General features: G+C 41.6%; 1 protein-coding gene and 2 long non-coding RNA genes across 3 annotated transcripts in view; 1 reads left to right on the top strand and 2 right to left on the bottom strand.

Annotated features, from left to right (window-relative positions):
* Positions 1–4844, top strand: part of LOC133559256 (uncharacterized) — a 16974-nt gene extending 12130 nt beyond the window's left edge. Inside the window, exon 3 of the long non-coding RNA XR_009808127.1 lies at positions 3734–4844. This is a non-coding gene — a long non-coding RNA (uncharacterized LOC133559256). The remainder of the gene's footprint in view (positions 1–3733) is intronic.
* The window catches only part of LOC133559255 (regulator of microtubule dynamics protein 2), a 116734-nt gene extending 108588 nt beyond the window's left edge, over positions 1–8146 (bottom strand). Inside the window, exons 1-2 of the mRNA XM_061910843.1 lie at positions 7921–8146; positions 3709–4161 (exon numbers count right to left, since the gene is read on the bottom strand). Of these exons, the coding sequence (XP_061766827.1) occupies positions 3709–4160 (452 nt within the window). The 5' untranslated portion in view covers position 4161; positions 7921–8146. The remainder of the gene's footprint in view (positions 1–3708; positions 4162–7920) is intronic.
* Positions 8147–30877: 22731 nt separating this feature from the next.
* Positions 30878–57468, bottom strand: LOC133558799 (uncharacterized). Its single transcript, XR_009808004.1, has 3 exons — positions 57302–57468; positions 31102–31184; positions 30878–31015 (listed from the first exon to the last, which is right to left on the bottom strand). It is a non-coding gene; the product is annotated as an uncharacterized LOC133558799 (long non-coding RNA).
* Positions 57469–72089: the final 14621 nt, after the last annotated feature.

The raw sequence follows: 72089 nt of genomic DNA on the forward strand, positions 1-72089 counted from the left end.
TCACTGTCATGTTCACTTTCACTGTCTGTGTTTTTTTCATTATCTGAGCTACATGATGGTATGTGTAAAGCATCTGTGTCACTATCAGCGGTTATGTTCTCTTCATGTTTTTCACATCCTGTTTCAGTGTGAACTTTACTTTGTGTAATTTCCTTGTCTTTAATCTGTGTGTGCACCTTATTAAGTCGTGAATGATGAACTCTAACTAGAATACCTCCATGTCTTACAAACACAACAGCTCCATCTTGACCAATCACCACTCCTGGTCCCTTCCACTCTGCACTATCTCCTCGTTTATAGTAAACCTTTTCTCCTGTGTCATATTTTTCATCTGTGTGTCTAAGCTGTTTTCTTAATGCCCTTCTTATCCTCTCTGAACATTCAACTTCAGTAAAAGCCTTCCTTGAGGCATGCAGAGCTGATATGTGTTCTCCTACTCTTGTGCTCACTGTAGTGCCCTCTAGAATAATACATTGGGAAGATTAGGATTTTGACCAAATACCAGTTGATGTGGACTATAACCATGTACACTGTGCATGCAGTTCTTAGCCATTAAGGCCCAGTCCAAGGCAGTACTCCAGTCACAATCTTTTTCGTGTTTAACTTTCTGGATGATGTTCGTGAGTGTCTGATTATGACGTTCCAACAGTCCGTTGCTCCATGGGCTGTATCCTGCGGTTGTCTTGATCTCGATATTGAAGTTTTCTGCCATGTCCCTGAACTCTACATTGTTAAATTCTCCTCCGTTGTCACTGAAGAGCTTCTTGGGAGGACCATGGACACTTATCCATGTGTGGATGAAAGAGTTGACAATTACAGAAGATTTCTTGGTTTTCACAATATTTCCAGCGCTGAAACGTGTGAAATGGTCCATTATATGTAAATACCAAATGCCTGACTCAAGCTCGTGCAGGTCCACCGCCACAGTTTCATTGTATTCCGAAGCAAGAGGCAAACCAACAGCTGGCTTTGGCTTTGTCTTGCTATATCTTTGGCATGTGTGACATGCATCCACTATTTGTTGCAAAATATTGAGACAGTCCTGGTCTTTGTTCCCTGAACTTTGAATTAGCCTATGCAGGCGATCTGCTGATGCATGGCCAAATTGTCTGTGAAGTTTGAGGAGGACCTTGTTCTTCTCGATTGTGGACATGTTTTCTGTTACAATCAGGACTTCATCTTCAGCACATAAATCTTGAATCTGATATTCCATGTCATCTTTGTCTCTTATGTCTACACAGTAATGTCCTGAGCTGGTAAACTGAAGAGGTATCTGCTGCTTAAACATCACTACCCTGTCGTTTTCTATGTCTAACATAGTTCCTGCCTTCTTTAATGATGTTTTACTCAGCAGGAGTGGAATATTGACTTTGACAACCTCTGTCTCAATGTTACATTTTGTCCATCCTATTTTAGCAGGTAGATGCACTTTTCTGGTGGAATGAATCACATTTCCATCTCCAAAACGAAACATTCTGTTGCTAGACCTTTCTGTACTTCTTAGCTTATTTACCTGCTTTTCATTGAGATTATGTACAAAACTTTCAAGCCACTTTTCTCCACACACTGTGCGAGTGCAGGCGGTGTCTATGATCGCTGAGCTTGCTGCTTCAGTCATAAAAATCTCAGCTTTAGACTGGGGATCATTCGTTAACAGCGTGATATTAACTTCGTCCAAATTGTCATTTTCAGTCAATCTTACTTGTTCGTGCTTTTTGTGCGGGCAGTCCTTTGCCCAGTGGCATGTGCTTTGACAGACGGCACATCGTGATCGTTTACCGTACTTATCCAGTGGGTTTGTACCCGGTAACGGCGTCACCGATCTTCGTTGACCACGTGGAAACGGTGTGTTTGGTCTTCCTCTCCATTGTGGCTGTTCTGTGAGGAAAGCTGCGTCCTGGTTCAGTTGTATCTCGCTTGACTTGCCCGTTGTTTTACCTCCGAATATCCGTTTGAGAGCGGACTTCATTGACGAGAAGCTTAGCTCCGTGTTAGCCGTCAGTGCTAGCTGCCTGTCTTTCCCATCGAGGCAGGCTGTGTCAAGAAGTTTGAAGGCTAACACCGCATCAGGGAGTGTCATATTGTACATTTTCATCCGGTTGTCGCGCTGTTCAAAGTCAATAATATAGTCCACCATTGAAACGGAAATATTTTTGGTGATGCGGTCGAAGTACGTGTACGCTTCATATGCACGATCCTTTTCCTCTTTCAGGAAAACGTCATCCAGTTTTGCAAATAATGTCGTCATACCGTTGTCATTGTCCAACTCCTCCGCAGATATCTCCATTGCGATTTCTCTGGCTCTCCCTTCAAGTCCCAAAGCCACAGCCAGTGCTTGCTTTTTCTTATTGAGTTCTGTAACGCGCATCCAAATGTTAACTTCATTTTTCCAGCACTCGTATGGATTGGACTCGTCAAACCTCGGCGGTATTTTATAGTTTGCAGCCATCCTCAACCATCCTCTGCTACCAATGTTAAATATGGTGAATAAACACGACGTCTATTCTGGTTCACAACTTTTAATCAACTGCCGCACAGAGGAAAAACCGGAAACACTTTTTCCTTCCCGCCAAACAACACTGCGCATGCGTTAACCCAGTATATGGAGAAACATGTTAACACTTCCGATCAAGTCTCCAAGATTGAGGGAGGTTGGCGGCTTCAAAGATGCCATACTGTCACACTCTGCTCTCGACATTACGCCTCACAGACTCTCAGAAGAGTTAACTGATTTGAAATGCAGCAGAGGCTACTTTTTAAACGTTAAACGTTTAATCCTCTTAATTTAATTGTGGCAGCCAAAATTGTGATTACATTTTGAATAATTGTGCAGCCCTACCAGGAAGTATGACAAAGTTCTGTATAGCACTAATATTTAGGGATGTCCAGATCAACATTTTTGGTCTCTGATCCTTGAACACATGTTTTGGCCTCAGATCTTTACCAATAGATTATAGAACTGAACATTTTTATGTAAAGTAACACATTTTTATAAAGCTTATCTTAATAAATTCTAAATGTTCTAGTATTGTTAGAAATCAGATGATGTATTAAATTGTGGTATTGAATTCTACATTCATTTGTTTTAACAAAATAAAGCGCACAATCACTTTTAATGATTTGGATTTTGGCCTTAACGTCATCCTGTATCCAAACACGTGCTCCCTGAGTTTTTAAACGCTCACAGAATAATCAATTTAATCACTTTAATATCTGTATGGTCGCATATTTGTGATACTGCGCGTGCGGCCTGTTGGTGCAGCAGTCACTGGTGTGGGCATTTTTGTTTGTGTGGGCTTTCTTTAAATTTTGTGGAAATATGTATACATAATTATGTACAAATATATATACATAACTATCAGTTATCCTTATCGGTTGTAAAGGTCTGGTATCGGCTTAAATTCTTATTATCGTGCATGCCAAGTTTTAACGAGATATACATTTTGATTTAGTTATCTGATTTATAACAAATTAACATTGTTAATATTTGAATTGGCTCTGGAGCACTTTGAACAGGAAAGGTTGGGCCCTAAGGTCTAAAATATTATGAACCTGTTCAAGATGGATAGACCAAAAAATCCCAGATTTGTTGACAGTCTTCGTATATTCCTTGCATTTTAAATGCTGTGTAATGGTCATGCAAATATAATTGTACATATAGTAAAATATGACAAGCTGTCCTCTATTAAGATGTAGTAGACCACTTACCCTCCTTCACTCTCTGCTTCTTCAGAGCTCCGCCCCCCTCCTATGGCACCAGCGATGCTCCCTGCAGCCCTTTTCCTCCGTGTTGGCGTGTTCCTGTGAGGAGCAGCAGCTCGACGTGCTTCTGTCCTATCACCTCCCCCCAGCTCTTCGCTGACTTGACCATGCACCACTGGAATGGCATTCTTCAAAGCCTTCATCTCTTCTTTCAGCTCTGACACACACTGAATTAGGGCCTCCAGGCGATGCAACACCTCAACCTGAGGTCCGGGCTGACATGGACTATCAATAAACATCATGCCAGTCGCAAGTTCATTATTATGGTACAGGTATTGTGCTGGCATTGAAGCTCTCCGTCTCATCTTGAAGCCCTGATAACATGCCACTGCCAAGCCGATGCCAGCCACTCCAGCCAAGGCACCCAGAACCAGAACTTTGCTGTCTGAATGGGCCATCCTGCAGGTCATTAGAGAAAGAAAAACTTCCATGTCACCATGTCTAGAAATGTTCAGTTCAGTGCAGTTCAGTTTCAGTTTATTTCGAACATGCATACGATACTATGTAATGCATCTCACCATTCCAGTTGTTTCATTACAGCGCGTCCAAAAAGGAGTAGGAAAAAGCAGAGCTTATTTAATCCTACTCCTTTTCATACCATATCAATTTTAACCAATTTCCTTGTTCTTTGTAACAGAAAAGTGAATAAATAAACAATATACCATAGTAAGCATACAAATATTAAATACACAAATAATATTTGTCTCAACAAAAAAAAAGGGTTCAAGGTGTTCAAAATAATTTTTGTTCTGTGTAATTTGTGAACACTTGTAGTTTGAACAATCTCTTAAACTGGATCATACTGGTGCTTTGTTTAATTTCTTTGGTTAATCAATCCATAATTTAATTCCACATACTGAAATACGAAAGGTTTCAAGTGTTGTGCGAGCATACAAATGTTTTAAATTAGATTTTCTTCTAAGGTATTAGTTCTCCTATTTTGTTGAGAAGAATTGTTATACATTCTTGGGTAGCAGGTTATAGTTCACTTTGTACATAATTTTAGCTGTTTGCAAATGCATTAAATTGTTGAGTTCCAATAATTGTAATTTAATAAATAAAGGGTTTGTATGTTCTCTATATCCAACATTATGTATTATTCTAATAGATATTTCTTGTAACACAGTTAGTGAATGAAGCGCACATTTGTAGTTGTTTCCCCATATGTCTGCCCAATAACTCAGATATGGTAACATTAGCGAGCAGTAGAGAATATGAAGTGATTTTTGGTCTCGAACACGTTTTGCTTTGTTCATTATTGATGTGTTTCTTGCTACTTTATGTTGTATGTTTTTTACATGAGATTTACAATTCATTTTATTATCTGTTGTAACACCAAAAATGTGTATTATTTTACAGTACCCTTTCAGTATTTACTGCATCTATCTGTATTAGTGTTTGACTTTCTTTTCTACTGTTACCAAAAAACATTATTTTAGTCTTACTGAGATTCAAAGATAGTCTGTTTTTGTCAAACCATCTTTTTAATGTGTTCATTTTTGCTGTTATTATTTGTATTATGTTCTATGTGTTCTCTCCGGAACAAAATGCTGTTGTATCATCTGCAAATGATGCTAACTAAGTCCTTTGTAACTTTACAAATGTCATTCATATAGAGATTGAACAATTTTGGTCCGAGTATTGATCCCTGAGGTACGCCACAAGATATGTTAAGCTCTGTGGAAGTGTGTTCGCCTATCTTCACGTATTGCTTCCTGTTGGTTAAGTAGCTTCTTACCCAGTTCAATACCAACACTCTGATGCCATACCGTTCTATTTTTTTTTAAGATGTACAAACCCTGTTTCCATATGAGTTGGGAAATTGTGTTAGATGTAAATATAAACGGAATACCATGATTTACAAATCATTTTCAACCCATATTCAGTTGAATATGCAACAAAGACAACATATTTGATGTTCAAACTGATAAACGTTTTTTTTTTTTTTTTTTGCAAATAATCATTAACTTTAGAATTTGATGCCAGCAACACGTGACAAAGAAGTTGGGAAAGGTGGCAAAAAATACTGATAAAGTTGAGGAATGCTCATCAAACACATATTTGTAACATCCCACAGGTGTGCAGGCTAATTGGGAACAGGTGGGTGCCATGATTGGGTACAAAAACAGCTTCCAAAAAATGCTCAGTCTTTCACAAGAAAGGATGGGGCGAGCTACACCCCTTTGTCCACAACTGCGTGAGCAAATAGTCAAACAGTTTAAGAACAACGTTTGTCAAGGTGCAATTTCAAGAAATTTAGGGATTTCAACATCTACGGTCCATAATATCATCAAAAGGTTCAGAGAATCTGGAGAAATCACTCCACGTAAGCGGCATGGCCGGAAACCAACATTGAATGACCGTGACCTTCCATCCCTTATCTGTATGAAAAACCGACATCAATCTCTAAAGGATATTACCACATGGGCTCAGGAACACTTCAGAAAACCACTGTCACTAAATACAGTTGGTCGCTACATCTGTAAGTGCAAGTTAAAGCTCTACTATGCAAAGCGAAAGCCATTTATCAACAACATTCAGAAACGCCGCCGGCTTCTCTGGGCCCGAGATTATCTAAGATGGACTGATGCCAAGTGGAAAAATGTTCTGTGGTCTGACGAGTCCACATTTCAAATAGTTTTTGGAAATATTCAACATCGTGTCATCTGGACCAAAGGGGAAGAGAACCATCCAGACTGTTATCGACGCAAAGTTCAAAAGTCAGCATCTGTGATGGTATGGGGGTGCTTTAGTGGCCAAGGCATGGGTAACTTACACATCTGTGAAGGCACCATTAATGCTGAAAGGTACATACAGGTTTTGGAACAACGTATGCTGCCATCTAAGCGCCGTCCTTTTAATGGACGCCCCTTTTTATTACAGCAAGACAATGCCAAGCCACATTCAGCACTTGTTACAACAGCGTGGCTTTTAAAAAAAAGAGTGTGGGTACTTTCCTGGCCCGCCTGCAGTCCAGACCTGTCTCCCATTGAAAATGTGTGGGGCATTATGAAGGGTAAAATACAACAGCGGAGACCCCGGACTGTTGAATGACTGAAGCTCTACATAAAACAAGAATGGGAAAGAATTCCACTTTTAAAGCTTCAACTATTAGTTTCCTCAGTTCCCAAACGCTTATTGAGTGTTGTTAAAAGAAAAGGTGATGTAACACAGTGGTGAACATGCTATTTCCCAACTACTTTGGCACGTGTTGCAGCCATGAAATTCTAAGTTAATTATTATTTGCAAAAAAAATATAAAGTTTATGAGTTTGGACATCATATATCTTGTCTTTGTAGTGCATTCAATTGAATATGGGTTGAAAAGGATTTGCAAATCAATGTATTCTGTTTATATTTACATCTAACACAATTTCCCAACTCATATGGAAACAGGGTCTGTAGATCAATAAGCAGTGTGATATATTATTTTGAAGCTGAGCTGACCCAGTTGCTGCAAGGTTGAGAATGTGAACGCTCTGCTGAATGGAGATGTATTTTTGCACAGTCATGTAATATTGTGGAAAAAATAGAACCTCGCCAATCCAACAAGACACATTAGAACATCACTATTGGAATCATCCATCCATTTATTTCTACCGCTTGGACTCTCTTAGCTGCATTTGGGCGGAAGGTGGTTGTACACCCTGGACAAGTCGCCACCTTATCGCAGGGGCAACACAGATAGACATACAACATTCACACTCATATTCACACACTAGGGCCAATTTAGTGTTGCCAATCAACCTATCCCCAGGTGCATGTCTTTGGAGGTGGGAGGAAGCCGGATTACCCGGAGGGAACCCACGCAGTCACGGGGAGAACATGCAAACTCCACACTGAAAGATCCAGAGCGCAGGATCGAACCCAGGGCTACTCAGAACCTTCGTATTGTGAGGCACATGCACCAACCCCTGGTCCACCGTGCTGCACACTATTGAAATCAAATATATCATTATTTGAGCTCTGTGAGTTGAGCAAGATGAGCTATTATTGTAGTAAACGAGGGCGTGTAGCCGCCTGCCATACATTTGTAACATGATTACAGTGACGTAGCGGTTGGACTGTCAGATTGTTTTTTTAAACCGTAAAAAGCAGCCATACACCTCAATGAATTACCTGTAGTTGCAAATGATGGCTGTGCGTCTAGCTAACTTACCTTGGTAGCCTCTAAAACAAAGATCTTCGTGGAGGTTATAATTAAAACAAAACTGATACACCAGCGTAATACATCACTACTACTACATATTTATCTAAGTAGTGCCTTATTTCAAATTAGTAACACATTGCAATAGTATTATGAATCATACTGCCGAGGAAACTAATGCCTATCCTGACCATGGTCCTGACAGGTCTGTGGTGCATCGATGAAAACAGTCCGTGTGCGTTCACGCACAGGAAAAAAACTTCAGGTTCCGCTTCGCGCCTACCAAAACACCAGGTAGCTTTTCGAATTGTTCCGAAATTAAAACAATTGGAATCATAAATGACAGAGTCAATATTAAAAAATGTGTCGGATGTTTGTATTTTGTTCACCTCTTTACGTTTGTGACCAAAACAGTTCCGACTTTATGAAGTTAATAACTGGCCATAATGCCAAATGCACAAACCGACAGAACGTTCACTGTTCAAACATCCATCCATTCTACCGCTTATTCCTTTTATCTCAGCTACAATCGGGCGGAAGGTTAATAAAGATACAATGTTATGCAGAGGTTTACTTGTATTTAGACAAATTATAGTATTTATAGTTGCAGAACAGAAAATCATTTCAAAGCACCATTGGTGAGTCTATTTTGAGAATCCATCCATTTTCTACCGCTTATTCCCTTCGGAGGCACTGAAGCCTATCTCAGCTACAATCGGGCGGAAGGCGGTGTACACCCTGGACAAGTCACTACCTCATCGCAGGGCCAACAGAGATAGACAGCCAACATTCACACTCACATTCACACACTACGGCCAATTTAGTGTTGCCAATCAACTTATGTGGGAGGAAGCCGGAGTACCCAGAGGGAACCCACGCAGTCACGGGGAGAACATACAAACTCCACACGGAAATGTGAGCCTGGGATTGAACCCAGGACTGCAGGACCTTCCTATTGTGAGGCAGACGCGCTTACCCCTCTTCCACCGCGAAGTTCAAACAAAGATATTGTTTTTTAATGAACATTTTAGTTTCTAATATCAATAAATCAAAAATAGTAAGTTCAATCACTCACCCCGGTACATTCAGTACTCTTCGGAGCACAGCTGGAGAGCAGCAGGCACTATAGTGACTCAGCCAGCCAGAACTTGCAAAGTTACTAAACTATAAATATTATCACATCAACCTTGGACCTGTGCATGGTCAGTGCAGGATGTCCTCGTACAAGTTTATTTAAGTGTAATAAATGACTCTCACTGAGAATATGGCCAAAGATTAACTTTGATTTATTCATGTATCCTGCTTTTTTCTGTCTTACTTTCATATTGTTTACATATGGTAGTTTATAAGCGGTAGGAAAATGGATGGATGGATACTGGATATAGAACAGTATTGTCACGTTTATTTTTTTTCCACTTGCATTACACAGAAAACTACATTCTAGAATAAATTTTATTAATACAAATAATTATTCAAATTAAAAATGTATGTTATTTATAGCATAAACACTTTGACCACTGTAATATTCCTTTGCCCCATTCTGACAGCACAAGAAAGTCCAACTGAAATTCTCAGACAGTCCTTAGTACTTGGATCTGCTTAGCAGGTGAGATGTATCAAAACCTCGTATAACACAGAAGTCATGAACCGACTTTGATTGATTGATACTTTTATTAGTAGATTGCACAGCTCAGTACATATTCCGCACAATTGACCATTAAATGGTAACACCCGAATAAGTTTTTCAACTTGTTTTAGTCGGGGTCCACGTTAATCAATTCATGGTACAAATATATACTATCAGCATAATGCGGTCATCACACAGGTTAATTATCATAGTATATACATTGAATTATTTACATTATTTACAATGCGGGGGGTGGGATGAGGAGCTTTGGTTGATATCAGTACTTCAGTCATCCACAATTGCATCAACAGAGAAATGGACATTGAAACAGTGTAGGTCTTACTTAGTAGGATATGTACAGCCAGCAGAGAACATAGTGAGTTCAGATAGCATAAGAGCAAGTAAATACATTAGAAATACATTTGATTATTTACATTAGGTTATTTATAATCCAGGGAGATGGGATGTGAATGGAGGAGGGTATCAGTAAAGGGTTGAAGTTGCCTGGAAGTGTTGTTTTAGAGCGGTTTTCTAGGAATATAGAGATGCACTTACTTTTACACATGTTGGGAGTGTTGTGGTTATGGCAGTCATTTACGTTAAGGAAGTAGTTTGACATGTACTTCGGTATCAGCGAGGTGTAGCGGATTTTATAGACTAGGCTCAGTGCAAGTTGTTTTACTCTGTCCTCCACCCTGAGCCAGCCCACTTTGGAGAAGTGGGTTAGAGTGAGGTGTGATCTGGGGTGGAGGTCTAAAAGTAACCGGACTAGCTTATTCTGGGATGTTTGGAGTCTAGATTAGAGTGTTTTGGAGGTGCTGGGGTACCAGGAGGTGAAAGCGTAATCGAAAAAGGGTTGAATGAGAGTTCTCGCTAGAATCTTCAAGGTGCTTTTGTTGACCAGAGAGGAGATTCTGTAGAGGAATCTCGTTCTTTGGTTTACCTTTTTGATTACCTTGGTTGCCATTTTATCACAGGAAAGATTAGCCTCTAGAATGGAACCTAGGTAGGTGATCTCATCTTTCCTGGAGATAACAATGTAGTTAGTACGACCAGGTCACTTCCTTTAGTGAACATGAAGCTCACTCGAGAGAATGTTTTCTTCACAGCAGAATCACGGTGTGCAGTGCATCAGATATTTCATGTTGCTGTAAGAGTGGCTACATGTGCAGCTCACAGAGACAACAGTAACTACCTACCTTGGCCAGCAGGGAGCACACAAAGATTTGGTTTTGAACCCATTCCGTTTCTTATTTAAGATTGCAGGTAAGGTCTTGAGAACCATTTCAAAGAGTGTGTTTATAGACTAAAATGAGATGTATCAGGACTTTGACAGCTCACTGTGGTTATGGGGGAGTATACCAAACATGAAAGTAACAGATTACTGACCCATACGTGGTTTGTATTCACAACTCTAAGCACATTTTACAGGCCCGCATCTTTGCCTGCAAAGATGTGGAAAGACTGAATCATATAAGTTCATTATTTATTGAGCTTTTAGTGTAGACCAGAACATGATAATATGCCAGATGATGTACTGTAGATATTAATATACATATGATATAAAGTGTCCAAAATGCAGCCTGTGGGCGATGTGTGGCCTGCAGCTACTTTTCGAAAAAACATTTTTATTAGCCCTCCACTTAATAAAGCAGAAAAACAATTAAGGACATTACACATCAGAACATTACGAATACATTTTAAGGTGACACTGAAAAGAAAAAGAGATTATGAGAAGTGCAAGGGGGGTGGTACTATTTTTATTATTATTCCGTCCATCCATTTTCTACCGTTTGTCCCTTTTGTTATTATTATTATTATTATTATTATTGTTAGTAGTAGTAGTAGTAGTAATCATAATAATATAATCCAAATTTTTTTTACTAATTTGCATGTCAAAAGGACAAACTTTCTTTTTGTCTAATTTAAGTTACTGAAGTATGTTTTTTTTTTTTTTTAATGACACATGGCCTAATATATTTGTTAATTGCTGTAAATTCGTTTAGTTTAATTAATGCAAAAGTGAAGTAAAGTCAAGTGTATTTATCTGGCCCTCAGTGGACTAAAACGTTTAGACATTATGACTTACGAAAAATCTATTTATTAGTCATTAATTTCTTAATATTTGTTGTGTAAGAGGATTTTGTGAACAGGCACACATATTGGGTGAATGATATCAGCTTATTAACAATTCTACTGCAATTTCTAATAACTTATTTTTGTGTGAAACATTTTACAAACACAACAGACGTTTTGTTATTCACTAAAAGGCAACACTTTCATTTACTGGTTGGTTGTCCTAAATCTATTGAAACTGGTTTTTGAAACACTTTGTTTTGTGCGCGTGTGCAATTATTTTGAATTCTAAGCAACACCATACTCTTAACAAACCGCCATGCCACTCATTCAAACCCTTTCAAGATCATTTTGCCTCATTATCCACAGTGGGGAGTGGCAGGTCTGATCCCACAAATACTTTCTGAAAAAATTACCGAAGAGTTCATTCATTTACAGTGGGGCAAAAAAGTATTTAGTCAGCCACCGATTGTGCAAGTTCTCCCACTTAAAATGATGACAGAGGTCTGTAATTTTCATCATAGGTACACTTCAACTGTGAGAGACAGAATGGAATTTTAAATAATTTATTTGTAAATTATGGTGGAAAATAAGTATTTGGTCAACCATTCAAAGCTCTCACTGATGGAAGGAGGTTTTGGCTCAAAATCTGGCCCCATTCACTCTTTCCTTAACACGGATCAATCGTCCTGTCCCCTTAGCAGAAAAACAGCCCCAAAGCATGATGTTTCCACCCCCATGCTTCACAGTAGGTGTGGTGTTCTTGGGATGCAACTCAGTATTCTTCTTCCTCCAAACACGACGAGTTGAGTTTATACCAAAAAGTTCTATTTTGGTTTCATCTGACGACATGACATTCTCCCAATCCTGTATTCATCACTAATTTCTTAATACATGTTGTGTAAGAGGATTTTGTGAACAGGCACACATATTGGGTGAATGATATCAGCTTATTAATAATCCTACTGCAATCTCTAATAACTTATTTTTGTGTGAAACATTTCACAAACACAACAGCTGTTTTGTTATTCACTAAAAGGCAACACTTTCTTTTACTGGTTGGTTGTCCTATATCTATTGAAACTGGTTTTTGAAACACTTTGTTTTGTGCGCGTGTGCAATTATTTTGAATTCTAAGCAACACCATACTCTTAACAAACCGCCATGCCACTCATTCAAACCCTTTCAAGATCATTTTGCCTCATTATCTACAGTGGGGAGTGGCAGTTCTGATCCCACGAGATACTTTCTGAAAAAATTACCAAAGAGTGCATTCATTTATATTGTAGAGCCGGGGTTCTCAAAAAGGTCTCTCAATCCAAGAACCATGTTTTTTTAATGGAAATTAGTTCTGACACAGTTTTATTTCAGTCGAACCCATCATGTATTAATTTTTCAAATTGCTTTTTGAACATAAATAGTCATAATTATATGTCCAATGCAGTTTGGAATAATGTATTGAGGCATTTTATGAAGGAAATGGAAGGGACATGCTAACTATGTTTCCATTTAATTAAGGCAAAAACTAAAATTAAATATCAAAATTGCACTAAGTAACAACATAACATCCGATATTTCACTTACAGGGCTTCACGGTGGCAGAGGGGTTAGTGCGTCTGCCTCACAATACGAGGTTCCTGCAGTCCTGGGTTCAAATCCAGGCTCGGGATCTTTCTGTGTGGAGTTTGCATGTTCTCCCCGTGAATGCGTGGGTTCCCTCCAGGTACTCCGGCTTCCTCCCACTTCCAAAGACATGCACCTGGGGATAGGTTGATTGGCAACACTAAATTGGCCCTAGTGTTTGAATGTGAGTGTGAATGTTGTCTGTCTATCTGTGTTGGCCTTGCGATGAGGTGGCGACTTGTCCAGGGTGTACCCTGCCTTCCGCCCGATTGTAGCTGAGATAGGCGCCAGCGCCCCCCGCGACCCCGAAAGGGAATAAGCGGTAGAAAATGGATGGATGGATGGATTTCACTTACAACATTCCAAATTGCTCACTTTTACATTTGTTTACAGTATTATACGAAACAAGTTTATCATCAGTTTAATATTTTAATGTAATTCATGCGACCCGCATTTGGGTCCCGAATCACTGTTGCAGAGGACATCAATATTAACATGCTCACTAATTTGAACCAAGGTTATATTCATCTGAGTTTTGAAAATAGTCCAATTAATCATTTAACAAACCAAATTAGACTGAAACTGGGTGGTCTTAGTGGATGATTGAAGCAAGTTTGTTTATAGACATATGGTTTTATTTAACAAGTGAATAGCAGACACATGTAAGCACATAAACACTAAATCAAATGAACAAAATATGAAGTCATTTTGTATTAAACCTAGTTAACATTATAAGACTGTAACAGTTTAAAACTTGGGTTTTCTTTATGTTTTTTATTTCCATCCATCCATTTTCTGCCGCTTATTCCCGTTCGGGGTCGCGGGGGGCGCTGGCGCCTATCTCAGCTACAATCGGGCGGAAGGCGGTGTACACCCTGGACAAGTCGCCACCTCATCGCAGGGCCAACACAGATAGACAGACAACATTCACACTCACATTCACACACTAGGGCCAATTTAGTGTTGCCAATCAACCTATCCCCAGGTGCATGTCTTTGGAAGTGGGAGGAAGCCGGAGTACCCGGAGGGAACCCACGCATTCACGGGGAGAACATGCAAACTCCACACAGAAAGATCCCGAGCCTGGATTTGAACCCAGGACTGCAGGACCTTCGTATTGTGAGGCAGACGCACTAACCCCTCTGCCACCGTGAAGCCCTGTTTTTTATTTGTTTTGCATAATTTCCTTAGGTCAGCTTGATATTGTCAGAAACTTGCATGGCGGTAGTCGGCATGACCTCCGGATGCAGAGACAGGAGGCGGCTTGCAGGTACCGTGATAATTTAATAAGTGCAAATGTGTGCATTGAGGAGGTACACAGACAGATCAACATCAGTCCAGGTAGCAACAGCTTATTCCTGTGGAACAGAAGCAACCAGATTGGCATTTAAGTATAGGTGTACTTATCCAATCAAGGACAGCTGCAGGAGGCGGGGCTCAGGTCAGAGATGAAGTGGCAGGTAATTAAAGCCCACGGGAAGTGGAAACAAGAAAACAAGAGCGCTTGAACGGAAAAAACAACACCAATCACAGAAAAATAGTCAACATAAATCCAAACTGTCTTGAAAGATCTTTACAGATATCATGGATAAATGTTGGAAGTAGATCTGCAGACCACGTTTCTCTGGTCTGCAATCATTCTGAACTGCTGCATTTCTGAATTTTTTTTTAATATAATAAAATGTTCATCTATTTTTTATAGGTGACATCTGTCATTAATTACCTGCAGGAGATCACATTTATGAAATGACAGATCTTTATTATCCACATGAATTTACTCCAGGATCAGTGAGCATATCATGAGTTTTGACTTTTGAACTTTTTAGTCTATCAATGTGTTTCTATTAAGAAAAGTGAAATACTTTGCAAAGAGGAATAACCCAAATATGCCAAAGAAGTAGAAGTATTTTGATACGTTTCGATACATTGATACCTTTCAATACTTTTCAAAATAAAGGGGAGAACAAAAATATTTTATTATTGTTTTTTTAACAAAAAACTTATGATATTAATATTTGTTTTTTATTGCAATCAAAGAACAATTTTGTCATTAAATAAGATTTTACACATACTAGACAACTTGTCCTTCACTAGTAAGTAAGCAAACAAAGGCTCTTAATTTGTCTGCTGACATATGCAGTAACATCTCCTGTCATTTCCAATTGTATTATTTTGTCAAAATTATGAGGGACAAGCGGTAGAAAACTAATTAATAATCTACTTTTTCATTTACTGTTGGTATCTTCTTACCTTCTGTTTTAACATGCTCTAGCTATACTTCTGTTAAAATGTAATAAGCACTTGTTTTTCTGTTTTTTGGATACTTTACATTACTTTTGAATGATACTACAAATGTTGGTATCAGTGCAATACAGAGTAGTTACAGGGTCATATGTTGGTCATAATTAAAGTTATCCTGTGTCCAGGGACATACAGTATATTATGGGTTTATTTACAAACCCCGTTTCCATATGAGTTGCGAAATTGTGTTAGATGTAAATATAAATGGAATACAATGATTTGCAAATCTTTTTCAACCCATATTCAATTAAATGCACTACAAAGAAGCGATGTTTGATGTTCAAAATCGTAAACTTTATATATTTTTTTGCAAATAATAATAAACTTTAAATTTCATGGCTGCAACATGTGCCAAAGTAGTTGGGAAAGGGCATGTTCACCACTGTGTTACATTACATTTTTTTTTAACAACACTCAATAAACGTTTGGGAACTGAGGAAACTAATTTTTGAAGCTTTGAAAGTGGAAATTTTTTCCCATTCTTGTTTTATGTAGAGTTTCAGTCGTTCAACAATCCGGGGTCTCCACTGTTATATTTTACGCTTCATAATGCACCACATACTTTCGATGGGAGACAGGTCTGGACTGCAGGCGGGCCAGGAAAGTACCCGCACTCTTTTTTTACGAAGCCACGCTGTTGTAACGCGTGGCTTGGCATTGTCTTGCTGAAATAAGCAGGGGCGTCTACGATAAACGTTGCTTGGATGGCAACATATGTTGCTCCAAAACCTGTATGCACTTTTCAGCATTAATGGTGCCTTCACAGATGTGTAAACTACCCATGCATTGGGCACTAATACACCCCCATACCATCACAGATGTTGGCTTTTCAACATTGCACCAAGAACAATCCCGATGGTTTACTTTCTCTTTGTTCCAGAAGACACGCCGTCCGCAGTTTCCCAAAACAATTTGAAATGTGGACTTGTCAGACCACAGAATACTTTTCCACTCTGCATCATTCCATCTTAGATGATTTCGGGCCTAGGGAAGTCAGCGGCGTTTCTGGATGTTGTTGATAAATGGCTTTCGCTTTGCATAGTAGAGCTTTAATTTGCACTTCCAGATGTAGCGACAAACTGTATTTAGTGACAGTGGTTTTCTGAAGTGTTCCTAAGCCCATGTGGTGATATCCTTTAGAGATTGATGTCGGTTTTTGATACAGTGCCGTCTGAGGGACCGAAAATCACAGTCATTTAATGTTGCTTTCCGGCCATGCCGCTTACGTGGAGCGATTTCTCCAGATTCTCTGAACCTTTTGATGATATTATGTTGATGATAGATGTTGAAATCCCTAAACTTCTTGCAATTACACTTTGAGAATAGTTGTTCTTAAACTGTTTGACTATTTGCTCACGCAGTTGTGGACAAAGGGGTGTACCTCTCCCCGTCCTTTCTGGTGAAAGACTGAGCATTTTTTGGGAAGCTGTTTTTATACCCAATCATGGCACCCACCTGTTCCCAATTAGCCTGCACACCTATGGGATGTTCCAAATAAGTGTTTGATGAGCATTCCTCAACTTTATCAGCCGACTTTCCCAACTTCTTTATCATGTGTTCCTGGCATCACATTCTAAAGTTAATGATTATTTGCAAAAAAAAATGTATATCAGTTTTAACATCCAATATGTTGTCTTTGTAGCATATTCAACTGAATATGGGATGAAAATGATTTGCAAATCATTAGATTCCGTTTGTATTTACATCTAACACAATTTCCCAACTCATATGGAAACGGGGTTTGTAAAATAAATAATATAATTCTATTATCGAATATGTACGGCCAGGGGCGTCACTAGACCTAATACTGTACTGGGGCACACCTGGGGCACAAATAATTCATGTGAGCGTGCAAAGCGCGCAAGCAAAAACATTTTTAGCACTTATTTATCATAAAAAATACATAAATAGTGCTTTAAACTATGAACTCATATCAGATTATGTTGTATGGATCTTTGATTAACCACCTGAAATTAACTAATGCATTTGACCTACTTGTGCACTTTTTTACTCCAGACTTCTAAACTGCTACTGGTAAAAGCAAAAAGGAAGAGCAATGAATCTTTTTTAAATATATATTGCAGTAATAATCTGCAAATTTAACATCTACAAAAGTAAAACAAAAAATAAAGCACCCCTACATCTCTGGGTTATTTTATATTATTTAATTTCCATTTATGGCAATGTGGCTAATCCTATTTCAGATACACAAAACTATAAAATATACACAAAACAATAAAGCCACAGTAGTAGAATAAATTAACAACTGTTGTGTGTCTGTTCAGGGAATCATTTTCTGAGAAGTAAACTGTAACGTCTCGTTTTCATTTTTGCAAAGTGGTCAATCACTCTGGACAGACATGGAAATATTACAGTAACTGTTATACGGTTGACCAGTGGTTCCCAACTGCTGGGTCGTGACATAAAAGTGGATTGTGTGTCATTTTCATTGAGTCGCAGTCAGATGTGTGCATAAAAAAAAAAAAGTTTAGGGAGAAAAAAATCAAATTGTGGCAACAAAACCAGATTATTTTAGCCATTTTTCTAGTGACTATTAGTGAGTATTTTAGCAAAAGGCAAACCGACTAACAAGTTGGAGGAGTACTCAGGACAGACATGGAAATATATTTTAAAAAAATCTAAATGGGGCAACAAACCCCGATATTTTCAGCCATCTTTCTGAAAACAAATACAGAAATGTTACTATTTTTTCTGGAAACAAAACCAGATGCTTTAGCTGTAGCCATTTTTCTGGTGACAAAACAAGATTATTTTAGTCAAAGTCACACCGATTAACAAGACAAGTCTACTGTGCTATTTTTCTGTGAAATAAACTTGAATGATTTAAAAATTTGGCTCACGACTTGATGATATGGAAAAAAAATGTTCTTCCTGAAGACAAACCATTTGAGAAGCACTCAACTCACACGTTTACTCCAAATCATCATTGATGCAGAACCAGCAGACAATAACCAACATTATGTTTCATGTTCATTGGAAATTCCCCCGACAGCTCGTACAGCAAATGAATATGTTTGTCTTGATACAAGGAATAACGTTAGCTAACTTAGCATCAACTTAAGACAATGATGTTGCCTAGCTAGCTAGGACTTCACTTACATCTCTCATTCCTCGCTTCTTCTCTGCTGCGGGCGAATAACTTTCTTAAATCCATCTAGGAGTTACAGTTTGAGTCAAATCAAAATCAAAATATTGTAATTAGCAAATTGTTGTTGGCTAACGTTACCTACCTCACGCAGTGATTCGAATCCCTCCTCTCTCTTTCTCTCTCTCTCTCTCTCTCTCTCTCTCTCTCAACCGAAGTATCGATCTACACGTGAATAAATTACCATATTAAGTAGCCATGTGCTCACTGTTTCGTGGAGTGAATACAGTAACAATCAATTACCATACTAAGTGTAGTGATATGTGCTTGGAACGGAAGTGACGTCGGGGCGTGACGACGGACTGTTTTGAGTGTAGCACCATGGTTCGGATGTTGGCTGTCATAACAAGCGGAGCTGGAAATAAAGCGTGCTTCCCAGTCATCACTATCCTGCGTATTATTTATCTAATAATACTTCATGGTGGCAGCGGTGAAAAAGGAGACCACCCACGGAGCAGAACAACAGAGGGAATTGTCCGAGGATAATCTACCATTGCCTGCATTACACGGGAAGAGCCGAACTAACCAACAGCGGCGGTCTGCACGGCGGGAGAAACTCTAGCGGGAGTGCGCCATGGCTACACACCTACCGACCATGAACTGGACCGACCCGGACCTGAGTGAGGCCACATCACTGTTTAAACAGAAAATAATTCTTTACTTAGAGGATGAAGAAATAACAGACGCTGCTAAACAAGCAAGGAAAATATGTCGTGGCATTGGAGATGAAGGACTAAAACGGCTGAACGCCAGTGGTCTCAGTGAGGATGACAAGAAGAAGCCTGCTAAACTGTGGGACTTCTATGAAGGTCAGTTGAAACTGAATGTGAATTTTAGAATCCATAGACTCCACCTGATGCAGTACAGGCAAAAGCCAAATGAGAACATTGATGATTTTGTAACCAGAGCCAGAACGTTACCGCAAAAATGCCAGTTTACTGATGAAGAGCTAAACGAACGTCTAATTGAACTCATCATTGCTAGTACACCTCATGATGCTATGAGAAATGACCTGTATAGCAAACTCAAAGGCCACTCTCTGGCAGATGTACTAGCAGAAGGGCGGAAATATGAAGCCCTATCAGCAGGTAACGAACAGTTACAGCAACTAGGCATGTCACACAGTGAGAAAATCCACACCGTGGACAGAGGGCGGATGTGTCCAAATTGTGGTAGGAGCCATAAACCCCGTCAGTGCCCCGCGTATAATGACGAATGCTCTGCCTGTGGTGCAAGAGGCCATTGGGCGAAGTGCTGTAGGAATAGCAAGCAGCAGAGACAGCAACGCTCCAGACGGGGTGGGGGCCAAAGGAGTAAGTCCCCCCCACCACCACAGAGACGTGACAGACAACAAACCTACAGGGGCCACTACAGGCAACGTGGTGAGTCTCATATCAACACCATAGACGGCTCAGAGGCCGACGAAGGATGTGAGTACCAATCACAATTCCATTCAATCACCATCAGCGAGAAATGTATGCACAGCATAGAGAGCAAGCAACCCAGAGAGGAGGCATACACAACATTGAAAGTGAGACCACCTGACTTACGGGGTTACGGATACACACTCCGCCTAAAAATAGACACAGGAGCATCTGGCAACACACTCCCACTACGCACCTTCAAGCAGATGTATGGTAAGGACGCATGTGCACAGAAAAAGCTGAAGAAAAACTACAGGAGGCTATCAGCATACAGTGGTCATCAGATCCCCTGCCTGGGTACCATTGAAATTCAGTGTCAATACAAAGAGTCCAAATGGGTCAACACCAAGTTCTATGTAGTGGATGTACCAGGTCCGGCTGTAGTTGGACTGCCGACGAGCGAAATATTGAACCTGGTAACTGTCAATGTCGACACAGTGAGGGAGAGGGACAGTGCCAGAGACAGAGGGACAAGACCACTGAAGAGGATAACGACCATCACAGACTTAAAGTCAGCTTATCCAGACCAGTTTGACAAAATAGGCAATTTCAAGGGAACAGTCAGACTCTATTTAAAAAGGATGCTGAACCATTCATCGACCCCCCAAGGAAATGCAGTATCCATATAAAGGACAAGTTGCTAGCAGAGCTGAATAAAATGGTAGAGCAAGATGTGATACGGAAGGTGGAAGAGCATACAGACTGGTGCTCCAGTCTGACATACAGCACCAAAAAAGACGGGTCACTTAGGATATGCCTGGACCCTAAAAAACTGAATGCCGGCCTTCGGGGGTGCCCACACAAAATCCCAACTGTGGAGGAACTGAACCCAGAGTTTGCAAGGGCGAAGATATTCAGCAAACTTGATGCAAAAGCAGGGTATTGGTCGATACGCTTTGATGAAGAATCACAACCCCTGACAACATTCCGAACCCCATTCGGCAGGTACTGCTGACAGCGCTTGCCATTCGGTCTGAGTGTCTCTCAAGACCTCTTCCAGGCCAAGATGGACCAGATCCAGGAGGGGCTGCGGGGTGTTGTCAGCATAGCCGACGACATAGCGGTCTGTGGTGAAAACGAGGAAGAGCATGACAGGAACCTAATCAACCTGATGGAACGAGCCGTTGAGGCAGGTGTTGTGTTCAACAGTGAAAAATGCACAATAAAACAAGACAGCATTAAATTATTTGGCAACATGTACACAGCAAAAGGCATCAGGCCAGACCCAGCCAAGATTAAGGACATACAGAAAATCCCAACACCCCAAAACAAGGAGGATCTGCACAGATTTGTAGGGATGCTGACTTACCTGTCCCCATATATACCAAAGTTTGCGGACAAAGCTCACACCTTGAGGGGGCTGCTGAAAAACGAAGCACCATGGACATGGGACACTGACCACCAGGAGTGCTTCGAAGACCTAAAGTCAACAGTCACAGAGCATGCCTGTCTGAAATACTATGACCCAAACACTCCTTTAATCCTCGAGGTTGACGCGTCACAGAAGGGATTGGGCATAGCCCTGGTGCAGAACGACAGACTCATCGCTTTTGGCTCCAAGACACTGACTGACTGACAGTCGAGGTACAGCAACATAGAACGAGAGATGCTAGCTATAGTGTATGGGATGCAGCGATACCACACATACCTTTATGGAAAATCGTTTATTGCGGTAACGGACCACAAACCACTAGTCACCATATGTGCGAAGCCACTGCATGCTGCACCACCACGACCCCAGCGCATGCTGATAAAGACACAGGGGTACAACTATGATGTCATATACCGACCAGGACCCCAAATGATCCTGGCGGACACCCTGAGCCGTCTGCCAAACCCTGAGAACCACGGTGACATAGAGCTGGATGAACGCATTGATGGTGTCGATGCAGAGATAGAGGACCCACAGCAATACACCATTGCAATAATAAACTTTTCCCCCGAGAAGCAGGATGCTCTTCGCACTGAGACTGCCAAGGATCACCGACTCAACGCACTCAAAGACGTGATCCACCAAGGCTGGCCGGAGAACATCAAGGACATGCCAAAAGATCTGCGTGCCTATTGGTCCTTCAGAGATGAGCTTGCAATAGAATCAGGAGTCATATTCAAAGGCAGACAGATACTCATTCCAAACTCTATGACTGATGACATACTGACACAACTACATGTTGGACACCAGGGCATCGAGAAAACACGTCGCCTTGCAAGAGAGAGTGTATACTGGATTAAAATGAATGATGACATTGAGAGTGTGTGCAGGTCATGCAGGGTGTGTGTGGAACACCAGGATGCAAACCCAAAACAACCCCTTCACCCACACCACTTACCGTCAAAACCATGGCAGTCTCTGGCCTCTGACCTATTTGAGGTCAAAGGTCGCCAGTTCCTTTTAACTGTAGACAGGTACTCCAAATACCCATTAGTGGATGAGATACCTGCGCCGGTGTCTAGCCATGCGGTCGCACAAAAGCTGCGATTGTACATGCCGTTGTTCGGACGGGTGGACGAAATCCTAACAGACAACGGGACTCAATACACGGGACAGGCCTACAAGACATGTATAACAGACTGGGGGATCAAGCACGTTACAAGCTCGCCACACTACCCAAAGAGCAATGGGTTCATTGAAAGGCATGTGAGACACATCAAATCGATTGTAACAAAAACCCTGGAACATCGAGGTGACCTTCGGATGGCATTACTGCAAGTCAGGGCAACACCCATCGTTAGCAAACTAACATCACCTGCGGAGCTGATGTTTGGAAGACCTATTGTCACCCATCGTTAGCAAACTAACATCACCTGCGGAGCTGATGTTTGGAAGACCTATTGTTACCCTACTGCCAAGCAGAGCAGATCCAGGGAAGGAGGAACATAGACTACACCTGGAACAAAGAGCAGAGGACATGAAGGAGCACCACGATCGTGGATGCCGCAGAGAACTGCCCCCACTCTGCCCTGGACAGAATGTGACGGTGGTAAACAAGGACAGAGGAACATGGCATCCACTATTGTTGTGCAAAAGTGCAATGAGCCGAGAAGCTATGTTGTACAAACAACAAATGGCAACCGGATCAGACGGTGCCGGAGCCACCTGCGTGAGCTATACAACCCACAAATGCAGAGAAGCGTACACCAGACCCACAGTACTGAGCAACAGCACCAAGAGGAGGACATTCACGAGGGTCACCATGAGCCACCGGACATGGCCACAGCGCCACCCTGTGACACACTGTCTCCCAACAGCCCAGAACCCAGACACACCAGACCACAGGCCACCAATAGCCCAGGACAGAGGCACACAAGAGGTGGTAGGGCTATACGCAGGCCCTCCCACTTCAAGGACTATGTATAGTCCAAGTTATGTTGGTTCTTATTGAAACATTGACGTTATTGTTTTTGCAAACTAGACCAGTCAAAAAAAAACAAAAAAAAAAGTGTAATTATAATTTTGACGGACATTGTACAATTTACTGATGTTTGCACAAATACTTAAAAGTGATATCGCTCATTTTGGGTTCTTTTTGGAATGTTACGTTTTTTGTGTTTATTGGAGAGAATTTATTATAACTAAGTTTACAGGGGAGGTGTTAAAACTAAACAGGGGGGATGTAGTGATATGTGCTTGGAACGGAAGTGACGTCGGGGGGGTGACGACGGACTGTTTTGAGTGTAACACCATGGTTCGGATGTTGGCTGTCATAACAAGCGGAGCTGGAAATAAAGCGTGCTTCCCAGTCATCACTATCCTGCGTATTATTTATCTAATAATACTTCACTAAGTAGTATGTGCGCTGTTGTCTATGTTATGTAGACTTAAAACTCTGAAGCGTTTTTTTTTTTATTGGTGAAATTTTTACTGGGGCACTGCAGATCAACAGTGGGGCACGTGCCACTGAAGTATGTCTGGCGACGCCCCTGTGTACGGCTCTTTTACTTGGCGTTACAGTCAATGTCTGTGTAGACCCAACCATGGCATTTGTTTACATTCAGGAAAGCTAGCATGCTGTTAGTGGTTAGCATTGTATCCTCCATGGTGTGTAGTGAAAACATGTTTAGCTATTCCTCATCCTGCAGGTCCATGGCGGCGAGGATTAGTGATCTAGAAGTAGATAACACTACCAACTGTGGAGGGACGTTAGCCCCTAGCGAGCTAACGGCTAACAAGAGCAAGCGCTAAGCACCTTTTGCCGAGCTGCGCTTCTGTGTTTATAGCTTCAACTTTATTGTTGGTTTTTAAGCCAAAATATGTCCATTCTGCCTTACCTATTCCCACACTGCTTCTACTTGTAATTGCTACGTGTTAAGCCAAAATACGTCCATTCTCCGTTATCCATCCCCACACTGCTTCTACTTGTAAGTGCTACGTGCGTGTGCGTCGCCTAACATGCGCCTCTGCTCATTTTAGCAACAATGTTACGACAGAATGATGGCGTGCCGTCATCTCCAGAAACAAAATACTACCGGTACTTTTCAGAAGCAGTATAGTACCGTTTTGGACATTGATGAGAATATATGAAATTCCATTAAATACAAACTTCAAAGCTTTACTTCACTGCATGTCACTGATTAACTGTAAACACAAACTACAGAGTTAATTTTTTTTGCTAGTTTACATGTCATTGACGTGTAAATTGTTGTATATGGACATAGAGAATGAACAGTCATGTTTGTGCGGATGTTTTGAATGAATGAGATCGAGGCAGAGAGGAGTGAGAGCAAGTTATTTGATTAAAGTTCAGTACATTGCAGTCGTGCCTTTATTCATACTTGAACGTTACACAAATTTCAAAAGTTTCAAAATAGTATTGTTATTCAATGGGGGGCATGATAAAAATAGTGTCCACTACAGAAAATAATGAGGAACGACTTGTTTGGTGCAAGTCCACCATCAAGGGAGGCGGGTATTAAGTAAAGGTTAATTGGCCCCAACACAAGTGGATTATAACAGAACTTGGTCAATTTGGTTATGTTAGCCTCCATACTAAGTTAAATGGCAATTGCCAATGCAGTCATTTTACAGAATCCTGCCAACTAACCAAGTAAAGCACCAGCATAAAAGATCAAAACATGACCTTTAACCTCACAAGATCTGCACTTGCTGGAGGTAATGAAAATAACTATGAGTTGACAAATGCAATATGAATGATGAAAGTCACGCAGCCAAAAACAACTCAACAAAGCAGCGCCCCCCTCATCTGCAAAAGCTGCTCCATCGCTGCCTTTTTGCGTGTGGTTGGCGAGTGAACGCCACCACAGCGCCGAGAATAGCCAAGGGCGGGGAGGGCCAACAGACTTGCATGTGGGCTGCTGAGTGCTGTGGAGCGTCTTTCAACCGTCCGTTGGCCTGTGGAAGCTACTTCCGCATGCGTGCCGGTGGTCAGTGCCAAGCCTACACACCCTCAACTATTTTTGTCTCCTTTCATTCGCCTGCTGTTTTACACAAAACCACTTTTTAGCATTGTCCAATATTTGGACATTCACAAGAAGCACATGGGTGGACTGCAGCAAAAGCATGAGGAAAAATGAAATGCCGACCTCTATTTGCACTATTTACACTGTTATTTTGGGACAATGGAAGTGTTCCTGCAATTCGAGCCTATGGTTTAGAGTAACAACATCAAAGTATACGATAAGTAATATTACAACTGTTGTTGGACAAAATACAGACGGGGAGTGGACTTTTAAGGATAACACTGACATTCCTGGGGCGTTACTGTTGCTTATCACAAGATTATGTGGAGCTGATTAAGACTAATTCCATAATGACTGCTTGGCTGCACGGTGTAATGGCAAATAAATATAAAGCATTCTTTCAGTCAAGTATCTGAACGTGTCAGCAGACTTGCTCCACTGGGAGACATAAATTCAAAACAATTTAATTATAGGAGATCTGGGAATTCCTCAGCTGCACAGACTGGAAATATTTAGGAAAGGGTTCATTTAATGCATCCTCCTCTTTGTTGGACTTTGTTGCCTTAAACTGCTGTGCTCAGCAACCACGGTCATATGATTGAAATATGGTTTGTCTAACCAGATACTCTACAATCACAAAAAGCAATATGAATTGTAAACTTAAAATGTTGCTATATCTCTGACCTTCACTCCTTTTTTCCTTCCACTTCATATAATCAATTGACCAAACGTGTTTCTTCTCATACATTCAATTGTTTTGATATTTATCTTGGTCTTCTGCAGTCTTGTCCTTCTATGACATTTTAGTCTGCATCAACAGCTGAAGGCTTTGATTGACAGACAGCTGTGGCTCCGAAAAAAGAGACATAAGCCGCAGTATGTGTCTGCCTTCATGATTTAGCCTTTGGTGTGTGGAAGCAGGAGAGGTGCACATGAGAGGTGTAGATCTCCTGTTGGATTTGGATTCTAAAGGATCCAGAATATCCAGACAGAACAGAGGGCTTCATTTTTGTCGTCCCTGAGAGTATATTGGGGACTTTTTTTTGACCATTCAGGTAAATGTTTGCTTTAATTTGGGCCATACATTTAGCTGAGTCACTCACAGTGAAATGAGTATTTCTGAAAGGGTTTATTTTTATTTTTTAAATGTTACTTTTATTTCTTTCACATAACAAAATACTGGGAAATAATTTTAGCCAAATTAAGTAGCACCAGGACAAAAATGCCCATATGTAGTAAAGATTGTATAAAATGTTTTTTTCTACTTTTTTGCTCAAATCCCTTAATAAACTTCAGTCATACTACAAATTAGTATTTTTTTCCCCCATTTTAACCCTTTAAATGCCCATTTAACTTAAAGGCCTACTGAAATGAGATTTTCTTATTTAAACGGGGATAGCAGGTCCATTATATGTGTCATACTTGATCATTTCGCGATATTGCCATATTTTTGCTGAAAGGATTTAGTAGAGAACATCCACGATAAAGTTCGCAACTGTCGGTGCTAAGAGAAAAGCCCTGCCTCTACCGGAAGTGGCGGACGATGATGTCGCAAGTGTGGGGGCTCTTCACATATTCACGTTGATTTTAATAGGAGCCTCCAACAAAAAGTGCTATTCGGACCGAGAAAACGACAATTTCCCCATTAATTTGAGCGAGGATGAAAGATTCGTGTTTGAGGATATTGATAGCGACGGACTATAAAAAAAAAACAAAAAAAAACGCAATTGCATTGGGACGGATTCCGATGTTTTTAGACACATTTACTTGGATAATTCTGGGAAATCCCTTATCTTTATATTGTGTTGCTAGTGGTTTAGTGAGTTAAATATTACCCGATAGTCGGAAGGGTGTGTCCACGGGTGTGTTGACGCCAATGTCTCAGGGGAGTCGACGGCAGCTTCATGGACGGCCCAAACTCAGCTTTTCTTCGGTAAGAAGCGACTTTTTAACCACAATTTTCTCACCGAAACTTGCTGGTTAACATTTGGTGTGGATTCATGTTCGCTTGACCGCGCTCTGATCCATAGTGAACTTTCACCTCCGGGATTTTAAACAAGGAATCACAGTGTGTTTGTGTGGCTAAAGGCTAAAGCTTCCCAACGCCATCTTTCTTCTGTGACTTCTCCATTATAAAATGAACAAATTGCAAAAGATTCAGCAACACAGATCTCCAAAATACTGTGTAATTATGCCGTTTAAGCAGACGACATTTTGCTGTGTGTGTGCGTAGCGCTCATACTTCCTAAAAACGCGTGACGTCTTGCGTACACGTCATCATTACATGACATTTTCAAGACGAAACTCCCTGGGAATTTAAAATTGTAATTTAGTAAACTAAAAAAGCCGTACTGGCATGTGTTGCAATGTTAATATTTTATCATTTATATATAAACTATCCGACTGTGTGGTGCATAGTAGTGGGTTTCAGTAGGCCTTTAAAAGGGCTATTTGCATCTTTCTTAAAGTTACATTTTTCAAACCAAAAAATATAACAACAACAACACCAAAGACTAACCTAACATAACCAAAAATCCTGATCATGATTAAAGATAAAACATTTTTTTAATCTACTTTCCCTTAATATCTACAATTATTGATATTCTCTTCATGTCATATTATGCACGTTCCAGTGCTGTTGTTTTTAGTTTTAGTTTTTCTCCAATCAGAATTCAGCTAGCTTATGTTGCCATGCTGTGCCAAATCTGCAGGACACCTTCAGAATCAACAATGCTGACGTCTGTGCACTGTAAGTGAACGGGGACATACAGTGATAGACAGTTGCGATAGCCAATCAGATCACGAGTTGTTGTCAGTAAGGCCTTCTAGATGACCTCACATAGAACGTGACTGTGGAGGTCTTGCACCTCCAGGTTCTTCGGACCACCAAGGACGGACATGACAGGCTCGACGGTTTTTTGATTTGGTTTAATTTTCAATAAACTTAACATTCTGCTTTTCAGCAATCACCTCTCAAGACGGTCTCGTTCCTTGGGTTGTCTCCATCTTTGTCTCGCTCTCGCTCTTGCTCGTGCTCGTGCTCGTGCTCGGCTTCTCTCTCGACCATTGACTCCAACTTCTCCAACCTCTTCCTTCCCAGCTGCTGCTCTTTTATAGACTGACAGGTGATCAGACAAACGCGCCCAGGTGGGCCATATACGCACCTGACGCCAATCTCGGAGCCGGCCCCGGCACACCCCGCCTTGCTGCAGGTCCGCAGGCCACGCCCCCTCACAGTGACATTGGCTACTCAATGGGACCGTTAGCGGATAAATTTGAGAATACTTAGAGTTGATAGACAGTTGCAATAGCCAATCAGATCACAAGTTGTTGACAGTAGCTGTTCTGTTACAACTAAGAGTTGTAAACTCTTGTTGTTAAAGTGTGTCATGCTTGTCATTTTAATTAACATTGTTACATGTGTTTTTGTCGCCATCATGTGGTCAGGGTAGTTAATATAGTGTAACGACCTGCTGATGTTGATTTTGTGTTCTTGAGTGAGTGATATTCAGAATTCCTATTGTTGTGAACGTAGCACGCCTGTAAGGTAATTGGCGAAGAAGGAGGAAGGTTGTTGTTGCGGAAATAAAAAAGGAGGATAGACGTGCATGTGAAAGGAACAAGATAAGTTGAGCTGTGTTAGACAGGTTGCTCAATAAAAGTTAAAAAAAAAGAGCGTCAGACTTTGCGTACACTTCTTTTGGACGCTACAATATCTTTGATAAGTGTAAATTTTGAATCAAACTCTATTGACCGGAAGTTGCAAAAGCCAAGCAGATAAATTTACCGGATATGTTTTAATTGCTGATACGTTTTAATTGATCAGAAAATAACCCGTTTCGTACACTGTTGATGTGTTTCAATGGCAAGTAGGGTGTAAATGTGTTCCTGTATGGTATTTCTCCAGCAATGATCATGTGGTGACATCAATTATGGTATTTTGAGAGGTAATTATTGAAGTCGGAGATCACTGAAGGCCTTGGTGGGAAACGCACGGCCCACCACTGGCTTACAGTATGTTACCATTAGTAGTTTAACATAACAAAACTGTCTATTTTTCACTACTACTTAAGTTTATGTAATAAAAGATGTTTCCAGCCCGAACATAATTGGTGTTTACGTCTGTCACTCGTCAACACGTACATGCAGGGAGCGCGTGCACACATACAAAAGCAGTCCAAGAGAACTGACAAACAATTTTCAGTCATGTTGTTGTTGTGATAAACTACACATTCAATGACAGCTAACGCTAGCTATCCAAATCGCTATCATTAGCTAACAATACCAAAAGCAAACGGGCGTGCATGTGTTATGTACGTACGTTGTTACGTCATTAAGATGGTGGTATATAACGCTTAAAAAACATTGGAAAGTTAGCACTTTAGCTGTTTAGCTCGGTTGGTAGAGTGGCCGTGCCAGCAACTTGAGGGTTGCAGGTTCGATTCCCGCTTCTGCCAAACTAGTCACTGCCGTTGTGTCCTTGGGCAAGACACTTTACCCACCTGCTCCCAGTGCCACCCACACTGGTTTGAATGTAACTTAGATATTGGGTTTCACTGTGTAAAGCGCTTTGAGTCACTAGAGAAAAAGCGCTATATAAATCTAATTCACTTCACTTCACTTGGGAATCTGTGGACATTTTTCAAACAGGCCCTTAAATTACACTACATTGCCAAAAGTATTTGGCCACCCAAAGAGACTGTTTCTACAAACATTTGTGAAAGAATGGGCCGCTCTCAGGAGCTCAGTGATTTCCATCGTGGAACTGTCATAGGATGCCACCTGTGCAACAAATCCAGTGGTGAAATGTCTTTGCTCCTAAATACTCCAACGTCAGCTTCATTATAAGAAAATGTAAGAATTTGGGAACAACAGCAACACAGACACAAGTGGTAGGCCAAGTTAACTGACAAAAAAAGGTCAGCGGATGCTGAAGCGCATATTGCAAAGACGTCGCCGACTTTCTGCACTGTCAGTTGCTACAGAGCTCCAAACTTCATGGGGCCTTCTAATTTGCCCATGTACAGTACACAGAGAACTTCATGGAATGGATTTCCATGGCCGCAACTGCATCTAAGCCATACATCACCAAGTCCAATGCAAAGCATCGGATGCAGTGGTATAAAGCACATCGCCACTGGACTCTAGAGCAGTGGAAACGTGTTCGCCTAGAGGTTGCCAGGAGAACGGTACATTTCGGACTGCATTGTGCCGAGTGTGAAATTTGGTGGATGAAGAATTATAGTGTGTTTTTTTTCAGGAGTTGGGCTTCCAGTAAAATGAACTTTGAATGCTCCAGGATACCAAAACAATTTGGACGATTCCATGCTCTCATCTTTGTGTGAACAGTTTGGAGCGGGCCCCTTCCTCTTCCAATATGACTGTGCACAAGTGCACAAAGCGAGGTCCATAAAGACATGGATGACAGAGTCTGGTGTGGATGAACTTGACTGGCCTGCACAGAGTCCTGACCTGAACCCGATAGAACCCATTTGGGATGAATTAGAACGGAGACTGAGAGCCAGGCCTTCTCGATCAACAACAGTGTGTGACCTCACCAATGCGCTTCTGGAAGGATGGTCAAAAATTCCTATAAACACACTCCGCAACCTTGTGGACAGCTTCCCCAGAAGAGTTGAAGCTGTAATAGATGCAAAAGGTGGACTGACATCATATTGAACCCTATGGGTTAGGAATGGGGTGGCACTTCAAGTTCACATGTGAGTCAAGGCAGGTGGCCAAATACTTTTGGCAATGTGTCAGTTTTTTTTTTTTTGCTTAGAAACATTTGCATGAAATTCGCTATCATCTATACAAAACATGTTAAAGGGTCGGCATACTGGTATAACAATCAGGCCTGCACATTCATAGGAATAGTAAAAATAACTTGTAGGGTTGTCAAAAATAACATGACTCAATCATCCATCCATTTTCTGCCGCTTGTGCCTACTCATCCATCCATCCATTTTCTACCGCTTATTCCCTGTTGGGGTCGCGGGGGGCGCTGGCGCCTATCTCAGCTACAATCGGGCGGAAGGCGGGGTACACCCTGGACTACTCATTAATATAAATATGATATTGTATATCAAATATATCAATATTGCAATACTCATGGATGTACGCGGAACAATCACGCAATTACCTTTGACAATACGTGCTCTTAAGTTGTACATTAACTGTGGACAGTTACCTAAAAGGCAGAGTGGGTTGTTCTACAGGTCAGTGTGTTTAAATGAGCGCAAAGATGAATGAAGAAACTCCAGCTGGTGCGCTCGCTGCCAATAATCACTTCAAAATGAATCCATTAAAAACAAAGAAACCATGATGTAGAGAGGGGCCTGGTTCACGCGTTCCCTGCGGGCAGGGTGTGTGCAGGGGCCGGCCATGAAGCAGCCAACAGGTGAGTGGATATCTCAGCTGGAACGAGTTATCTAATCACCTGTTCCTTTATTAGCAGCGCCGGAGACCATGAAAAGGAGGGCTGAGCTGACAAGCAAAAGAGAGACGACTGAAAAGCAAAAGAAACTGCATGCAAAGATTTGTAAAGAAAATAAAAACTGTTGTTAAACCTGCACCCTACAGCAGTGTGGTACTGTTGGTCGGGCGAACCCAAAGGAGAGGAAAAAAACCTCCACAACTGGCACCCGACCTGAACGGACCACAGAGATGTCTACCACAACCCCCCTGGAGGCACATGGGCGAGTACTGGCCGAGGTGTCGGTAGCGAGCCAGCAGCAGTCGCAGCTGATACAAAGGTTGATGGACAGAGCCACATTAGGAGCGGGAGCAACAGCCTCCATGCAGCGAATGGGGGAGGCAGAAGACCCTCACGCATTTCTGGACCTCTTTGAGGCCACCACGACCTCATGCAAATGGCCGGAGGAAGAGTGGGGCGTGAAGCTGCTCCCGCTCCTGTTGGGGGAGGCACAACGGGCGGCGTTGAGTCTCCCGGCAGCCGCACGGATGCAGTATTCCAACCTGCGCCACGCCATTCTGGATCTGGTCGGCAGCAGCCCGGAGGATCACCGGGGGAAGTTCCGGATGATGAAATTGGGCCCAGAGAACCACCCCTTCGTCCTGGCGCAGCAGTTGCGGGACGCGGCAACCCGGTGCTACAGCTGAACGGGCAGGATCCCAGAGTGGTGGAGCGCATCCTGCTGGAACATTTCATCGATGCCATCCCGCCCAGGACCGCCACGTGGGTGAGGTACCACTGCCCCACCGATGTAAAAGCTGCAGTGACACTGGCCGAGGACCACCTGGCGGTCCAGAGAGAAGCGACTGCAAGGACGGCCGAAAGGTCCACCCCAGCACCACGCCGACGACTCACGCCACCAGACGGGGGACAGCACTGGAGCAGCGCCCCCGCCCGGCCGGACCACCTGGAATCATCAAGCAGGGTACCGGTGCTGTGCAAAGAGGGCTTCCCTCGCAGATGGCGCCTCAAACACCAGGGCGGGTGTGCTGGGGGTGCGGTCAACCTGGTCACATGCGCCGGGAGTGCTCCTTAATGGAGGTGGAGCAGGTGATGCGGGTTGCCGGGAGCCCAGCACCCGCCCCCGATCCGGGAGAGACGTACTGTGTCCTGGTAAGAGTACAAGGGAGTACATACCAGGCAATGGTGGATTTGGGCTGTTAACAGTCCATGATTCACCAAAACCTGGTTCGACCCGGGGTGTTGAGGCAGGCAACACGGGGAAAAATTAGGTGTATTCATGGGGATGTGCACGAGTACCCGATTGTGCCAGTGGAAATTTGGTATAAGGGTCAAAAACATAGTGTCAAGGTTGCCGCAAGCGGGCACCTTACGCACCCCATAATTCTAAGAATGAATTGGCCGGGGTTTAACCATTTAGTGACACAATGTGTGGGGATGCGTTCACGGACTGTAGGACAGGGGAGTATCCGCGCAGTACTCGCTGGTGACGCGGATTCATCCGGCGCTGCAGAGCGGGAACCAGCGGGGGCTTCGCGGGAAGTCCCCCCGGTCCCCTGTTGCCACCCCACGGAGGATTTTCCCCTTGAGCAGTCCCCCGATGAAACTTTGCGAGTGGCCTGGGACCAGGTGGATTACATCGACGGTCAGCTGGTGCGCCTGGGGAAAAACGCTGGTATTCCACCACTTTGTGATTATTAGAGATAGGTTGTACAGAGTGAGCCATGACACTCAAACAGGTGAGGAGTCCACCCAGTTGTGGGTGCCTAAACCCCGCTGGGAAATGGTTTTCCAGGCGAGGACTGCAATCCCCTCGCTGGCCACTAGGGGTACGACGAAACACTCAATCGGGTCATGGTCCGTTTCTATTGGCCAGGCTTCCGGGCAGACGTACGCCACTGGTGTGCTGCCTGCCCGAACTGCCAGCTGGTTAACCCGGCGGCTATCCCGAAGGCCCCTTTGCGCCCATTACCGCTTATGGAGGTCCCATCCGAAAGAATTGGGATGGACCTCATTGGACCATTTCACCCAAGCAAACGGGGATATCGCCTTGTGTTAGTCCTGGTGGATTACGCAGCCCGCCATCCTGAAGCAGTGCCCCTGCGCTCCATCTTTGCCAAGAGTGTAGCACAAGCACTGTTTCAGGTCATCTCCTGAGTCGGAATTCCGAAAGAGATTCTGACAGACCAAGGCACGCCCTTTATGTCACGCACGTTAAAAGAACTGCACGGGTTATTGGGGATTAGAGCGATCCGCACCAGTGTATACCAACCACAAACTGACAGGCTGGTGGAACGGTTCAATAAAACGCTGAAAACCATGATCCATAAGTCCACGCCTGAGGACAAACCTAATCGGGATAAATGGCTGGATCCCCTAATGTTTGCGATGCCGCGCGGCGTACTGGACCAAATTAAAGAAAGCTGGTAGGAGGTTCCAAGCCGCAGTAAAAATGAAATCCAATACGTTATGGACCTGCGAGCAAAACTCCACAAGGTGGGGAACTTGTCACGCCAAAATTTGCTTCGCGCCCAGCAACGGGAATCCAGCTTAGAAAATTTTCACCAGGAAAAAAAGTACTTGTACTACTCCCAACCTCCAACTCGAAATTACTAGCGAAGTGGCAAGGACCTTATGAGGTCACACGGCAAGTAAATGATGTGGACTACGAGGTTCGGCGCTCAGACCGAGGTGGAGGCTTACAAATTTACCATGTAAACCTACTGAACGCATGGAGGGAGGCGGTGCCTGTCTCCATGGTGATGGTAGAGAGCGAGGAGGAGTCGGGGTCAGAGATGCCGCGCACCGCCTCTTCCCCTCCTCTTCCCTGTGATGACCAGCTCTCATTGGCCCAGAGAGCGTAGGTTGCTGAGTTACAGCAGCGCTACTCGGATGTGTTCTCCTCGCGGCCCGGGCGCACGGATCTCACCCGACATCATATTGAGACCAGCCCGGGAATTACGGTGCGGTCTCGGCCATACAGGCTCCCCGAGCACAAACGCAAAGTAGTTCGGGAAGAATTAAAAACCATGCTGGACTTGGGGGTAATTGAAGAATCCTTCAATGCGTGGTGCAGCTCTATTGTTCTGGTAGGGAAGAAAGATAGGTCTGTGCGCTTCTGTGTGGATTACCGCAAGGTGAATGAGGTATAACGTTTCGACCTATACCCAATGCCCCGGGCCGACGAGCTCCTGGATCGGCTAGGCACTGCTTGTTTTTTTATGACACTGGATTTAACTAAGGGCTACAGGCAGATTCCCTTATCACCATAGTCCCGGGAATAAACAGCCTTCTCCACTTCGGAAGGTGTATTCCAGTTCGTGACACTCCCGTTTGGTTTGTTCGGTGTGCCCGCCAAGTTCCAGCGCCTCATGGACCGGGTGCTGCTACCCCACGCTGCATACGCGGCTTCCTACCTGGATGATGTTATCATCCAGAGTAGCAGCTGGGAAGATCACCTGCGGCGGGTGGGGGCGGTGCTAGAGTCCTTGAGGCGGGCGGGGCTCACCGCCAACCCGGCGAAGTGCGCGGTTGGCCGGAGGGAGGTACAGTACATGGGGTACCACTTGGGGGGAAGGCTGCGGCCATAAATAAATGGGTTGTATTTGTATAGCGCTTTTCTACCTGCAAGGTACTCAAAGCGCTTTGACATTACTTCCACATTTACCCATTCACACACACATTCACACACTGATGGAGGGAGCTGCCATGCAAGGGGCCAACCAGCACCCATCAGGAGCAAGGGTGAAGTGTCTTGCTCAGGACACAACGGACGTGACGAGGTTGGTACTACGTGGGATTTGAACCAGGGACCCTCGGGTTGCACACGGCCACTCTCCCACTGCGCCACGCCACGCCGTCCCTAAGTCGACAAGACGGCGGCGATTGCAGCCTGTCAACCCCCCAAGACAAAAAAAGAGGTGAGGCAGTTTTCGGGACTGGAGGGCTACTACCACCGACCTGACCAGCCCACTGACTGACCACACCCGAAAGGGTGCTCCAGATCTGGTCCAGTGGACGGAGCAGTGCCAGCAGGTGTTTGAGAAGGTAAAAACAGCACTCTGTGAGGAGCCGGTGCTGCACATGCCAAAATTTAACATTCCTTTCCGTCTGCAGACGGACGCGTTGGGCCCGAGACTGGGGGCGGTGTTGAGCCAGCGGGTGGAGGGCGTCGACCGCCCCATGCTTAACATCAGCTGTCGGACCGGTAGGCAAGGTACAGCATGGTGGAGAAGGAGTGCCTTGCCAAATGGTGGGCGGTTGGGGCCCTCCGCTACTACCTGTTGGGGCGTGCCTTCAGTCCCTGCTCGGACGCGGCCAATGAGTCTGTTGAAATAAAAAGTGTTTCTCGCCTTCCTCTTGGTCGTTTTTTCTTAATAATGATCTTTCAGCCGCCAGTGTCATCTCACAAGACCTTCGGGTGCCGTGAATGTCAATCAAGTGACGTCTTGGTGAAGATTGATATTCGCTCATTTTTAGGTCTATTTTTTTTAAAAGCCTGGCCGGCGATCGACTGACACACCCTCCGCGGTCAACCGGTAGCTCGGGATCGACGTAATAGGTACCCCTGCTCTAGGTGCTCCCACAGCGGAGGGAGAAGCAGACAGTGCGTGTGACATAACATTCATATCTGTTTGGTGACAGTCATTTGAGGTCTTGGATTTACATTACTTTACAATTTAGATTGTTTCTTCTTTTGTCATATACTTGAAGAACATCGAGTTGGGATTTCTATCTATGGTGTCATTCGTGTCCTCCACTGACCCAGGATCTGAAATCATGTCCTCTAGATTTGGACCAATATTTAAAAAGTACTTATTGAAGCTTTCAACTACTTCCTTCATATTGTTACTTTTTACAGTACATTTGTGTTTAAAAAGTATCAGGGGTAATCCCTCTTAGCATAATTTTTATTAATATTATTTATCATTCTATTATTGGATGTCCCATGTTACTCTCATATTATTGTTGTTCCTGTCTAATAAACGGCTATGGTATTATTTTCTACATGTTGGTAAGATGTTGGTTAGCTTGTTTCTATACTGTTTGTACTTAATTTCTGCTTCTTTTGATCTTTGAATTATACATATTATATTCAAAGTATTTATTAATGCAAGCATGTATTAATCCCTTTGTTATCCATGGTTGATGGTTCATGGTCTTCTTTTGCTTCTTACTGTGTTAATTCAATGGACAGTGTTTGTCATAAAGCATCATGAAAATATCTAAAAAACATTACCATAAGCATCATCAAAATCATTTTCAGAGAACACATTCTTCCAACTTTGATCCCTCAGGTCATTCTTTAAAACAGTTATACTTTCCTCTCCATGTTCTTGGAAATGTCTTTTCGTCATCAATAATCCTCTTCTGATAGTTTCCGTCATAGATTTTGAAAACCGGTAGATGATCACTTATATCAGATATTAGCAAACCACTTGTAGTATTACTATCAAAATCATTAGTAAATATATTATTGATAAGTGTGTCACTTTGCCCTGTAAGTCCACTTGTTCTTTTGATTTTAGGATATAAACTCATACTGTACATTGTGTCTATGAAGTCGTCAATACATTTTTGCTTATTAAGGGTCAGGAAGTCAATGATAAAGAACATTACTTTATGTCTGACTTCATTAAAAGTTACCTTGAAGTTTATTTAAAACACCCGGGATTCAAAAGTGATACAAAAAAAAAAAAAAAAAAGGAAATGCAAAAATGCAAGAACAGGCTAAGGCTAGTAGCATGAAAATAATGACTAGCTTGGAGCAGGACTCATCATAATTGACATTTGATGAGTGGATAATGACTAGACAGCAAAAAAAAAAAAAAAAAGACTAATTACACCTGGACTGAACACAAGAGGGAGGAGAGAGTGGATTAGAGGGAAAAAAGAATGGTTCCATGCTGTCACAACTCCTCCTTCAACCATAACAGATCCACTATGATAAATGATAAATGGGTTGTACTTGTATGGCGCTTTTCTACCTTCAAGGTACTCAAAGCGCTTTGACACTACTTCCACATTCACACACACATTCACACACTGATGGAGGGAGCTGCCATGCAAGGCGCTTACCAGCACCCATCAGGAGCAAGGTTGAAGTGTCTTGCTCAGGACAAAACAGACGTGACGAGGTTGGTACTAGTTTGGGATTGAACAAGGGACCCTCGGGTTGCACACGGCCACTCTCACACTGCGCAACGCCGTCCATATGGACTGGACTCTAACACTATTATGTTAGATCCACACAAAAAAAAAAAAGGGAGGAGGAGGATCCCCACATCTGCGGTCCTCTCCAAGGTTTCTCATCGTCATCCCATTGGGTTGAGTTTTTCCTTGCCCTGATGTGGGCTCTGAACCGAGGATGTCGTTGCGGCTTGTATAGCCCTTTGAGACACTTGTGATTTAGAGATATATAAATAAACAATGAATAAATGATTGATTTGTAGCGATCACTAATCAGAGAGCTATTCTACTTGACTTGTTTGTTCACTTGGCCTGGCAGTCTTGTGTTGCTACACACGACGGTTGGTTCTTCCCTTTACTCTCTAGTTTTCATGTTTGTTGGCTTCCTGTGCTAAATACTTCCTGTTATGTTTATGCTAAGCTAGAGCTAGCCTCCATCCTTTTGTATGATCCCCAGTGGTACGCTAATTTGAGTTTTATCCTGCGTTAAGAATTCTTAAATACTTATCATATTCGTCCTCCTGTCCTCTGCATCTTGGGGAAAAGACTAATGCAACCATGCCCTTCAAACGGAACAAAAAAGCTTCAATTTATATTCTGTTGCTTCTATTATTTGTTCAATGAATATTATGTAACTAATACAAATTTATAAAATCAAGATTGGGAGGAGTGCCTAAAACATTAAAAACCCAGACAGCGTTTAGAGCAGGGGTGGGCAAACTTTTTGGCTCTGGGGCCACATTGGCTTTTGAAATTTGACAGTTGGGCTGGACGAGCACACAATGCATATCATATCTGTTGGAACTAAGAGTAGGCTTCTCTAACAGGGGCTTTTTAAACATTAAACATCCATTTTCAACAATAAATCTTCAAAGAAACATAAAAATGATACTAAAGGCTTAACACTTACATTTTCTTTTAGTAGGAGCAGTGTTGTTTATTACCCATTTTTTTCAAGGGCGTCAAAGTTTAGTATCAGTTTTGTTTTGGCAATTCTCAAAACAGATCTTTGCTCATTTTGTTTTAATATCTGGTGGGCCGGAGTAAAGGGACTAAAGGGCCGGATGTGGCCCGTGGGCCGTAGTATGCCCACCCCTGGTTTAGCACTTACAAGAGAACAGCGGTGTGTGGGTGCCGTGACCGATGTGGCAGCTAACAGTGGAGGGTCTCTCAAATTTTTAATAATGCACACATTTTTAAAATGTGCAATTGCATTGTTGATGATGTGCATTGAACAAAGAATGAAGGTTGTAGCAAGAATACAAAAAAGTATTTAACCAGTTTTCCCCAAATACAACCCTACAAAGTGTGTTTTATCTGATTACTGGAGTAATTGAACAAACTATCAATAGATTACTTCAATAATAAAACAATTAATAGCTGCATCCTTAACATGTTTCTATATTGCGCAATGTTTAGTTTTGTAAAAAAATTAAAATAAAACCCCACCATTCAAATACACTATAAGCAAATGAAATAATCAATTAACCTATTGAATAATCCTAAACTGTGATAAATAGCAATGTAAAAGTAAAACATAAAAGTGACTTGAATAGAACTAGTGCAGTTCATTCTTTATTGCGCCACTAAAATAAGCAAAATGTAAAAATAATTGCTGGACTGAATTTTTCACTTTAGCAGTTTCCAAATTAAAACGAGCAACAGCATCTGGAGCCCAGGAATTCTTCCAAGTTTGAGAGTCAACCTCACCATATGTTACATGACTTGAACTCCAAACACCACAACAAAAATGCAAAGACCTTGCAGCAACACTGATAAGTATTGTTATAAAATACCACAACGCTACATAAACAAAGTTGTACCCTAAAAGTGTTTTTTGAACGCCAAAGAAACTTGTGTCATGCCCATTAGTCTTCAATAAAGGTAATAGTGATATCAAATTTCCATCCATCCATCCGTCCATTCATCCATCCATTTTCTTCCGCTTATCCGAGGTCGGGTCTTGGGGGCAGCAGCCTAAGCAGAGAAGCTTAGACTTCCCTCTCCCCAGCCACTTCGTCCAGCTCTTCCGAAGAGATCCCGAGGCCTTCCCAGGCCACCTGGGAGACATAGTCTTTTCAACGTGTCCTGGGTCTCCCCCGTGGCCTCCTACCGGTCGAATGTGCCCAAAACACCACCCCAAGGAGGCACCCGGGTGGCATCCTGACCAGATGCCCGAACCACCTCATCTGGCTCTTCTTGAGCCGGGGGGCAACAAGAATTGCCACCCCACCTCTCACCGTGTGCAACGCCAGAGTGAAAGAGTCCCGCCCCTCTCCAGAAAACTTTTTTCCAGGGCCCTAGCTGTACGTTGAAGTGAAGCCGACTTCATATAGTCGGAACTTCTCCACTTCGCGCACCAGCTCAGGCCCAACCCCCCAGTCTGTAAATCTCACTTTTAAGGTCCATCCATCCATTTCCTACCGCTTATTCCCTTTTCGGGTTGCGGGGGGCGCTGGTGCTTATCTCAATTACACACTAGGGCAAATTTAGTGTTGCCAATCAACCTATCCCCAGGTGCATGTCTTTGGAGCTGGGAGGAAGCCGGAGTACCCAGAGGGAACCCACGCAGTCACAGGGAGAACATGCAAACTCCACACAGAAAGATTCCGAGCCCGGGATTGAACCCAGGACTACTCAGAACCTTCGTATTGTGAGGCAGACGCACTAACCCCTCTACCCCCGTGCTGCCTACTTCTAAGGTCGTTCAACGTTATTGATTGATTGATTGATTGATACTTTCATTAGTAGATTGCACAGTTCAGTACATATTCCGTTCAATTGACCACTAAATGGTAACACCCGAATAAGTTTTTCAACTTGTTTAAGTCGGGGTCCATGTTAATCAATTCATGGTAGGATTAACAATGTAACACATACCTGCCAAGGTAAATAAAGGTCAAACTTTCCATATCTTTAATCTTCATTGAAATAGGCAAGCTCAATATAAGCAATCGTTTTTACACAAGCCAGAATTAGTCACCGGAATAGTGCTAATTAATGTGCTAATGTTGTTGAAAAATGCTCTCAACGCAACATTTGTAACCTGCAAAAGAATTACATGTTATAGGATGTAACTTTTTTAAAATTTTTGTTAGTGCCTTTATTTATTTTCTTTTACTTGTTAGTGGATGTAACTATTATTTTCTATATATCGGCTGTAATTGTATTTTTTTTTTTTTAACTTTGGTTAGCGTATGTAACTTTACTATTTTTTTGTTAGCACATGTCAATTTTTGTTATTTTGGTTGTAACTTTATAATATATTTGTTAGCAGCTGTAACTATTATTAATTATATATTTCTTAGGGGATGCAACTTTATTATTTCTGATATTTCTTATGGATATATGTGTACTATTTATGATATTTGTTATGGATTAAACTAGTATTTTCAATATTTGTTACTAATAACTATTATTTATTTTGTTATGGATATAACTTGATGTTTTTATGGATATTATTTATGATATCTGTTGTGGATATACATTAATTATTTATTTGTTTTTGATATTTTTACGGGTACAACTAATTTTTACTTATTTTGTTATGGATCTAACGGTATTATTTATGATATTTGTTATGAATCTAGCGTAATTATTTATGGCTTTAACATTATTATTTACGATATTTGTTATGGATGTAACTGTATTATTTGTTATTGATGGGGTATGTACACCGCTGGCTATGGGTGACTATTAGCATCCAAGATGGCGGTTTACTTGCCTCTTTAACAGACATTTGGGTGCTTGGCATTGTCCGTAGGTGCTCGGGCCCCGAAGCACCTACGGGATCGGCGCCTATGCTAACGACAAACCAAGTACAACTGAAATAGTATGTTATTGCTATTGTGACAATAAATATTTTCAATTCATTGAGCAGTAACTGTGTATTTTTCTTTTTCTGACTAAAAACACATTCTTTATTCCAAGTGTCACTTGTATAGTAGAGAGTAGCTAAGTAGAAAAACAGGAAGCGATCATTTTGATAATTTGGGGCAGATTACATGACAGCAATGTGTTTAGAGTTATGTTTTTTTTCCCACGCAAAGGAGCATGCAATGACCGCGTAACCTGCACCAGCCTGCGGTTGACTCTTGTACTTTCAGCACACGGGGGGGATTCATGTTTCCCCTCAACCATTTGTGACGCAATGTAAAAGTTTTGAAATGATTTTATCCTTGTATCCTAACCTGCATTTGCAGACTCCTTCCCCAGACAAAAGGAGCATTACATAACGTCTGTTGTGTACATTCCCCAAATTCCAACACGGGAGATTGTGATCCAACTGTGTGAGACACTTAACTAAGGAAGCATGGATATTACCAGGGGGGCAAAGACCACAATCTGCTAAACTCATCACAGTGGCATTTTTAAATGGGAAAAACGGTAAGGCACTAACTACTTAAAAGCCACATACCAAGAAAACGAGACCACTCCTTCTCAAAACGTTTTTTCCGGTTTACCCGCTGTCTGACACCAAGTGGTCTCTGCTAGATAGCAAATCAACAAAACAGAATGCAGTGATTTACTGTGCAATCATCCTTGTATCCTCAAAGCTGCTGGGGTCAGGGGTATACCACAACATTCTGGGCCCCCATACACAAAACTCTTTGGGGGCCCCTCACACCACCCTACACCTAATGTTACCGCCTCATAGATATGTTTACATGCACTAAAAAAACTAATTTGGTTGGAACCAGCATTTTTAGGTCATGTAAAAACCTTAAAGGCCTACTGAAACCCACTACTACCGACCACGCAATCTGACAGTTAATATATCAATAATGAAATATTAACATTGCAACACAAGCCAATACGGCCTTTTTAGTTTACTAAATTGCAATTTTAAATTTCCCGCGAGTTTCTTGTTGAAAACGTCGCGGAATGATGACGCGTATGCGTGACGTCACCGACTGTCAGGAAATAGCAGCTGCACCACTCGCGCCTAAAAGTCGTCTGCTTTAACCGCATAATTACACAGTATTTTGGACATCTGTGTTGCTGAATCTTTTGCAATCTGTTCATTTATTAATGGAGACTATAAAAAACAATGCTGTTGGTGGAAAGCGGTGTATTGCAGCTGTCTTTAGCACAAAGACACAGCCGATGTTTCTTTGTTTGTTGTGAAGCTTTAACACATAGCGGTCAAGCGAACATGTTTTCTCTACGTCAACCAGCATGTTTTTGGATGGGGAAATTGTTATATATATCTTACCGGAGAAACCATTGGATTATTCGTCGTCCTGCAGCAGCGGCAGCTGTGAGCTTGGCTCCTCGGCTTCTCTCTGAGACACTTCGTGTTCTCCGCAGCCATCCGACCTCGACGTAGGTCTTTACAATCGTTTACAATCTTTAAAATCTCACTAAAACACTATTAAAACAATAAGCAGATAAGGGATCTTCCAGAATTATCCTTGTATATGTGTGTAATTACATCTGAAACGCTCACACTGCCGTCGCCCGGAGCCATCGCTTTTTTTTTCTATTTCACTATCAATATCCTAATCCACAAATCTTTCATCCTTGCTCAAATTAATGGGGAAATTGTCGTTTTCTCGTTCCGAATTGCTCTTACTGCTGGTGGCTCCCATTATAAACAATGGGAATATGTGTGGAGCCCTGCAACCAGTGACGTCACGCGTACATACTTCCGGTACAGGCAGGGCTTTTCTATTAGCGACCAAATGTTGCAAACTTTATCGTGGATGTTCTCTACTAAATCCTTTCAGCAAAAATATGGCAATATCGCGAAATGATCAAGTATGACACATAGAATGGACCTGCTATTCCCGTTTAAATAAGAAAATCGCATTTCAGTAGGCCTTTAATTAGGTGTTTGACTTTTTATTGTGCACCATCATCATGAGAGACATGACAACAGATATAATTTTTTAATGCATTCTAAATATTAAATAAATGTAAATAAAAGTCCACTTACAGGGCAGCCAATGGGAGCTTCACTATTTTTCCCATGAAATCCATTAAATAAACATTCAAAAAGTACCAACAACACACAATTTACATTTTGTGACTTGAACATTAATCAAGTATTAATGATAGTTATTATAAGCGCCAAGACAGACACACTATTTAGAGGGGCGCCGTGATCACTTCCTGTGTGCCGAAGTTTACATCATGGACTGATCAGCTGCTTCCTCGCTTCCTTGCTCCCTGTAAGTTTTTTGTAGATCCTAATTCATGCCTCTCACCTGCACAGATGAAGCCATTTAGGACCTGGAACTGGCGAGAATGACACAGAAATCGCTTTACTCCCGGATTATTAGACAGTTTTCACCTAAATGGGAATATATGAACATCCTAGTGACAGCAGACATTGCACAGTAAGTGACATTTTGTATGTTTGTTGGCTCTCATAAAAACTGCAGTGAGGAGAAATCCGTGATGAAGAAAAAAAAAAGCAATTACTGCGTTGCGTTTTTTAAATGAATGCACGGCGTATGCTTGAAATAATCAAAATATGTAAATATTAAATGTTATTACAGATATGCCTGTTACTACATTACATTTACTTACATCATGCATATAAAACCTTAATGGATGTTTTTTAAAGGCTTTATAGGTAGAATTGAACAACTCCGTAGGCTCCAATGTGATCAAATGTATTTAACATTTAGAATGCAAATAAAAAAACGTGCTGTTATGGCTTTCAATATGATTATGAACGATGAGCAAAAATTCCCCAAAAATTGCAGTTTCCTTTTAAAAGTGGGAATAACGTATCTAGAACATATCAAGATAAACCCATAAATGGGTTTTTGTCTTATTTAGAATGTTTTATTTATTTATTTATTTTTACAAAACAGTACTAACAAATTCATTTCAAAATTGCCGGATTTTAAATGAAATTAATCATATAACCTGTCTTCATGAACTTTAATATAAATATTAGGGCTGGGCAACGATTAAAAATTTTAATCGAAGTTAATCGCACTATTTCTCTGATTAATCGCGATTAACTGCATTGTATACGCAAAGCCCAATAATAAATTCAAAAGTAGTGTGTAGTGCACCTTTATTGGAATATTCCCCCACATGAACAAAAGCGCCAAAACATTTGTTGTGCAAACACAATTTAAATCAGTCCTTGTTAAACAGTAGCAGTTAATTAACATATTTTATGAAAAATCAACTCAAAAAATGTAAATACAAACATTTAAGCTTATTACTCCCACTGCCAGGGTATTTAAGTTATCCTGTTTGTTATGGAAAATAAATATAATCTACATACAAATCTCTGAGCCACAATCATAACATCTGAACAGGCAATTTCTGAGGTAACAGCAGAAACATTTTTTTGATCAGGGATCTTATGTTTAAAAAACCTATATTATAGGTAGTGGGCTGTTTTAGGGAATTTTTGATCAAATTATCCGTAGTAGCAATATTAATAATGTTGTGTTTATTCTGCGTAGTGCACTTACAATAATTATGACCATATCTAGGAACTGATATGATGGGAATTTTCCGATTGTTTGCTTGGTGCTTTGATAAACTGAACGCATCATATACATGGTACTATATTGTGATGTTATGAGCCAGGGAATAAAAGAACTACCCTACCCAGCATGCAACAGGAGTGACGAGCATGCGCGGTAGCCCGGTATAGGTTGTGTCGCCATGACGGCATCTTGTATGTTGTGATATGCACGCTCTGAAAGCAAATGTTAAGAACTCAGCCAACACTCCTCGTCTGCATTATTCATAAATAGACAGACAACACATATACTCCGCTGCTTCACAGGCCGCTGGATGTAGCCGGCAAAGTATTCCCATGCTAGCTAGCCGGTATAGCAAGCACGCGTCATTCAGTCCAAAACGGCCCGATCCATCCACATTCAGAATTGTCTGGCGGTCGTAAGTGATCCCAGAGTGACCACGCTGTAAGCCAGCCATGAAATTTGCAGAATTGTCCGGTATTTTTGCCAAATGTTACCAGGAGCCCTTCGAAGCCGAAGCCCGTCCGGGCAACGCCATCTTGTTAAGAAAAGGTGTTAACAAAATAAAAGCATGTAAACAATATACGCAAATGTGCGATAAAATAATTGTCGGCATTAATAGATTGATGAGTTAACTCGTAAATAACGCATTCATTTGCCCACCCCTAATAAATATATATGTCAAGTTGTCTTGTTATACAGATCCTAAAGAAAAGATTAGCTGATACAAGTAAGAATATCATCAGTGGAAAACAATAATCATAATTTAGCACCATTATTATTATAATATTAGTGCATCTTCTGTGTGGTAAGCCTCACCCTTTCTTTAAGAACTAAACACACTTCTTTTTCTAACTTTAATCAAGGGTCATTGAAGGCACCACAGTTACAGTATGTAATGAGATGCAAACATGAAACTTGTGGAACACTTTCTCCTTTGCTGCCACAGATAAATGTGTTAATTTTCTAACTTTCTTCCATCACTTCATCCTTGTTTCAAAAATAATGGTGATGTCTGTGAATGCTTATTGGTGAACTTTGATGTGTGCAGTGTGTTGAGCAAAGTGTTCAAAATTAGGTTTTCGCTATTCCGGTGGAATGAACCATTTGACATTTTTGATAGGCGACATATTGTAGGTACTTTTGGACATTCATAATTTCATTAAAGCAACCTATTTATTGAAATTTTACAGCAACATTTAATATACCCTAACTTGTATAATGTCATCTTTCATAATTGAACTATTTAAATAAATCTGTAAACTCTACAAAAGCCACCTGCTTACTTCCAAAGAGATACAATCCCCATTACTAGGAGAATTTGATTATGATACTTTTTACCAGAGGTGGGTAGAGTAGCCAGATATTGTACTCAAGTAAGAGTACTGTTACTTTAGAGATGTATTACTCAAGTAAATGTAAGGAGTAGTCACCCAAATGTTTACTGGAGTAAAAGTAAAAAGTATGTTGTGAAAAAACTACTCAAGTACTGAGTAATTGATGAGTAACCTGTTTGTTTAATGATGACGGCAACAAGTAATGCACAAAAACATAAAAATAACAATGAACAAATTCAGAGCCAGGAATATCTCTTAAGCAACTAAAACAATAACATACATTAAATAATATATATTTGGTTTTACACTGTATTGAAAACAACATTGAAAATGATTTTTACCTTTGCAACCTCATTATACTATTGGCTAAGTTTTATATTCATAAATGTAGGTTTTTCTCAAAACCCAACCTGTTTTTTGTGCCTTTAAAAAAAGATTTAGAACCCTACATTAAAACACTCTACCTCTAAAAACCAAAAAGCTGTGAAAACGATGATGCTGTGTTCCAAATTTAAGTTATTTACTGAGATTGAGTGAGCATATGGCTTTGCACTTTGTTTATTTTATATATACTGTATATTATTTTTGCATTCTATTTTAGTTACTTTGAATTTACAACCCCCTTGCGCTGTTTTGTACGGTCTTTGTACTTACTTTGATTATTATTTTCAACTGTTTATAAATGTTGAAATTTATAAATAAAGGTTTATAAAAAAAAAAGAAAAAGGTATGCAGTTAATCATGTGACCGCCTGGCTCTGTTTGATTGGTGAAACCGAGTCAAACGTCACCAGTGACTTAATTTGATTGGTGAAACGCAGGCATGTGATAGATCCTACTCTGAAGGTCTGTCTGACAAAACAAAACAAACAAAGCGTGCATTAACAGATTGATAAAAATCAGTAGCGAGTAGCGAGCTGAATGTAGATAAATGGAGCGGAGTAAAAGCAGCGTTTCTTCTCTATAAATATACTCAAGTAAAAGTAAAAGTATGTTGCATTAAAACTACTCTTAGAAGTACAATTTATCCCAAAAGTTACTCAAGTTGATGTAACGGAGTAAATGTAGCGCGTTACTACCGACCTCTGCTTTTTACACATGATTTTCGCAAACTAATCCCAATTTTGTAATAAATGTAGAATAAATAATAAAAAGAGGGATACTAGCATATTCTGTATGCGGTACCATAAAAAGTGAATAAACTCACAGCGTAAAGTGCTGAGTGCAAAATATTTGTAATTCCTCAACCAGGTGGTCAAGGTGAGGATTGGTGGTTGGCCAGCCCTCAGTGATGAGCAAAGCTGTCAGCTAATTAATAATAATAATAATAATAATAATAATAATAATAATAATAATAATAGATAAGAACCCATCATTCAATCTCTCCACATTCACACCTTGATGGTTGTAAGCTACATTTGTAGCCACATCTGCCCTGGGGTGTAATGACGGACACACCACTCAGGTGGTGGATGAAGCAGGGTATATGCTGGTAGAAATTGACACAGCAAAAAGTTGATTGCTGCAGAATGGTCTGTGGCCCAAGAACCCAATTACTAGTGGGAACTCTCACGCCACGTATCACTAAACTCTCGTTTCTCTTTCCAAGGATGCGTGCCAGACATTGACAGTCTCGATGTGGTTGGACAGCTTAATTGTAGACAAGAAACGTTTTTTTATTTTTGTTTTTTTTCAACAGAAACTGGAGTAAGTCCCACAAGGGTACTATTACACTATCATCAAAATGAAACGTGTCATTTCTGTTTTTGCATAAGAAACTCTAATTTACTCTTCTGTGAGAGTAGCTAATAGAATTTGTAATTTCACTGTGAATTCTCTTCACTAGCCATATTTAAAGAGCACCTCTAAGTATTTAATTGTTTTTGAACTAAAAATGATGCCGACAAGTAAAATCCCCCAAAAAATAGGCACAGTTGTGATTTTAGGCTTATTTTGTAACAAGTTTTAGTATACTGTATTTTGGAACGCTCACTTATAACGCCAAAATGTGGGCGGGCCTGCGTGTCCAATTACAATATTTTCCCACAGAATTTGAAGGAATGATCAAATAAGTCTTTCAGATGCATTGTTGCAGGTTGTAGCAATACAACTAAAGAAGGGGTCACCCTGCTTACATTTCCAAATGATGTGAACATGAGGAAAGCATGAACCTCTCCAGTCAAATTGACTGACGCAAAATGGGATGGACCAAGTGAGAGTATTGTAATTTGCAGTGATCATTTTCATTGGTTCTGACTTCAAAGAGGAGTTTTGGTCGGGGAAAAAAATAAAAGACTCAAGACAAATGGGATATTGAAAATCTGGAACACCTTTGAGGGGTGAAAGTCTGAGTTAGAATTACTGGGAAAACTGAGAAAGAATAGCAGATCCAGACTCATAAAAACTGATGAAAATAATAAATCTACATACAAATACGCAGGGCTAAACTATATAAAACAATGTAACGAAACTAATGGGAAATAATAGTATATGTTTCTTAAATAGACTGTCGATAAAATTAAAACGGGCAGCACGGGGTTAGAGGGGTTATTGCATGTGCCTCACAATACAAAGGTCCTGAGTAGTCCTGGGTTCAATCCCGGGCTCGGGATCTTTCTGTGTGGAGTTTGCATGTTCTCCCCGTGACTGCGTGGGTTCCCTCCGGGTACTCCGGCTTCCGGGGGATGCTGGAGCCAATCTCAGCTGCATTTGGGCGGAAGGCGGGGTACACCCTGGACAAGTCGCCACCTCATCGCAGGGCCAACACAGATAGACGGACAACATTCACACTCACATTAGGGCCAATTTAGTGTTGCCAATCAACCTATCCCCGGGACGAGCGGTAGGAAATGGATGGATGGATAGATGGATGGATGGATAAAATTATAACACCTTGGTCATAATTTTTTTCTTAATAAACGTTTGTATGACTTAAGTCCAATATTTCTTCTATTTTGTTGATATTGTCATTACTGCCACAAGTGGCGGAAAAGGGTATTACAACTGAGTACCCCTACGGCCCACACGGATCACAGCTGAGAAACATTTACGGCCCGACAATGGGACTAGAATAGAATCTTTATTGACTGAATGACTTTAGCAAACTAATGCTTGGTTATTCAACAAATATTGGCATAATTCTGGTTCATACTTGCCAACCTTGAGACCATACTTGCCAACCTTAAGACCACTGATTTCGGGAGGTTGTGGTGGTGTGTGTGTGTGTGTGTGGGGGGGGGGGAGGGGGGTGGTGGTGTAGGAGTGGTCGGGGGTGGAGTGGGGGCGTGGTTGGGGGCGTTGTTGGGGGCGTGGTTAAGAGGGGAGGAGTATATAGCTAGAATTCACCAAGTCAAGTATTTCATTTATATATATATATATATATATATATACATATATATATTAGGGCTGCGAATCTTTGGGTGTCTCACAATTTGATTCAATATCGATTTTTGGGGTCACGATTCGATAATATATTGATTTTTTCGATTCGATTCGATTCTCGATTCAAAAACAATATTTTTCCGATTCAAAACGATTATGTATTCATTCAATACATAAGATTTCAGCAGGATCTACCCCAATCTGCTGACGTGCTGGCAGAGTAGTGGATTTAAAAAAATAAAATAAAATTATAATTGTAAAGGACAATGTTTTATCAACTGATTGCAATAATGTGAATTTGTTTTAACTATTAAACGAACCAAAAATATGACTTATTTTATCTTTGTGAAAATATTGGACACATTGTGTTGTCAAGCTTATGAGATGTGATGCAAGTGTAAGCCACTGTGACACTATTGTTCTTTTTTTTTATTTTTATAAATGTCTAATGATAATGTCAATGAGGGATTTTTAATCACTGCTATGCTGAAATTATAACTAATATTGATACTGTTGTTGATAATATTCATTTTTGTTTCACTACTGAGTGTTGCTGGTTTAGGTTTGGTTTTGGAATTGGATTGCATTGTTATGGTATTGCTGTGTAGTGGTTTGTTGGATTGATTAAAACAAAAAAAACAAAAAAATAAAAAATAAAAAAAATATCGATTTATAAAAAAAGAGAATCGATTCTGAATCGCACAACGTATTCGATTCGATTCGTATTCGAATCAATTTTTCCCACACCCCTTATATATATATATATATATTTATTTATTTATATATATATATATATATATATATATAAGAAATACTTGACTTTCAGTGAATTTTAGCTATATATATATATATATATATTCATCTACTCATTATTGAGCTAAGGGTTGAATTGTCCATCCATTCTCTGTCACTATTTTGCTGAAAACCCTTTCTGATGATGTATTGCTGTGTGGCACGCACAAAAGTGCTTTCATCAAATGCACTAGAGTCTGGAATCTTCCATTTCTCTGTAGCATGGCCCAAAACTGGTCAATCTTTGCTTCCTGAGGAAGATCTTCAGTTGGTAGTCCACTACTTCTTCCCGGAGGCTATCCGGGTCCAATCGCAGCTGTGGCTTGGAATTTACAAGCGTATTTCTTCATTTTACTCGTCGTCTGCGTCGCCACGCCTGTATCTTCCTCGTTCTTCTGCTTCGTCTCCTTGTTGTGTGCGCAGTTGTGCACTGCACTCTCTAAAAGCCGTATGTGTTATTGTCACATATGCATGTACAGTAGATGGCAGTATTGTCCTGTTTAAGAGTGTCACAACATTGTTTACGGCAGACGAACTGCTTTACGGTAGACGAAAACGTGACTGCTGTTGTTTTTGTGTTGTTACCGCGCTGGGAGGACGTTAATGGGATTCCAAGATGGCGGCGCCCGGAAGGGCTGCGACATCGAGGAGCTCTTGCTAGATATGGAACATTTGGCAGAAATACCGGACAATTCTACAAACTTTATGGCTGGCTCACATCGTGGTCACTCCGTGATCACGTACGACCGCCAGACACTTCTGGATGTGGACATATCGGGCCGTTTTGGACTGATGGACGCGTGCTTGCAAAACCTGCTAACTAGCACGGGAATACTTTGTCGGCTACATCCAGCGGCCTGTGAAGCAGCGGAGTATAGTAGCAGCAGGGGCCGTCTATGGAGCAGACGTTAGCGGTGTGATCGGAAACGCGGATGCCGAGCGGGGCTAAAAACAAAGCAGGAGGCTAATCCCCACAGAACACCACTTCCCTCCATCCTGAAGCAGGATTTAAATGGAAGATGCGAGACTACTGGTCAGGGTAAGGAGTCAGTTAAATTAGAACAAGTTTTTTCTGCTTTGATTGTTTCAGAGTTGGACATGTGTTCTACTGAGGTGGCTAACTATGATGCATGAAGTTTATCAAAGCAACAAACAAACAATCGGAAAATTCCCGTCGTATCAATTCCTAGATATGGTCGTAATTATACTAAATGCACTGGGCATAATAAACACAACATTATTAATATTGCTACTACGGATAATTTAATCAAAAATTCCCTAAAACAGCCCATTACCTATAATATAGTTTTTTTAAACATAAGATCATTGTCTCCCAAAACGTTGTTAGTTATTGATATCATCAGAGACAACAATCTTAACATCATCGGTCTCAGCGAAACCTGTCTTAAACCAAACTACTTTTTTGCGCTAAATGAGGTATGTCCTCCTAACTTTACACATGCGCATATTGCCCGTCCTCTTAAAAGGGGTGGGGGGGTCGCACTAATATACAACGAAAACTTTAACCTTAGTCCTAACATAAATAATAAATATAAATCGTTTGAGGTGCTTACTATGAGGTCTGTCACACCGCTGCCTCTACACCTGGCTGTTATCTACCGCCCCCCAGGGCCCTATTCGGACTTTATCAATGAATTCTCAGAGTTCGTTGCTGATCTAGTGAGACACGCCGATAATATAATCATAATGGGAGACATTAATATCCATATGAATACCCCATCGGACCCACCGTGCGTAGCGGTCCAGACTATAATTGATAGCTGTGGTCTCACACAAATAATAAATGAACCCACGCATCGCAACGGTAATACCATAGACCTAGTGCTTGTCAGGGGTATCACCGTTTCCAAAGTCACGAAGCTCCCGTATACTAAAGTATTGTCCGATCATTACCTTATAAAATTCGAGGTTCAGACGCATCTTCGTCAAACTAATAATAATAATAACTGCTATAGCAGCCGCAACATTAATACGGCCACAACGACAACTCTTGTTGACCCACTGTCCTCGGTAATGGCACCATTCCCAAAGTATGTGGGCTCTATTGATAACCTCACTAACAACTTTAACGACGCCCTGCGCGAAACCATTGATAACATAGCACCGCTAAAGTTAAAAAAGGCTCCAAAAAAGCGTACCCCGTGGTTTACAGAAGAAACTAGAGCTCAGAAATTATTATGGAGAAAACTGGAACGCAAATGGCGCACGACTAAACTTGAGGTGCACCATCAAGCATGGAGTGATAGTTTAATAACTTATAAACGCATGCTTACCTTAGCTAAAGCTAAATATTACTCAAATCTCATCCACCATAATAAAAACGATCCTAAATTTTTGTTTAGTACGGTAGCATCGCTAACCCAACAAGGGACTCCTTCCAGTAGCTCCACCCACTCAGCTGATGACTTTATGCAATTCTTTAGTAAGAAAATTGAAGTCATTTGAAAGGAGATTAAAGACAATGCGTCCCAGCTACAACTGGGTTCTATTAACACTGACACGATTGTATATACGGCGGATACTGCCCTCCAAAATAGTTTCTCTCGTTTTGAGGAAATAACATTAGAGGAATTGTTACAACGTGTAAATGGAATAAAACAAACAACATGTTTACTTGACCCACTTCCTGGGAAACTGATCAAGGAGCTGTTTGTATGATTAGGTCCATCAGTGCTAAATATTATAAACTTATCACTTTCCTCGGGCACTGTTCCCCTAGCATTCAAAAATGCGGTTATTCATCCTCTTCTTAAAAGACCCCACCTCGATCCTGACCTCATGGTAAACTACCGACCGGTGTCTCACCTTCCCTTTATTTCAAAAATCCTCGAAAAAATTGTTGCGGAGCAGTTAAATGAACACTTAGCGTCTAACAATCTATGTGAAACCTTTCAATCCGGTTTCAGGGCAAATCACTCCACGGAGAAAGCCCTTGCAAAAATGACTAATGATCTATTGCTAACGAGGGATTCTGATTCGTCATCTATGTTGCTGCTCCTCGATCTTAGCGCTGCTTTCGATACCGTCGATCATAATATTTTATTAGAACGTATCAAAACACGAATTGGTATGTCAGACTTAGCCCTGTCTTGGTTTAACTCTTATCTCACTGATAGGATGCAGTGCGTCTCCCATAACAATGTGACCTCGGACTACGTTAAGGTAACGTGTGGAGTTCCCCAGTGTTCGGTCCTTGGCCCTGCACTCTTCAGCATCTACATGCTGCCGCAAATACGGTGTTAGCTTTCACTGTTATGCTGATGACACCCAACTCTACATGCCCCTAAAGCTGACCAACACGCCGGATTGTAGTCAGCTGGAGGCGTGTCTTAATGAAATGAAACAATGGATGTCCGCTAACTTTTTGCGACTCAACGCCAAAAAAACGGAAATACTGATTATCGGTCCTGCTAGACACCGACCTCTATTTAATAATACAACTCTAACATTTGACAACCAAACAATTAATCAAGGCGGCTCGGTAAAGAATCTGGGTGTTATCTTTGACCCAACTCTCTCCTTTGAGTCACACATTAAAAGCGTTACTAAAACGGCCTTCTTTCATCTCCGTAATATCGCAAAAATTCGCTCCATTCTGTCCACTAAAGACGCTGAGATCATTATCCATGCGTTTGTCACGTCTCGCCTCGACTACTGTAACGTATTATTTTCGGGTCTCCCCATGTCTAGCATTAAAAGATTACAGTTGGTACAAAATGCGGCTGCTAGACTTTTGACAAGAACAAGAAAGTTTGATCACATTACGCCTGTACTGGCTCACCCGCACTGGCTTCCTGTGCACTTAAGATGTGACTTTAAGGTTTTACTACTTACGTATAAAATACTACACGGTCTAGCTCCATCCTATCTTGCCGATTGTATTGTACCATATGTCCCGGCAAGAAATCTGCGTTCAAAGGACTCCGGCTTATTAGTGATTCCCAAAGCCCAAAAAAAGTCTGCGGGCTATAGAGCGTTTTCATTTCGGGCTCCAGTACTCTGGAATGCCCTCCCGGTAAAAGTTTGAGATGCCACCTCAGTAGAAGCATTTAAGTCTCACCTTAAAACTCATTTGTATATTCTAGCCATTAAATAGACTCCCTTTTTAGACCAGTTGATCTGCCGTTTCTTTTCTTTTTCTCCTATGTCCCACTCTCCCTTGTGGAGGGGGTCCGGTCCGATCCGGTGGCCATGTACTGCTCGCCTGTGTATCGGCTGGGGACATTTCTGCGCTGCTGATCCGCCTCCGCTTGGGATGTTTTCCTGCTGGCTCCGCTGTGAACGGGACTCTCGCTGCTGTGTTGGATCCGCTTTGGACTGGACTCTTGCGACTGTGTTGGATCCATTATGGATTGAACTTTCACAGTATCATGTTAGACCCGCTCGACATCCATTGCTTTCCTCCTCTCCAAGTTTCTCATAGTCATCATTGTCACCGACGTCCCACTGGGTGTGAGTTTTCCTTGCCCTTATGTGGGCCTACCGAGGATGTCGTAGTGGTTTGTGCTGTGGTTTGTGCAGCCCTTTGAGACACTAGTGATTTAGGGCTATATAAGTAAACATTGATTGATAATGAAACTGCCTAACAATAAACCCACATATGAAACCAAAACTCCCCCTCGATCATTTTACAGTTAGGACGTCATTGGGCAGACACGCTGTTTATAATGTGGTAAAGCAGACGTGAAAACAGGCTGTCCTCACTCAGGTCCGATTGGAGCTGGAGGGGGCGTGGCCTCCAGTTCCGCCTGAATTGCGGGAGATTTTGGGGAGAAAATTTGTCCCGTGTGGTTTTCGGGAGAGGCGCTGAATTTCGTCAGTCTCGCGGAAAATCCGGGAGGGTTGGCAAGTATGTTCAGGTTGGATATTTGACCACTGTCGGTTGGTGTCCTGGCATGGATTTTCCTTTAATGCATAGTCCACAATAGGGTGGAGATTGGGGCTCTGGAAAAGCCATTCCAAAAGCTTAATTTTAGGCTGATCATCCATTCCAAAACCAGTTTTGATCCGTGTTTGTGATCACTTTCTTGTTGGAACATCAAATTGTGCTGTCCAACTGTTTTAAGACTTCAATGACTCTACCCGCTTTGTGAAGTATACATCAGCACCACAAGTAAACAAAGTATTACCACCCCCCTGATGCAACCAAAATTAAATTTAAAATGACGTAGCCAATTCTTGTTTTTAAAAACAATGGAATATGATTTACCTGCCCTTTTGATCCTAGTTATAATGGTACCCTGGCAACAGCCCTAATGTTTGGTTAATTAAAGTCACTAAATTACCTTACGTAGGAAGGTGAGCATTACTCTTTGTGACTAACCACAGCAGGGCGGTTCCGCCTCACCCTAAACACATTGCCATTGGATGTAGGCAAAGACAGAGTTCTTCTGTCAGTGGAAAAATAAATTGATGTTCACTTGGTTCACATTGAAACACCATTTTATCATTAACAAAGAGACTTTGGGGGAAAAATAGTAGAAAATACTTTTTTCTGTGTGACCCTTACACAGAAAAAAGTATGAGGGTCACTGTGGAGAGGGGCGTGTCCTACGCGCCCCCTGCGGGCGGAGCATGTGCGGCAGCCGGTCGTGAAGCAGCAATCAGGTGAGCAGATACCTCAGCTGGGACGAGTTATCTAATCACCTGTTTCCTTTATCAGCAGCGTTGGAAACCATGAGGGGGCTGGCAAACGGGGAGTGAGAGCCAGACGGAGGAGCACGATGTTGAGCATGAGAGACAGAAGCTGAAAAGCTGGAAAAGGAACTCTGAGAAGAACTGTTGTAAAAGAATAAAAGAGTGTAAACCACTGAGCCAAGGTGTGGTGTTTCCTGTAAAGGAACGGAGGATCGAGGTCAAAGATCTTCACAGTCACGTTTACAGACCGGTAAATATAAAAGGATCAAACTATGTTCAATAAATGTATTTTAGAACAACTTGCTATGCCAGTTTGGCTGGCAATTAATTATTGTGAAATATAAAATCCACGCAGTAGAACTTTTCACCTTTGGCCAAGTTATTTCTGTAACTGAAACAGATACCAAATGCAAAGGCATTAACTTTTGGTCCCTGTCGTCGACTGCAATATGCACACACAAAAACATCCATGGATAATTGCAGATGTAGAGCAATAGTGTTTACCTTACCCACAGTGCATTCTCCTCCACATAACACCTTCTCGACTATGGTCAGAGCCTACAGCATCAAATCCCTCTCAGTTTGATTACAATGTTGTAAATTGCATGGTCAAGTTATAAATAAATGTGCACAAGAGGACTTAACAGTAACACAAGCGATGGAGCTGTTGCTGTCACGCCTGTAAATCTGGTTTTATGTTTGATCATGTTTTGTTTTGTTTTCTGGACTCTTGTTCTGTTTTTTCACTTCCTGGTTTGTTTTTGTTACAATGACAACTCATTGATTTTCACCTTGCCCTCCTAGTCACGCCCCTGCCCTCAGTCCCGCACCTGTTCCTAATTATCAGAGCCACTACTTAAGTTGTTTTCTTTCTGTCCATCAGTCTGGGAACATTAACTTTCATTGCATTCTACAACCTTTGCTGCTCATTGCTCCATGCCATTGATCCCCTGCCACGCACCTTGCTGTTTATGCCTCGCGTTTTTGTAACAGTAAGTTTTTGTTATTAATTATGTTTTTGATAGTATCTTTTGGTTGTTTTGTAGATTGTATTGCCATTGTGCTGTTTTTGTTCTAAGTTTTAGCATAGATTATTATCCGCCATCAAGCGTGCTTTTTGTTTTGCCTTTTTTTGTATTTTGAGTATAATTAAAACTATGTACCTGAATTCTCGCCTGGCTCGTCCTGTAATCCCTCTGCGTCGAAGGAGCACACAAAATCCATGTCCAGGTCTGACAGTTGCAGACCAAACTGTCAGCATGTGCTCCCATTTAATGATGTGTATCGACATACCAATAAATGAACCCCCATCCGTAATGTAAAATCTACTACCTTTAAAAAGTCTGCCACATAAACATTATCATGTGAAGTACAATATAATGTTACATCTGGCAGCTATTTTATATATACACACACACTAGGGTTGTGCGGTATACCGGTATTAGTATGGTACGGCGATACTAATGAATGATTTTCGGTACTATATTGCCTCTGAAACGTACCGGTCCTGCACCCCCGCCCACCCGTGTCGTTGTCACGTTGTGACGTTGCTGGTTTTACGAGCAGAGGAGCATGTTCGGCGGCACACAATCACAGAGTACTTACATGCAGACACAGCGTCTAGACCAGGGGTAACCAACCTTTTTGAAACCAAGAGCTACTTCTTGGGTACTGATTAATGCGAAGGGCTACTAGTTTGATATACACTTAAATAAATTGCCAGAAATAGCCAATTTGCTCAATTTACCTGAAATAAATAAATCTATATATATAAAAAAATGGGTATTTCTGTCAGTCATTCCGTCGTACATTTTTTTTCCTTTTACGGAAGGTTTTTTGTAGGGAATAAATGATGAAAAAAAACACTTATTGAAAGGTTAAAAAGAGGAGAAAACACGAAAAAAATGAAATTTAAATTTTGAAACATAGTTTATCTTCAATTTCGACTCTTTAAAATTCAAAATTCAACCCCAAAACATGAAGGGAAAAACTAGCTAATTCGAATCTTTTTGAAAAAATTAAAAAAATAATTTATGGAATATTATTAATAATTTTTCCTGATTAAGATTAATTGTATAATTTTGATGACATTTTTTAAATAGATTAAAATCCACTTTGAAATAAGATTTAAATTTTATTCTACAGATTTTCTAGATTTGCCAGAATATTTGTTTTGAATTTTAATAGTAATAAGTTTTGAAGAAATATTTCACAAATATTCTTGATCGAAAAAACAGAAGCTAAAATGAAGAATTAAATTTAAATGTATTTATTATTCTTTACAATAAAAAAAATATGTTAACATTGATTTAAATTGTCAGGAAAGAAGAGGAATGAATTTAAAAGGTAAAAAGTTATATGTGTTAAAAATCCTAAAATAATTTTTAAGGTTGTATTTTTTCTCTAAAATTGTCTTTCTGAAAGTTATAAGAAGCAAAGTAGAAAAATAAATGAATTTATTTAAAGAAGTGGAGACCAAGTCTTTAAAATATTTTCTTGGATTTTCAAATTCTAAAATAATGTCGAGCAAAGCGAGACCAGCTTGCTAGTAAATAAATAACATTTAAAAAATAGAGGCAGCTCCCTGGTAAGTGCTGCTATTTGAGCTATATTTAGAAGAGGCCAGTGGGCTACTCATCTGGTCCTTACGGGCTACCTGGTGCCCGTGGGCACCACGTTGGTGACCCCTGGTCTAGACAGAAAAGGGAGAACGGATGCATTTTGGTTTAAACACTAACGATAAAGGTGAAGCCATAACACTAAAACGCCCTCTGGAAGAGGTGCTTTATTACATGGCTAGCGAGCTAGCGGCTAAACACCATCCACAGTCTGCAGTGTTTTAGCTACTTCTAAATCACTAATCCTTGCCTCCATGGCGACCAATAAAGCACAAACCCCGTTTCCATATGAGTTGGGAAATTGTGTTAAATGTAAATATAAATGGACTACAATGATTCGCAAATCCTTTTCAACCCATATTCAGTGAATATGCTACAAAGAAAACATATTTGATGTTCAAACTGATAAACTTTTTGTTGTGTGCAAATAATCATTAACATTAGAATTTGACAGAGGTGGGACCAAGTCATTGTTTTGCAAGTCACAAGTAAGTTTCAAGTCTTTGCCCTCGAGTCTCGAGTCAAGTCCCAAGTCAAGACAGGCAAGTCCCGAGTCAAGTCCAAAGTCAAGACTGGAAAGTCTCAAGTCAAGTCCCAAGTCCTGCATTTTGAGTTTCGAGTCATTTCAAGTCCTTTCAACCCAAGACTAATATATTTACACAGATTGTTTATGCTTTTAAAACGCTGTATGTATTTATTTTATTTTTTTTAAATTGTGCTGACATTGCACTTCATAATAGCATTATTAACTAGTTATTTTAAACATTTAACTCATTCCTTTACAGAATGAACACATTTGAAAAAAACAAGTGCAACTGTACTTATTTGCACAAAGGTGTTAACATTGTATTTCCATGGCATATTGCATTGTATCTAGTTCCATAGCAGTTTCTATCCTGTTCTTACCTTATCTCATTGATCTCATCTCATACTGTATGTGTTGATGTGTGCGTACACATGAAAAACATAACAACATGAAAATAACAAGGAAAAGAGTTGTAGTTTTTAGAATTCACGGCCCTATGGAATATGTACACATATTGTCAATATAGTATACTGTGACAGGTTTGTGTCGTGGGGTCTTCAGGACCGAAGGATCACAGCAGGAGTTCAAGATGACAATTCTTTTTAATCTTTTTACACACAATATTTCTTCTTTTGTTTGTTCCCAAAATGATTTTATTTTCATTTTTAATTTTCACAACAGTTCATCTTCTTCGTTCCCATCCCAAGTCTTTTCAGTCTTAGTTTGTTCACTCACAAAGTTTTTAACTCGCTCAGTCCTCCCACAACCCTTCTGGCGTCCTCAGCACCTCCTGGGTCCTTCTGGCTTTTCAGCCCCGCCCTGCAGTCACCAACGCTGCTAAATAGAGACAGGTGATTAGATAACTCGTTCCAGCTGAGGTATCCACTCACCTGTCGTCTTGCTTCCAGCCGGCTCCTGTGCATGCCATCGCCGGCAGGCGGCGCGTGACCACGCCCCGTCTCTCACATATACATTTTAACTGACCTTTATTTGACTATGTTTGTCTTTTTGTAGGTGGCTAAAATATGCGGTGCTGCTGACCACCGTACAACATTACGTTACCGTGTGTGATACATTGACTAACGTAACATTTTGAGTGGGTACCTCATGCAACCCTGCTTAAAAAAATCACTTGACAAAAACTATGAATAAGGTAGTGAACTGCAGTGGACGCAACAGATTGTCGTGTTTTGCAATGACGTTATAACCATAGACATATTATAAGTAGACGCAACATTGGCTGCTGTGACGTGAGCAATTTGGCCGCCATCTTGAAGTGGTGATGAGGAACCGGCAAGCAGCCTAAACTGACAGTTGACAGGTAGCAATCAAAGATGCTGGGCTGGTGTTTAGCGTTTTCCTGCTTTAATGAGCGGACTGTTGAAAATAGGAACTGGGGGATTACTTTTCACAAGTAAGATTGAACATTAACATGGTTGTATTTTGTGAAAAGAATATTACCACAGAATTGAGAAAGAACAAAGATCTTCAATTTGTACGTGAAAATCACAAAGAAATCTTCTGGGGGAGGATGATGCCCCTACAGGTATTTGGTTTACAAACTTTCAGCCCCACCTAAAACAAAATTCACCAGCCGCCACTGATTATGATGCATTCTCATTTTAGGCAAAGTATAAGACAATACTTTCTTAACAGTATAACTGTAACCAGGAATAAGTCTTCAAGTAACAATCTTCAAATACTAACTTTGTTGGGTAAGACAGAATTTGCTTTTATTCTGAATCCAGTGAAACAGATTTGTGGTTTTAGCTGATATAACGACTTTCAGGTGTTTATATGTTTATGTTTAAGTATTTTGCAGACGCTTTTATCCGAAGCAACATACATGAAAAATACATATAAAACAATCATTGTAAACATGATCATTTAAGGGAAAAATGTAATACAAAATATTAATACAAAGTGTCAAGACAGAATAAACTCTCTGCTGTTGCAGCAACAGAGATACAGTCTATAAGATATATAGATATCTTACGTATTTATACATTGTTTATGTAGGATATATGCATGTATATATAACCTAATTATATTGTTTCTTCGCCCTAAAAATAGCTGACTGTTTTTTCCCCTTTTTGGGATTATTAGTCCCAGTTTTGATCTTGGACGTCTGCTCACTTATAGCATATAAGAATATTCCACTACTGTTAAGCAAACAATGAACACGCCAAAAAATGTGTCTTTTATCATAGTTACACTTATGAAAAAAAGCGTGTGAATATCAGTGGTATTCAGTGAGGTAAAATGAATTAAATGCGCTGACAGTTCATTACTCCTGCCAAATGAATTGCACTGAGTGGAGGGGATCACCACTCCAAGATGGCGGCCCCGCGTCACGTCAGCGCCAGTAGGCAGTAGCGCTCGATGCTGCGTCTACTTATATGATGTCTATTTTCATAACGTTAGCAGTGAGTTTACAGCCTTACTGGTTTAAATAAACAGCAAATAAAAGTTACGTTACTCAGCCAATAAATGTTAACTCACATTCAAAACTTACCCTTCTTTGTGCATCTTCAAATGTCGAACGAAGTTGGAAGTTGTTGCGTGTCTGTCTGTAATCTTCGAACGAACCGTATGCTTTGCATACTGGAATTCGTTTTTTGTTGACCAACTCGTAGTTTTAATACCCGAACAAAACAATTTTTGGCTTCATTTTTCCTCACTGACATGTTGTATGAGAGCTCTTCTTCGTTGGTTTTCATGCAATTTGATTGGCTGAATGCTGTGTGACGAAAATAATGCGGATTTAATTTGATTGGCTGTTGTTCTGACAGGTAGCGTGCACACTGTCATCGCACACAGGCTGACAGACACGGACAGATACGGAGCGCTCCTGCATAACTTTTTAATCATTGGGTTTTGGGGAAGGTAGCAAGTCATGTCAAGTCAAAAGGCTCAAGTCCAAGTCAAGTCACAAGTCATGGATGTTAAAGTCTAAGTCGGGTTGCAAGTCGTTTTACATTTTGTCAAGTTGAGTCTAAAGTCATCAAATTCATGACTCGATTCTGACTCGAGTCCAAGTCATGTGACTCGAGGCCACACCTCTGGAATTTGATGCCAGCAGCACGTGACAAAGAAGTTGGGAAAAGTGGCAATAAATACTGATAATGTTGAGGAATGCTCATCAAACACTTATATGGAACATCCCACAGGTATGCAGGTTAATTGGGAACAGGTGGGTGCCATGATTGGGTATAAAAACAGCTTCCCAAAAAATGCTAAGTAGTTCACAAACAAGGATGGGGCGAAGGTCACCACTTTGTAAGCAAATTGTCGAACAGTTTTAGAACAACATTTCTCAACGAGCTATTGCAAGGAATTTAGGGATTTTCCCATCAACGGTCTATAAAATCATCAAAAAGTTCAGAGAATCTGGAGAACTCACTGCACGTAAGCGATGATATTACGGACTTTTGATCACTCAGGCGGTACTGCATCAAAAAATGACCTTAATGTGTAAAGGATATCACCACATGGGCTCAGGAACACTTCATAAAACCACTGTCAGTAACTACAGTTGGTCGCTACATCTGTAAGTGCAAGTTAAAACTCTACTATGCAAAGCAAAACCCATTCATCAACAATGTCCTGAAATGCCGCCAGCTTGGCTGGGCCCGAGCTCACCTAAGATGGACTGATGCTAAGTGGAAAGGTGTCCACATTTCACAAGTCCACATTTCAAATTAGATTTGGAAACAGAGGAAGTGGTGTCATCCGGAACAAAGAGGAAAATAATTATTCAGATTGTTATCGGCACAAAGTTCAAAAGCCAGCATCTGTGATGATATGGGGGTGTATTAGTGCCCAAGGCATGGGTAACTTACACATCTTTGAAGGCACCATTAATGCTGAAAGGTCCATACAGGTTTTGGAGCAACATACGTTGTCATCAAAGCAACGTTATCATGGACGCCCCTGCTTTGTTCAGCAAGACAAGTCTTACAACAGCGTGGCTTTCTAAAAAAAGAGTGTGGGTACTTTCCTGGCCCGCCTGCAGTCCAGACCTGGCTCCCATCGAAAATGCGTGGCACATTATGAAGCGTAAAATACGACTGAAGCTCTACATAAAACAAGAATGGGAAAGAATTCCACTTTCAAAGCTTCAACAATTAGTTTCCTCAGTTCCCAAACATTTATTGAGTGTTGTTAAAAGAAAAAGTGATGTAACACAGTGGTGCACATGTCCTTTCCCAACTACTTTGGCACATGTTTTAGCCATGAAATTCTAAGTTAATTATTATTTGCAAAAAAAAATAAAGTTTATTAGTTTGAACATCAAATATTTTGTCTTTGTAGTGCATTCAACTGAATATGGGTTGAAAAGGATTTGCAAATCATTGTATTCCGTTTATATTTACATCTAACACAATTTCTCAACTCATATGGAAACAGGGTTTGTATGTTTCTTTCAAGTATCGCCCCTGCATGACGAGGAATAGCTTCACATGCTTCACTACACACCGTAGCTCACCGGCATCGAAATGTAAACAAATGCCCTTGGTCGATACTATTATGATTACGTCGATATTTTTTGGCATCGCAACATCTTCTTTCATTTAAAAAAAAAAATCATATTGTGATTATAAACTCAGGAAATATGTCCTTGGACACGTGAAGACTTTGAATATGACCAAAGTATGATCCTGTAACTACTAGGTATTGGATTGATACCCAAATTTGTGGCATCATCCAAAACTAACGCAAAGTATCAACAACAGAAGAATAAGTGATTATTACATTTTAACAGAAGTGTAGATAGAATATGGTAAAATAGAAAGTAAGCAGATATTAACAGTAAATGAACAAGCAGATTAATAATTCATTTTTTACCGCTCGTTCTTAATAATGTTGCCAAAATAATAGAATGGAAAATAACACAATATGTTACTGCATATGTCAGCAGACTAATTAAGAGCCTAAATTAGTTTTTTTTTACTTACTACTAAAAGACAAGTTGTCTTCTATGTTCATTATTTTATTTAAGGACTAAATTGTAATAAGAAACATATGTTTAATGTACCCTGGAGGTGCACGGCAAAAGGTTGGCCAGCAACGCTTGTGTCTTTCTAATAATTTCAATACCAACTGCGCAGGCGCTACCAAACACACACTGGTGTCAAAAATATTGTCGTCATATTCTTGATAAATGACCTACTTCAGGCCAACAAAAGGACTGTGCAAACCTCCAAGTGTTGTTTTAAGTGAAAAGCCAACATTAGCAGCCTGTTAGTGTTCTTTGGCCTTCTTCAGACAGGAAGTGCTAATGATGCAGCTTACTCCGAAATGGGTGTGAACAAACGTGTCTGGAGGGGGAAGGGTGTAGTCAGCTGATGTGTCAGCTGAATAGGGCGTTGACGTGATTACAATGTGCGTCAATGCCAGCAACCGCATTCATTGAAACACCTGATTTCAGTTCACTCCAATTAGGAAACAGGAAAAAAATAAAAACATTTGTTTATTACGCCGGACTCAGTTTGTAGTGTGTAAAATAAAATAGACAAAGAACCAAATAGAACGTTCCACTGTTGAATTGTTTTTGTTGTGTAGATCCTTCCAGAAAAAAATTATTTGGATTGTTGTAAGAATACAACTAAGTATTTTAGTAAGGATGACAGCTATCAATTATTTTAGTAATGGATTAATCAAACAATAAATGTGTTTGGTTAATTAAGTATTCGCCCAGCGATGAGGTGGCGACTTGTCCAGGGTGTACCCCGCCTTCCGCCCGACTGTACCTGAGATAGGCGCCAGCGCCCCCCGCGACCCCAAAAGGGAATAAGCGGTAGAAAATGGATGGATGGATGGATAATTAAGTATTCAAATAAACACGGCAGTAAGTCGAACACATTTCCAGTGAGGGTTGGACTCCGCCAAGGCTGTCCTTTGTCACCGATTCTGTTCATAACTTTCATGGACAGAGTTTCTAGGCGCAGTCAAGGCGTTGAGGGGTTCCGGTTTGGTGGCCGCGGGGTTAGGTCTCTGCTTTTTGCAGATGATGTGATCCTGATAGCTTCATCCGGCCGGATCTTCAGCTCTCACTGGAACGGTTCACAACCGAGTGTGAAGCGACCTGAATGAGAATCAGCACCTCCAAGTCCGAGTCCATGGTTCTCGCCTGGAAAAGGGTGGAGTGCCATCTCCGGGTTGGGGAGGAGACCCTGCCCCAAGTGGAGGAGTTCAAGTACCTAGGAGTCTTGTTCACGAGTGAGGGAAGAGTGGATCGTGAGATCTACAGGCGGATCGGTGCGGCGTCTTCAGTAATACGGACGTTGTACCGATTTGTTGTGGTAAAGAAGGAGCTGAGCCGGAAGGCAAAGCTCTCAATTTACCGGTCGATCTACGTTCCCATCCTCACCTATGGTCATGAGCTTTGGGTCATGATCGAAAGGACAAGATCACGGGTACAAGTGGCTGAAATTAGTTTCCTCCACCGGGTAGCGGGGCTCTCCCTGAGAAAGAGGGTGAGAAGCTCTGTCATCCGGGAGGAACTCAAAGTAAAGCCGCTGCTCCTCCACATCGAGAGGAACCAGATGAGGTGGTCCGGGCATCTGGTCAGGATGCCACCCGAATGCCTCCCTAGGGAGGTGTTTAGGGCACGTCCAAGCGGTAGGAGGCCACGGGGAAGACCCAGGACACATTGGGAAGACTATGTCTCCCGGCTGGCCTGGGAACGCCTCGGGATCCCCCGGGAAGAGCTAGACAAAGTGGCTGGGGAGAGGGAAGTCTGGGCTTCCCTGCTTATGCTGCTGCCCCCGTGACCTGACCTCGGATAAGTGGAAGAAGATGGATGGATGGATGGATGGATAAACACTTTATTGCCTCAATGTATCGTCTATGGAAAATAGTTGCGATAAACAGGGATTGTTTTGATGACCGTTTTTTCTTCTTATAAATGCACATAAAATTGAAATTGCATTCTTACTACGGAATAATATATATTACACGAATAAAAAAAAGTTAAAAACTAAATAAAACGGTGTACCCTATGACCAGGTACTTGATAATACATCAAGAACCAAACTAAACAAAACAAACTACATGCATGTGACGGACTATGACAAATTGAGTGACTACATTTAACAATTTAACACATACACATTTGAAAATATATTAATTTGAAAAGTGGTGTATGATTTTTGGACAAACAACTGGTTAAAATGACCATTCAAACTGTAGATCAGGGTTTATTAACCTTTATGACCTTGGAGCCCAACTTTTCCACTACAGAGGGGCCCTAGGCCAACTCAAATATTAACACTGTAGTAATATTACTCTTGATTTTATTGGTATTGTATAATTATATCTAACATGGTGAAATGATATAGATAACTGATGAATAATACATTTATAAAAAATAAATACATTTAATTATTAACAAATAATAATACATATATTTCTAAACTACACTATCAATAAAACTATGCAAATGAAAACACAGTTTCCCCGTTTTAGTCATCTTTTTTGCGCTTAAAGTAGCAGTAGAATGCGAAGACAAGTTGCCTATTGAATCCATCATACAGTATATATCTGATGTATGACACCGAAAGACATACAAAGTTTGCGAATAAATAGATATGATCAAAATTGTATCAATCTCATGGCGATATCTGAGCCATTTTGAGAGATAATTAGGAAGCCAGTCACATGATCGCGTGACGTAGCGGTAGGAACCACAGATCCTTTCCCCACGAACAACAATGCAAATCATGCAGACTTTGTGAGAGCCACTACAATTATGATCCGGAAACTTATATTGTTGATCTTGAATACAAGGATGATAATACAAGTTTTGGAATCTCTGCTAAACAGATCCAGCTGTAGTGAAACACCAAGCATCATGTAGCAGTATTGCTAAGTGCTAAACAAGAAATAAAAAGTATGAACATAATAAAACAATAGCTTACTGTACAATGTCTACTCTTACTTCGATGACGACTGATATTTTGTTCATAGCTTCCTGTTTAGATAAAGACTTAATCATGATGCAAACAAAAGGTTATCAAGGAAAAGTCTCCCTGCAGACAACGTCCTTGGTTGTGTGTGTTTGTCTCCATCTCCGGGTATAAATTGGATGTCACAGATGAACAACTTTTAGATTTATGGCTAAATCCTCCTAAAATTCGGATGAGAGGGATCATTAATGAGCTAGAATACCTTTAACGAGCCGAGAAACGATGATGCGGTAGAAGCAAGGCCTCACTGCCGGCTTACAGTAAAAGTAGCGGGGCGCTGTTTGTATAATTGTGACGCTAAAAATAGTTTGTCTGCGTTAGCACTTATATTACCAACATTGCTAATATTTGGTTAATATTCAGGTCACGATATGTATATAGAGTATTGTTGGCTGTTTTGGATGGTTATTTAGAGGGATTTGTGGGCGGAATGAAGAAAACCCCATCGACAGAATATTTGTATTTTTTATTTTTTTACGACTGAGAATGCATAAAAAGAAACAACAAAATATGTGTTCATGTCTTTTTATAGTGATTATGAAGGATAGACAGCACATCTCTCTCTGCATTTTTCCAATATGACTAATCGGATAATATTCTCAGAGTTCTGAAGAGTTATTACCAGCGGACACCAAAATGCATCCATTGAATGTTTTTTAATAACCCCCTTCAGTCATCCAGCTGCTATAAAACCATGAAATTACATTGCTGAGTAGATAACATGTCCAATGTTATTATTTTTGATAGTCAATATATGTTCACAAGCATATGTACTTTAGTATGGAGCTGCAGTGCAGCCCCCTTTTTCTCACAGGGTATGTGTAACCCGTGTCAATTTGCACATACTCAGGGGCGGAATGGTATAGTGGATAGAGCGGCCGCGCCAGAAACATGAGGGTTGCATGTTCGCCCCGCGCCTCTTGACATCCAAATTCCTACCGTTGTGTCCTTGGGCAGGACACTTCACCCTTGCCCCCGGTGCCGCTCACACTGGTGAATAACTGATGAATGATTTATGATGAATGAATGATAGGTGGTAGTCGGAGGGGTCGTAGGCGCAAACTGGCAGCCTCGCTTCCATCATTCTACCCCAGGGCAGCTGTGGCTATAAATGTAGCTAACCACCACCAGGGGTAAATGAATGACGGGTTCCCACTTGAGTATTTAATAATAGAAAAGTGCTATATAAAATCTTATCCATCATAATTCATTATTATACTTGTCAGACGTGCTAAATTAAGACGCAAACTGGTGGTCGCAGTTGGTGGGTATTCTCATGATTACAATATATTTTGCATATTCAATAAGACAAAAACGCTAAATGGATTGCGGCCCTTATTCTGCTCACGAAAGAGACGCATTGCCCAATTAGTACATCCGCTGTGCACGTGCTATCAAGTTTACTCATGTTTTAATACACGCAAACCTTTAGTAGATCAGGCCCATACTGTATAATATGGCATTAGCTGCTAAAATATATTTCACCCTGTTTCTACTTGTTTGCTGCTCTACATAACATGTTGTGGAGGTTTCCTGCGTCTCGCCCGGCTTCTTCTGAACACAGTATCACACAGCTCAGGATACAGGTTTGACACAGTATTTAATACATCTTTTACTTTACACAATTGTCCGTCTGTTCAGCTTCTCAGGTTTGACACAGTCTTTAGTACATCTTTTACTTTACACAATTGTCCGTCTGTCCAGCTTTTCAGCTGTCCCTTGTTCGTCTCTGTGCGTCTGTCCTGCGTCCTCCTGCGTCCTCATGCTTCTCCCTCTTTCATGGTCTCCAGCGCTGCTAATAAAGGGAACAGGTGATTAGATCACTCGTTCCAGCTGAGGTATCCACTCACCTGTTGGCTGCCCCAGCACACACCCCGCCCGCAGGGGACGCGCGGAACACGGCCCTCTCCACATGCCTCCACCGCCAGACACAGGCCGGGCACCCATCCGGCTGCGCCCACTCCCCCTCACCCCCCCCCCCCAATAGCGGAGCGAGAGAGGAAGTCGGCCACGGCCATCTGAGCTCCCGGCCTGTGGACCACCCGGAAGTTGTAGGGCTGCAATGCGAGATACCACCGGGTGATCCGTGCATTGGCGTCTTTCACACGGTGGAGCCACTGGAGAGGTTTGTGATCCGAGCAGAGACTGAAGGCCCGCCCCAGCAGGTAGTAGCGGAGGGCCCCGACCGCCCATCGGATAGCGAGGCACTCCCTCTCCACCGTACTGTACCTCGCCTCCCGGTCCGACAACTTCTGGCTGATGAAAAGTATGGGGCGATCGACGCCCTCCACCCGCTGGGTCAAAACCGCCCCAGTCCCCGGCCCGACGCGTCCGCCTGCAGACAGAAAGAGATGTTAAAATTTGGCATGTGCAGTACCGGCTCCTCACAGAGGGCTTTCTTTACCTCCTCAAACACCTGCTGGCACCGCTCCGTCCACTGAACCAGGTCTGGAGCACCCTTTCGGGTGAGGTCTGTCAGTGGGCTGGTGAGGTCTGCAAACCGGGGAATAAATCGGCGGTAATAGCCCGCCAGACCCAAAAACTGCCTCACCTCTTTTTTAGTGTTGGGGGGTGGACAGGCCGCCAGAGCCGCCGTCTTGTCAACCTGCGGCTGCAGCCTCCCCCCCCCCAAGTGGTACCCCAGATACTGTACCTCCCTCCGGCCAACCGCGCACTTCGCCGGGTTGGCGGTGAGCCCCGCCCGCCTCAAGGACTCGAGCACCGCCCCCACCCGCCGCAGGTGATCTTCCCAGTTGCTACTCTGGATGATAACATCATCCAGGTAGGCAGCCGCGTATGCAGCGTGGGGTCGCAGCACCCGGTCCATGAGGCGCTGGAACGTGGCAGGCGCACCGAACAACCCGAATGAGAGCGTCACAAACTGGTAAAACCTTCTGGAGTGGAGAAGGCCGATTTTTCCCGGGACTCTGGTGATAAGGGAATCTGCCAGTAGCCCTTGGTTAAATCCAGTGTCATGAAAAAACGAGCAGTGCCCAGCCGATCCAGAAGCTCGTCGACCCGAGGCATTGGGTACGCGTCAAAACGTGACACCCCATTCACCTTGCGGTAATCCACACAGAAGCGCACAGACCCATCCTTCTTCCCTACAAGAACGATAGGGCTGCACCACGCATTGTGGGATTCTTCTATTACTCCTAATTCCAGCATGGTTTTTAATTCGTCCCGAACTATTTTGCGTTTATGCTCGGGAAGCCAGTATGGCCGAAACCGCACCAATATGATGTCGGATGAGATCCGTGCGCCCGGGCTGCGAGGAGAACACATCTGCATAGCGCCGCTGTAACTCAGCCACCTCCGCTCTTTGAGCCAATGTGAGCTGGTCATCACAGGGAAGAGGAGAAGTAGAGGCAGAGTGCGGGATCTCTGGCCCCAACTCCTCCTCCTCTCTCACTACAGTCACCATGGAGACAGGTTCGGCCTCCCTCCACGCTTTCAATAGGTTTACATGGTAAATTTGTAAGCCTCCCCCTCGGTCCGAGCGCCGGACCTCGTAATCCACATCATTTACCTGCCGTGTGACCTCAAAGGGTCCTTGCCACTTTGCTAGCAATTTTGAGCTGGAAGTTGGGAGTAGTACAAGTATTTTTTCTCCAGGTGAAAATTTTCTCAGCTGGGTTCCCTTGTTGTACATACGCTGTTGCCGATGCTGAGCGTGGAGCAAATTTTCGCCTGACAAGTGCCCCACCTTGTGGAGTTTTGCTCGCAGGTCCATAACGTATTGTATTTTGTTTTTACTTCGGCTTGAACCTTCCTCCCAGCTTTCTTTAATTAGGTCCAATACGCCGCACGGCTTCCTGCCGTATAACAACTCGAACGGTGCAAAACCGGTAGAGGTCTGGGGTGCCTCCCGCATTGCAAACATTAGGGGATCCAGCCATTTATCCCAATTAGGTTTGTCCTCGTGCGTGAACTTACGGATCATGGTTTTTAGCGTTTTATTAAACCGTTCCACCAGCCCGTCAGTTTGTGGGTGGTATACACTGGTGCGGATCGCTTTAATCCCCAATAACCCGTACAGTTCCTTTATCGTGCGTGACATAAAGGACGTGCCTTGGTCCGTCAAAATCTCTTTCGGGATTCCGACGCGGGAAATGACCGTGAAGAGTGCTTGCGCCACACTCGGGATACCGCGTTGCGTAGTCCACCAGAACTAACACAAAGC

This window comes from Nerophis ophidion, linkage group LG09 (genome assembly GCF_033978795.1).
Source record: "Nerophis ophidion isolate RoL-2023_Sa linkage group LG09, RoL_Noph_v1.0, whole genome shotgun sequence".
In the NCBI taxonomy this organism is placed as follows: Eukaryota; Metazoa; Chordata; class Actinopteri; order Syngnathiformes; family Syngnathidae; genus Nerophis; species Nerophis ophidion.